Source organism: Phragmites australis, chromosome 17 (assembly GCF_958298935.1).
Source record: "Phragmites australis chromosome 17, lpPhrAust1.1, whole genome shotgun sequence".
In the NCBI taxonomy this organism is placed as follows: domain Eukaryota; kingdom Viridiplantae; phylum Streptophyta; class Magnoliopsida; order Poales; family Poaceae; genus Phragmites; species Phragmites australis.
In genome coordinates, this window is record NC_084937.1 from 29,291,433 (window position 1) to 29,353,121 (window position 61,689).

General features: G+C 44.9%; 4 protein-coding genes across 21 annotated transcripts in view; all 4 read left to right on the top strand.

Annotated features, from left to right (window-relative positions):
• LOC133897483 (U-box domain-containing protein 33-like) overlaps positions 1 to 3,874 on the top strand; it is a 7,904-nt gene extending 4,030 nt beyond the window's left edge. For 3 of the 13 annotated variants that reach the window (XM_062338216.1, XM_062338218.1, XM_062338217.1), the window contains 7 exons: positions 92 to 186; positions 335 to 412; positions 522 to 639; positions 768 to 830; positions 1,096 to 1,236; positions 1,563 to 1,895; positions 2,903 to 3,874. In XM_062338216.1, the coding sequence (XP_062194200.1) occupies positions 92 to 186; positions 335 to 412; positions 522 to 639; positions 768 to 830; positions 1,096 to 1,236; positions 1,563 to 1,895; positions 2,903 to 3,616 (1,542 nt within the window). In that variant the 3' untranslated portion in view covers positions 3,617 to 3,874. The remainder of the gene's footprint in view (positions 1 to 91; positions 187 to 334; positions 413 to 521; positions 640 to 767; positions 831 to 1,095; positions 1,237 to 1,562; positions 1,896 to 2,902) is intronic. The other 10 variants (XM_062338221.1, XM_062338223.1, XM_062338222.1 and 7 more) reach the window with 6 other exon arrangements.
• Positions 3,875 to 11,147: 7,273 nt separating this feature from the next.
• LOC133897074 (uncharacterized) lies at positions 11,148 to 20,802 on the top strand. The gene is made up of 20 exons (XM_062337645.1): positions 11,148 to 11,400; positions 11,605 to 11,907; positions 12,030 to 12,166; positions 12,967 to 13,011; positions 13,365 to 13,418; positions 13,525 to 13,629; positions 13,711 to 13,920; positions 14,016 to 14,101; positions 14,250 to 15,004; positions 15,385 to 15,439; positions 16,218 to 16,305; positions 16,349 to 16,554; positions 16,634 to 16,791; positions 16,897 to 17,128; positions 18,353 to 18,432; positions 18,605 to 18,758; positions 18,855 to 18,933; positions 19,618 to 19,702; positions 20,026 to 20,072; positions 20,512 to 20,802. The coding sequence occupies exons 2-20, from the start codon at positions 11,745 to 11,747 to the stop codon at positions 20,668 to 20,670; spliced, it is 2,898 nt and encodes a 965-aa protein (XP_062193629.1). The 5' UTR covers positions 11,148 to 11,400; positions 11,605 to 11,744; the 3' UTR covers positions 20,671 to 20,802.
• Positions 20,803 to 35,177: 14,375 nt separating this feature from the next.
• LOC133897447 (uncharacterized) lies at positions 35,178 to 39,586 on the top strand. 2 transcript variants are annotated; one of them, XM_062338180.1, is made up of 7 exons: positions 35,178 to 35,818; positions 35,949 to 36,067; positions 36,955 to 37,776; positions 37,862 to 38,174; positions 38,429 to 38,594; positions 38,947 to 39,049; positions 39,168 to 39,586. In XM_062338180.1, the coding sequence occupies exons 1-7, from the start codon at positions 35,402 to 35,404 to the stop codon at positions 39,283 to 39,285; spliced, it is 2,058 nt and encodes a 685-aa protein (XP_062194164.1). In that variant the 5' UTR covers positions 35,178 to 35,401; the 3' UTR covers positions 39,286 to 39,586. The 2 variants fall into 2 exon arrangements, with proteins under 2 accessions (XP_062194164.1, XP_062194163.1); XM_062338179.1 differs by having other exon boundaries at positions 35,179 to 35,818; positions 36,937 to 37,776.
• Positions 39,587 to 42,623: 3,037 nt separating this feature from the next.
• LOC133897448 (uncharacterized) lies at positions 42,624 to 44,705 on the top strand. Of its 5 annotated transcripts, none has more exons than XR_009905905.1 (5): positions 42,624 to 42,846; positions 43,006 to 43,037; positions 43,547 to 43,642; positions 44,020 to 44,070; positions 44,176 to 44,499. XR_009905905.1 is itself a non-coding variant. In XM_062338182.1 (5 exons), the coding sequence occupies exons 1-5, from the start codon at positions 42,776 to 42,778 to the stop codon at positions 44,549 to 44,551; spliced, it is 270 nt and encodes an 89-aa protein (XP_062194166.1). In that variant the 5' UTR covers positions 42,624 to 42,775; the 3' UTR covers positions 44,552 to 44,705. The 5 variants fall into 5 exon arrangements, 2 of the variants coding, with proteins under 2 accessions (XP_062194166.1, XP_062194165.1); XR_009905906.1 differs by having other exon boundaries at positions 44,025 to 44,070; XM_062338182.1 differs by lacking the exon at positions 43,547 to 43,642 and adding an exon at positions 44,543 to 44,705 and having other exon boundaries at positions 44,176 to 44,282.
• Positions 44,706 to 61,689: the final 16,984 nt, after the last annotated feature.

Genomic DNA, 61,689 nt, shown 5'->3' on the forward strand with positions numbered 1-61,689 from the left:
ATTAATATTACAATAAGCTCCTGAAACTAAGGATAACAAGATAGCTATTTGGCAGAGAACATGTTTTGTAAACAGGTATATTTTCCTGCAGGTTAGCGCGCATTACCTTACACATGATGACACTGTTGCCGGTGTTGTGAATCTGATAAAGAAGCTCAAAATTAAGAGAATCGTCATCGGTTCAAGGTCCGAACTGAATCTACATATCAACATATTCATAAAACCAATACTCCTATCTTAGCATCTTTGGCCATATGCTACTGTATGTACAATCTGTACACAGATAAAATTAATACTCCTATCTTAGCATGTAAAACTAAACCAAGATATGCAGGAGCATGTCTTGGCAAGCGGTAGTTCGCCAATGCTCTCAGGTGTGGGTGGTGCTCAATGGCAAACACGTCTCCACTAGGTATAGTTGAGATATCCTACTAGGCCAATGACTGCAGATGACCTACTTTCAGTAACATCTGGATCAAATCTCAAAATGACTTGATGGATATAATCATTATAAAATGCAGCAATGATCATCTGAAGCACACTGGAAGCATTGGATATGGAGGGAGCTCAGATATTTTAGCATCTATACATGAGCTAGGTGACGAATCTGATGGCTACACAACACCACCAAGTGACTTTGTAAGTAAATTTTTCCATTGAAGAATTGCCACCATACAAACAATAACAATTTTCTACTGACCAGTCTATGACCATAGTTAAAAGTCAGTCCTAAACTCCTGGTGTACGGTCAATTTGATTTATTCCAGGTAGATGAAATCACGAATGAGGAGGAGGTGATTGAAATGGATGATTCTGATCAGTTAGTAACGGTATAATTTCCTGTGTCTTTTAGGACAACTTTTCGAATATGTGCATTCAAAATCTCTTCTTTTAGAAATAAATCGTATTTAAGTTCACTGTCTAGTTAAGTAAGTTTGAGAGGCCCTAATTCATATCTACTAGTTTATCCTGAAAGGTGTATGTGTTTATGAACTGAGGTAATAATAATAATCCACCGTGTTAATTTTGATTTATGAAAGCTGCAGTTTGTACAGATACAACAGTTTGATTGCTTACTTCTTCCGTGATGTGCAGGAAGCTGAAACATTGACTGAAGAAAGAACAGAGGAATCCACCACTTATGAGGAGGTGGAAATATTTGCTGAAGAGGGTGCTGATCGATCTGATGAGATACAAAGTTTCAGAAATATTACTGAAAAGGCTGAAAAAATCATGGTAAAAGTCAGACGTTACAATCGTCATCATATCCTACTCCTTCTGAAACAGGCCTTAGCTAACCATAGACACGGAAACTTAGCAAGATAATGGTTTCAACTTGTGATAGTGAACATTTCTTCAAAGAAAAAATGGTTCTTTTTGTAAGAATAATATTTTTGAAGAATAAAAGAAAAATGATACTGATGAAGGTAAGTTGAAAACATCAAGAGACAGATTCAGGAAAAATGAAATAAAACATATGTCATAACAACATTACAGTATTGAATCTCCTGATTGCATGTAGTAACTTCGGATGTTCAGCACTCCATATTGCTTCTGGACAGGCAAAAATAGACAAACTCCAAAAGAAACTGAAAGAGCTGCAAGGAGAGGGCCATAATCATGAAGAAAGCAGCTTGTTACCAAGACAAATGGCTGCTTCACTGAAGAAGAAGACCTTATCACAACCAAGACACCCAGATCTGCAAATTCCGGAGCACATTGCACAATTCTCAATGCCGCAGATTCTGAAAGCGACCGATAACTTCCACTCAAGAAATCTCATAGGAGAAGGAGGTTATGGACTAGTGTATAAAGGAAAACTAGGTGGCATGCCGATGGCTATCAAGTTGTTGAGGCCTCATGGTAGACAAGGTTTCCTAGAGTATCAGCAGGAGGTAACTCTAAATCTGTCTGGTCTTTGCTTTTTCGCATGGAAAAAAAGTATGCACAGAGCATAGCTTCGCACACCTAAAGGCATTCTAATTCAGATGACAATCTCATAGCAACATATTAATAAGCACTACATGAAAAAAAAAACATAGATAACATGTGATAACAGTTTCCTAAGTATCAGTAGGAGGTAACTCTAAATCTGTTTTGGGTGATGAGTCTGCACTCAGTCATCCAAAAGACGTCACTGATGATTAGTCATAAGTGACAGGTAAGAACATGTTATTAATAAGGTCATAGGTGACGGATCATAACTGTGACCCGTCATCTATTAGCGTATTTCCGCTTATTACAAAGTTAGAGTGAAAGGATGTAGATCGACAATACAACAGGTCAAGTGCTATGTGAGGTACTCATGTTACCGAATAGATTCATATCATCTGCGCTCATAGCAAACCTAATATTTTTCAATTCTTCAGCGAACCAACCAAATGTGGAATAAACGATTCGCCACTGAACGGAATCCGCCGGGTGCCATATCATTGTGTCATTCTTATAACCCTCTTTATGATAACGCACCAATTGAGCCTCCTTTCTGTTGGCAAACAGACATTTTAGATGAGAAATTACAGAAAAATACCATATCACCTTCTTAGGAGACCCTTTACCTTTCTTGTCTCCATTCATTCCTTAGAGAGTAAGAAGATGCAAGTATTCATTCCTTAGAGAGTAAGAAGATGCAAGTGCTGTTATTTGAACAATCCTAGCATTTCTGAGGTATCTCTATTTCTGCATATTTCAATACCATGTCCATGTGTAGTCACTCATCCTGCCTAACAAACAACTTGTAAAAGTGTTAACACATCTACCTTACTACTTACTAGTTGGAGAAACAAACACAAACAGCTTGTTAAATACCCCAGATCGACGTGGAAGTGCATGGCAAATGGCATACCGTAGCCGGCCGGAGGAAGCAAGTTAACAATGTGTTTGGAATAATTCGGATGTGCAGGTGGTGGTGCTGAGCAGACTGGAGCACCCGCACATCGTGAGGCTCATCGGCGTGTGCCCGGAGTCGTGCAGCCTCGTGTACGAGCACCTCCCCAACGGCACGCTCCTGGACAGGCTCTCCAAGGGACTCCTGTGGAAGGACCGCGTCAGGATCCTCGCCGAGCAGCGTTCAGCACTGGCGTACCTCCACTCCAGCCGTCCCCACGCCATCATCCACGCCGACCTGAAGATGACCAACATCCTCCTCGACGCGGGCAATGTGAGCCGCCTCGGGGACTTCGGGACAGCACGGGTGGTGCACGTGAAGCCGCTGGAGGAGGAGACCATCCGCCGGCGCACGAACCCGATGGGCACGACGGGGTACATGGACCCCGTCTTCTTCATCACCGGCGAGCTCACCACGGAGTCGGACGTGTACGCCTTCGGCGTGGTGATCCTGCGGCTGCTCACGGGGCTGCTCGACCTCAACATCGCCGAGCAGGTGCGTGAGGCGGTCAAGATGGACGCCGTGCACAGCGTGCTGGACGCGTCCGCAGGGGCCTGGCCGGAGGTGCAGGCCGAGCGCCTGCTCAAGCTGGCGCTGAGGTGCTGCAGCCTGGAGAGGAAGCGGCGGCCGGCAATCACGTGCGACGCCGAGTGGAGACCGCTCGATATCCTAAGGGCCATGAACACGCCAGCTAATAAATCCCGGAAATGGAATTCCCTTGCGAGCTGAATTGCGAGTTCAGATTCTACGAGCATGCACGTCTAGTCTAGTATATATCTTGCTGCAAATGCCAACAAATATATTGCTAGTAACTCTCTTGTGACTATATATATATCAATAATGTGCATTAGAATATATATAGAATATAGGAGCATAGTAGAAACTCCGGATGGAATGTAACCAGAATAGACTTGGATCGTGTTATTCCTGGATCGCTCATGGCACAAATTTTGGCACGATCAAAAGCACGATACAGCATGAAATATTAGATTGGGTCAATACTGCACGAACACGAGGATCATGTCTTGCATAGGATCTTTGCACGGTGGGTGTGTCAGTACGGCACGATGACTTAGGTCGTGCATATGTCGGCACGGCACGAAAAGGGCACGACACAATCTATATGACTATTTTTCCATACTTATCCTCTAATCTCTCTGATACAAAATATGAGACACTAAGAAAGGTGCATGAGTATGAGAGACACAAGTGTAAAATGATAAGAGATAAATATATAAGCATTGTTAGATGATATAAAGTATATGTGAGTATTAGAGACACAAGTGTGAGCATGAGAGACATAAGTATGAAATAAAAAGAGATAAATATATAAGCATTATTGGACTACATGAAACAGAGTCGTGCCTAGGCTGGCATGACACGACAACTGCACGGTGTGCCAAAGACCGTGCTTAGACTTTCTTAGAGTCAACTCATGCCAGCACGATATTATAGACTGATCATGTCTAATAAGTATAACACGACATGACACGAGACACAACGGGTCGAGGCGTGCCGAGTCCCAGCACTAAACCAGAACATGCAAATGCCCAGCACTAAACCAGAACATGCACATGCTAGATAGTTAAACCAGAACATGGCATTGCTGAGAGATGGTGACGCTAATAACAGATTGTTTCATTCCTTCGCCAAATTTTGCATGTGCAAGAACACAATCACTCTCTGTCTACGGCAGATGGTCCTATCTCCTCTCTCTCAGCCATGGAGGAGACGTTGTACTCTCATTTCAATGCTATTCTTGGGCAAGCCCATAATAGGGACCTCTCCATTGATCTGCATGCAATTCGTATCTCTCCATTGGATCTGCACTCGCTTGACGCGCCTTTCACTGAATATGAGATCATGACAGCCATCAGAAGCATGCCTCTCAATAAGGCCTCGGGGCTCGATGGTTACACGACTAAGTTCTACCATGCTGCATGGCCGGTCATTGGAAATGATGTCTTGCTCGCCATCTACGTTTTCAACATCGATGACCGACGGGGTCTCAATCGCCTCAACAATGCCCTCATCACATTAGCGCAAAAAGGGAGGATGCCTCCCTTGCATCAGATTACAGGCCAATTAGCCTCATCCACAGCTTAGGCAAGCTGATTACCAAAGCCATGACCCTCATGCTGGCTCCTCATCTCCCTTCACTGGTCACCCCAAGCCAGAGTGCATTCATCGCCGGTCACTTTATCCATGATAGCTTCAAATTGGTGCATTCCATTGCGAGGTTACTCAAGAGATTGAAGCGCCCAAAAATCTTGTTCAAGCTGGACATATTGAAGGTCTTCGACTCCGTGAATTGGGCCTTTCTTTTGGAGATCCTGAGGGCTTGGGGCTTCGGTCCGCATTGGTGTGGATGGGTTGAGGCTGTCCTAGGCTCCTCAACGTCTCAGGTCCTTCTCAACTCCTATCCAGGACCTACCATTTTTCACGCTAGGGGTTTGAGGCAAGGAGACTCGCTCTCCCCCTTCTTGTTCATGATGGTCATGGATATCCTCGCTCGTCTCCTTAATTTGGCTGGTGAGGTAGTGATTATTGACTCCACAGGGCATGGATCAATCCTTCATCGTTGCTTCCTCTACGTGGACGATGCAGTTGTCTTCCTTTCACCAACCACTCAAGACATACATGCCCATCTGGCTATCCTTCATTTCTTTGGGAAGGCCTCGAGGCTCAGCACGAACTTGCAGAAATGTGTTGTCATGCCCATTTGTTGTACTGAGGAGCACATCCATACAATCAATGATAGCCTTCTGTGCGGTTCAACTTCATTTCCCATTCAATACCTGGGTGTTCCTCTCTCTATGGGCAGGCTCCGCAGAGATCACTTGCAGTCGTTGGTAGATCGAGTTGCCGCCAAGCTGCCTCCCTAGCAGGTCAAGCTCTTCTCCAAATTGGGGAGAGCTACCCTAGTTAAGTCAGTACTCTCGTCGACCCCCTTGTATACACTTATCTCCATTTCGATGCCGTCATCGGTGATCAACGAGATCGACAAAATCAGGAAGACCTTCTTATGGGCTGGAGAAAAAGCCATGACGGGAGGGCGTAGCTCCCTTTCATAGTCTCGTGTGTGCCGGCCTTTGGAATACGACGGCCTTGGCATTCCAGACCTTCGGTTGGCCGGGCTGGCGTTACGCCTCAAATGGCTTTGGTGGTAGAGGTGTGATCCTTCCAAACCGTGAGTCAATCTTCCATTGCATCATGAGAAAGAGGTTGTCGCTCTTATCAACGCATCCACCAGGTTTGAGGTTAGCAACGACAACTCCACTCTCTTCTGGATAGACTACTGGATCGGTGATAGTTCCATCATGATAATGGCGTCGGACCTGTTCGGTTGTGTGGCTCCATCAACTTCGAAATTGAGAACAGTGAGGGAGGCTTTACACAATCGGAGTTGGACTAGAGACATTTTTGGACCACTATCAATATCAGCGATTGCTCAATATTTACAGCTATGGACTATGCTAGACAACTATAGCTTGAGCAGCGTTGATGACCTGATGACCGTGTGATTTGGAAATGGTCGAGTTCAGGTCAATACTTGGCTAAATCGACTTATCAATTCATGTTTCGTGGTTGTATCCCCTTCGTTGGCGCTAAGTTATTTGGAAAACTTGGGCTCCATTGAAAGTGAAGTTCTTCGGCTATATGGGACTCCACGGTCGACTCTGGACAATGGCACAAAGGAGAAGACATGGCCTGCAGACGGATGATTCCTGCACACATTGTGTGCAAGAACTAGAGACCGCGGTTCACATGCTCCTTATCTGCATGCTAGCGAGAGAGTTATGGTGGTGACTTTTGGGGATTCAGGTCTCTCGAAACGAAAGACACTTCGCTGATTGGTGGCTGAACCTACGGCGGCGTATGGCTACAGAGCATCATAAGGGCTTGTGTCGGTGACATAGGAACCAGGGGTCCCCGAGTCCCGAGGCCAGAACAACAAAACGCCACGTGGCGCCTTCCCTCGGGGACTATTTCCCCGAGGACCTGAGAAGACAGTTTCGGGAGAGGGCGCTCAGGGCCATGAACAATGATCCCTGAGTAACCGAGTTCCCCCGAGGACCCGAGAAGGCAGTTCCGGGAGAGGGCACTCGGGGCCATGAACAGTGGTCCCCGAGTACCCGAGTTCCCTAAGGACCCGAGAAGGCAGTTCCGGGAGAGGGCGCTCGGGGCCATGAACAGTGGTCCCCGAGTACCCGAGTTCTCCAAGGACCCGAGAAGGCAGTTCCGGGAGAGGGTGCTCGGGGCCATGAACAGTGGTCTTCGAGTACCCGAGTTCCCCGAGGACCGAGAAAAAACATATCCGGGAGAGGGAGCTTGGGGCTATGAACAGTAGTCCCCGAGCACCCAGAGTTCCCCGAGGACCTGAGAAGCCCCTTGCCGGTGGACCCCACAAGAGCTCAGTGGTGAGGTGTCAATTGGTGAGAGGCCCGATGCTGCATTTAAGAGGAAGTGTGGCCTGTCACTTCCAATCACTCCCCCACGCCTGCTGTCAGTCCCTGCCACCGTCTCGCAGGGAGGCGTGGGGATATTTAATGCGACGGGTCCCATCGCACGTCATCCTGCGCGGCTTGGATATATCGTCGCTAGGCTCGAGGCTTATCGCCTGCCCCCCTGCTGTGTCAGGCCCGCTCTAACCGAGCGGGCATGCGGGGTGGTTCAGCGGCTGCCCGGTGGGCCCCCCTCCTGCAAACGGCTAAAGCCGTGCGTAATGTGTGACAAGACCGGCCGAGGACACACTTTTCACCCCCTGTAACGCCGAGCTACAGCCTATGATGGTTGCTTTCCATTTATGGCTCATAGGGACTCGTGCTCTCCTTTCTGGGCACGCCAAGCCTCCCGACAGTATTGAAAGGACAATGATATCGCCTAGAGGGGGGTGAATAGACGTTTTTTTACAAAAATTCAACTCTTTCTACCGTTGGCCTAAACTTGCAGCGGAATATAAACTAACGAGTTTTTCACAAGAGAAAAACCTAAATATGCTAGGCTCAACTAGTGCACAATCACCCTAAATAAGTGTGGAAATTACAATCCTAAGGTGACAAAAATTACTCAATTCTAGCAAGAGATATGCAATAAAACGTAAATTGAAAAATGCTGAAAATACTGTTCATATGCCTTAAATTACTGTTCATCCGGAGTCTCCGGTGTAGTCCGGATACTCCGGTGTGTACAGGTCCGGAAACTCCGGTAAAGTCCGGATTCTCCGGGTTCTGTACAGAACTGAGCCCGAAACTGAATAAAATTAATGAGTAGAGAGTTCTAGCTCAAACTAAGTGATGTCGTGTGTTCCCGGAGATGATTCCAAGTAGATTCACGAAGAACCTACACTCAAATACACACAAACAAGTAGATCGAGCAATATGCACAAAGATTTGAGCAAGAACATAAAAGTAAGAAAACAAGAGAGGAGACACAAAGATTTGTTTCCCGAAGTTCGGATTCACCACCGTGAATCCTACGTCTCCGTTGAGGAAGCTCCAACGAGCCGGGTCTCTTTCAACCGCTTTCCTCGATCCACTAGCTTTATCTCTTCCCTTTCGGAGGCGAGATCGACCTTCACAAACTTTCCCGCGGCTCACCACAAGCACGGGAGCTCACCGGCGACACCTAGCCGGCTAGGAGGCTTCACCTCCAAGAGTAACAAACGCTTCGAGAACTTCTTGTCAAGAACTCAAGTGCTCAAGATTGGATTTTAGCTCTCATGCACTCAATCTTCCAATCTCTCAACCCAACTCACTTTTCTTCTCAAATCACACACTAGAATGGAGTGGGAGAGGTTCTTTTGGCTCTAGAAATGTGTTCTTTTTCGTGCCCTTGCAGCAGCCCCAAAGGATGGGGTGAGTGAGGTATAAATAGCCCACTCCAAACAACTAGCCGTTACTGTTTTTGACAGAACTGGCCGGAGTATCCGGTGAACACCGGAGTATCCGGCCCTAAATCCAAATACGACGTCAGAACGGTCATAGAATGTGTCAGAACTAGCCGTTACGCTCTTTTCTGGACTTTTACCGGAGTATCCGACCTACACCGGAGTCTCCGGTCGGCACTTAACCCAGAAAACAGCCCCGGAGACTTCCCGGAGTCTCCGGCCACTCCAGGTACCGGAGTATCCGGACTTCACCGGAGTCTCCGGCCTTTCCAGGTACCGGAGTATCCGACCTACACCGGAGACTCCGGGTACAGCACAGCTGACCTCCGAAAAACGGCGATAACTTTTGATTTCGGAGTCCGATTTCGACGATTTTGGACTCTATGGAAAGATTATTCAGAGGGCTACATATCCCAACTGAATTCATGACCTAAAACACATAGGAGCAAATTAGGAACACTCCAAAACCCATTTTGGACACTTCCCCACTTTCCGCTCCAGACTCTTAACAACAAACTCTCACTTTGGGTTTGGTTGGAAACTCTTGAGCACTGAGATGCGACAATTAGCTCACGTTGCATCCCTCTTAATAGTGCGGCATACCTATACTCAAATTCAAAGATAAAACTCGTTTGAACCACTTTGAGCATTTGAAAACTTTCAAGTACCGCTTCTTTTTCTTTCAAACTTTGAGGGTTGCCAACTTCCATATATTCTTCACTCCATCTCTTCTTGATTCTTCATATGATTGATGTGAATCATCCATAGCTTCACATAGCCTCGCACGGTCCATCGGCGCAAAGCCTTCACTCGCTCTTCACCACCGCCTTGATCCTTCAGCGCCAAGCCATTTGCTTGCCCTTCACCACGGATGGTCCATCGCAGCCGAGTCTTGCTTGCCCTTCACCGTCTTGCCATAGAAAACCACTTTGTATTCGACATCTTCAAGGAATTCACTTTTATATATGGAGTCCACTCTTGTTCTTCACTCTTAGCATATATGATTTCAATTCAACTTATGCCTTTTTATGGATCCTAACCCCAACTCACTCTCAAGCACAAAGTACATGGGTTAGTCCATAAAACTTAAATGACAACATTTATACCTTAAGTTACTTGATCTCCACAAGTAACTTATTAGCCTTCATGCATATTATCAATCTTCATATAAAACCTAACCCCACTCATTCTTAAACACATAGCACACGGGTTAGTCCATAAAACTCTATTAACAAGTCATACCTTTAGTTACTTGATCTCCACAAGTAACTTAGCATTTAAACTTATTGCTAATCTTATTGAGCTTCTTCTTCTTCTTATGAGCATCACTAAAAGCTCATTTATTTAGATGCATATTTCTCCTCCATGCATCACCTAGAGCTCATTCATCTTGATGTACTTTCAATCTTCCCATTCACCTAGAGTTCATGCATGTCTCTTCTCCATGCATGTCTCTTCTCCATGCATCACCTATTGAACAACCTACTAACAATCTCAACAACATTGTTAGTCTATATGTATTGTCATTAATTACCAAAACCACACATAGGGGCTAGATGCACTTTCAAGTATAAGAAGGGGGTGGACGCCCTGGAGAAGAACAGGTTGAAGAAGTTCAACGGACTCAGACAAACCGGACAAGCTCAGAGAGATCGGCACTTGAAGACCGAAGCTCCAGACTTAGACAAAAAACCTGTAACACAAGAGATCCAGATAAAAGTATTCCCAGAGCATTTATAGCATACACACAGGAGTAAGGTATTACGCTCCGTGCGGCCCGAACCTGTCTAAAATCCCTCGAGCATTTACTCCACTAGCATCCGATCATCTGTCCCGCATGCATCTCCCATATACTCTCATTTAATTCACGTACAAGGTAGATTCAGAATCATCCCCCGGCCGAATCTCAAAGGGGTCCCTTAGGATCCCGCTTTAGAAGTTCATCCCTCGACAGCTTGGATTCCCTAATCCTCCTTACCTATTGGCGGATCTGACTCTTGTATAATGATATAATCTTCAACAAACGCTACATCTTTTCCGATTCTCTAGTGGCCCTTATCTAGGTGGATATGAGTCTCTGGTGTCAAGCCAGGGCTGTGAAGCTATCCAATTTTATGGAGTGGTTGTGGCGATTCGCAGCGGGAATTTGATTTAGTGTTGTTTCAGCATAACTAGTTGTTTTCCTCCTTGTGTAATCGGGCTCTTGCTGTCACGTACTTTATAGTCTTTCTTGTGACATCTGATATGGTCAGTATTATGTAATACTATTTACGCTACTTCTTAATATAAAGATACATTTTTTTTTATTTTAGAAAAAAAGAAAGATAATATCTTTTAGAGAATGAGTCCACAATGTCATAGATCGTAAAAATATAGTATTATTTAGAGGAGAGAACCCTCGCTCGTCTTCCTCCTCTCGTCGCATCGCTCGCGGCGCGGCCTCTGTGTGGTTTCTCCCCCAAAAGATCGATCGGTCCCTTGCCAATCGCTCTCAAATTTGTTCTTCTCTTTTTCCTCGTGATTTGTCCTGCCTCAGCATCGTCCGCATCGCTGCTACTGGACTTCCCTGGATTGGAGATCCATCCATCCATCGGAGGACTTGGATTGGTTTCTTCTCTTGTTGGTAAGGAAGCCTACCTAGCTTGCTTGGATGGATCCCCTTGTTCTAAAAGTTCCATGCTCTTTACTCTGATTGTGTGCAATCAATTCCAATCCCTCCTTTTTCTGTCTGTCTGTCTCTCTCCATTCAGTGGGATACTTGCGGGTTGGTTTGCCGCGTGCTGCCCTGCTAATGTAATCTGATCCATGCATTGTTCTATGTGATTAGGTTCTTCTTCTTCGGCGCGCAAGGCTCCATCGATCTCACTCGACACCATTGGCTTCTTGGTACCTAATTAAGGCGCGGCTGCAGTTGAATTTCTTTCTCTTTTTTCCCCAACGCGAGTCAGCCCCTGCTTGCAGTTGGAGATGAATGCATCTAAGAGATACAACCAAGTTACGAACAAGGACATTGCAGAAACTGCGAGGGATATCATGACCACGTACGGCCCAATCCAACCCCTCAAAATCCCAGACGCTGTTGTTGCGCTCGCTCAAGCTGCTGCAAAGGCAAATGGTGAGACTGAAAAATGTATGTCGTGTCAAAAGCAGGTATTTTGTTTTCGGTTGTGATATAGACTGATAGGTGGTGTTATTGGACAAGGGAAAAAAATTCGTTATCACGAAATAAACCTTTTTTTTTTTGTCTTGCAGATCTTCCAGGCTGGCCGTTGTTCTCACCTCCTAAGGTGCAGTTGGAGAAGTGTACCAAGTGTTCAAGAGAATTCTGTTCTTCAATCAACTTTAGGCGGCATACACGTGTTCATCGCCGAACTCTCAAAATAGATAAGGTCTGTATTTTGTCCTTTTGTCTTTTCCATCCAATTTTGTGTCAACTTACCATAGTTGGATAAAAGAGGGACCAGTAGGGAAACTACGAGTCTTTTAAATTAAGGTTGGAGACAGGGCTCGAGCCTGTGACCTCAACCATCGCACCCAAGTGCTTTCTTTGCCACAGTACTCGGATAACATAGGTCTTAAGGTGAATAACAGAATTGTTTGCGTCCGTTTTTTGTTTCCTTTGTTCACATGTCGTACTTATATGTATGATCATGTTAGTATAGCATCAAAGTTTGAATTGGTAGAATGCGTGCTTTGTAGATAATTCACTTGTTTCCAGAGTCAAAATTCGACTCTTATGTTTGTAAGTTTATTTACCTGATGCTATCACCTATCATTTTCCTGTTTCGGAGATAATTCACTTGTTTCGGAGAATTTGTGTCATTTTGCTGTTCCTGTTACATGGGATACTTTCACTTTTCAGAAACCCGGGATCCCAAATTCCTGAGCTGTATGAGAATCTATTTGAAAGCTCAGCACAACAACCAAGTAACTTGTATCTTAAATGGTTGTAACTTGTATCTTAAATGGTTGGATGTTCTCGGTTTCTGTTAATTGTGCATCTTTTTCTTAGCTACACAAATTTCTTTTTGGGAAAAAATCTTTGTGGTATACAACTTTGGTCCATGGTATAGTAGTATCTATTGTCGTATTGAACTCCAATTATTTCACATCTTCATTTTCTTTCGATGAAGCTGCTCCTCTATCTCATCAGATACATTGGCATGACATAATAGTTGATGTTCTGTAGGATTTCCCCAAGAACAGAGACCATGTTGCCGCTTTCTGGGATAAAGTAAGTAATCTGCAATAAATTGCTTATTATACTTTTTTTAAGTTCCATCACAGCTGACAGTGTTATGTAATAAATAAAGTATCTTGCTCTCACAGATTATACATTTGTTAATAACCATTTAAAGGAAAATGTATCCTTTGTCCTTGTCACTTTTCATGTAAAAGGATATGGCAATATTACCTGCAATTTTTTGGTCTAGATTTTTTGTGTGTTATCCTGACATCATGAAGTATATGTATATTAGTGCATCTTCTTGTTTATTAAAGTAAATAACTCCTTAAATAGATGCCAATTTTTATTTTGTTCTGCACCTAAACCATTGCTCATAGTTTTGAATTTATTTGTCTCATCAGCTGACGGTGGATGAGGCTAAAACAATTTTGTCCTTGTCAGATGTTGTTGTGGAGGTAATTACTGTGGATTGCTTATTCTGTTTCCCTTGATAATATGTGAGGCATTTAGAACCAGTTTCTTTTCCAAAACAATGATCTTGGAATAGAAATATATTTTCAGGGTGTCACTGGTTCATCAATTTTAACAGCATTGACAACATGGATGTGTAAGCCAGGGTATGCTTCATTACCAGTGGCGTATGCCAGAGCTGGCAGTGAACTTCTGGTAAGGTTTTCGAACCTACTCATCCTACCTTATGTGTTTGGTACCAAGCATCGTATGCAAGCCTCTTTTTATTCTGTACAGGACTTGATTCAAACAAAGGCTCCAATGCAGCTGCGTGTATTATCAAATGAACTATTTAGTGTGCTCGATGAAGCAAGTGAGAATACATTTCTTTGTACGAACACAGCTGCCTGTATACAGAAGTTTTTGTTTGATGGAGAAGCAGACAAAGTTGCAGCAGAGTTGAAAAATGTTGTTGCATGTGCTAGTTACATGCTTGAACAAAAGCTGGTAAGATATTGCTACTTCATGCAAAAATGATTTGCATTTAGCCTTTAGCTATAGGTTTCTTCAATTTTATTTTCCGACTGTAAATAAAACAACAGGTTGAAGCATGGTCTGCTGATAAGGCTATTGAAGCATTGAGATGCCAGAAGTTGCTGGTTGAGGAAGAGGAAGCTGCTCAGAAAAGGTCATTGCTTAACTCTACTAACATAATATAATTTCAAAAGGCTACTGAGCCACATTTGGCCAATTTATTTCTTGGACACCATTTAATTCAACTTTGAGATGGAAGTAGTATATAACTTATTTCTATGTTGTTCTTCTATACTTTGAAGGCAAGCTGAATTGATGGAAAGGAAACGGATGAAGAAACTTAGGCAGAAAGAACAGAGATTAAAAGACCTCAAGGACGAGGATGTCACAATTCATTTATCTGAAATCATGGATGATGAAACAGATTCTCTTGGAATTCAAAGTCTTAAGGCTATTTCAGATGCTGGCCATTATGAGCAAGAAGATTCACAGTATTTTGAGTTTCCAACACAAGATGATAATTGTTTTAATGTGGACCAATCTAAAGAAGATGTCAGCTGTGATTTGGGGCATGGAATGAGTACAGGTGATATTCTAAGGCAACAAGTCATTTCGAGATGTCATATAGGAAGAACAGAAAACCTTGCCCAAAATAGCTCTGTCTCTGGTCTTGCAGTTGCTTCAAAACATCCAGCTAGGCATTCAAATTACAGGGATCCAAATGCCTGCACCGTGTTGAATAGAAACAAAACTTGGGAGTGGAAAGTGCGAGCTGAGATTGAAGAACAGGGCCCAAAACATGAGTTAGATATGGATGATAGACACAACATGGTTCTTGGCAAAAACTCTCATGTGCTAATAGGATCTATAAGTGTTGCAATTGAAGATGGTAGCGAACGCTCTCAAGACCTCTGGCATTTCAAGCATGACCCAACCCCTCCTAGTTCGAAGATTATCAACCATTCAGTAATCAAGGTGGCACAACCAATTAGCCACGAGGAAAATGGAAACGAAGGCATGTTTTCCAGTAAAGAAGTGACAACCTTTCTTTCTCAAAGTAAGTATCTGATTACTGTTACATTGAAAATCTATGACGTGTGGCTAGCTAATATATCTCCCCAACTTTTCTGACCCCGAGTGTTTTTGAGCATATTAACTTGACCTGATAATTCTCATTAAAAGAAAAACTTGACCTGGCTCTATGTACATCAGTAGTAAAAGATAAGAACTGCTCAATTACACATCATTTTTTTATGTGTGATGTTTATTTACCTAAAATAGCCTACCCCAATTAGCTTGGGACAAAAGGCTTTGTTGTTGTTTATTTACCTAAAGGTGGGAAATATTTGGTACTTGTGAAATTAGGAAAGATCATTGTGATTCTTCCTTATTTAGCTCAACAATAAAGCATGCTTATAATATTGTTCTTTTTTGTAGGGTGGAAGGATGCAATTGCAGCGGACCATGTGAAACTTGTTTTGTGTCCTGAAAAGTGAAGTAACACCAGGCTGGTCTAAATTTGTCAAGGCATTTGATTCCGCAGTGGCACCGGGTGATTTGTCACTGGAACCTACCATGGGTGGTGCTTACCAGGCAAGTGTTGTCTGGGTTTCAACCTTAAGCTTGTGTCCAGGCATGGATGACTGGTAAAACGGCTGGTGGATGAAATTGAGTTGATGTTGAAAGGCTTGGAGCAGAGGGTTGCGGTTTTAGAAGAGGTCTAGGATCGAAGAGGTCTAGGATCTGGTTTTGCTGGACGACTGGCTAGTGTGGTTGCAAAATGCTCAGATTGCTCAGAATTTTCATTTGTACATCAGTATTTTTTAACATTCAGTGCATGACATGCGAACGGTTTGTTTTTCAATTCTTGTGTTTTTTATTTCCTCCAGCACTGTTTAGCTGTCTGTATGTCCGTAGATATGCTCGCGGTGTATTTGGTGCACCTATACCTCTTTTAAAACCTGCACTGCGCTAATCTTCATGAATTCACAAACTTATGCTTGATTAGATAGAATCAATTAGATATTCACAAACTTGCATTTTCCGAATTGTTGGGGCCCTTGCCCTTCCCGGCAAGGAAAAAAACACCCTCCGAAAATTGCTTCTTTATAACCTACCTAACCAGCCAATTCCGCCCTTATGATAGAAAGATCTCAACGATGAAAAATACGGAGAAAAGAAGAGATTTTTTTTACCAACCAACCTGCTCGTCTCACTCAAATTCCATGCACAAGTTGAGGCCCATTTGCTTGCTTGTTCGGCCAGAGCAGGTTGGACTGTCTGTCACTCACGGCTGATAACAAGACATGCCTGGCCTCCACCTTCCCTTGTAGATTCGAGGTGTATGTACGAGTACAAGTACGCCGAGAACGTGTTACGTGTTGTTGTTAACGTACAGTAGGATCTTACACTACTTTTTATTTTTAAGACGAAGTTTTATTTCAAAGACGAAATGAAATTAGTGTTCTGTTCTGTCCTGTCCTGTCCTGTCCTGTCCTGGTTTCATGATGCTGAGGAAAAAAGCCATTTGCCACTGCGAGCGACGCCATCCATTCACGGTGATGCTAGTTCTGCATTGGTCGGACCCAAGTCCAAGATGAAACAACCGTCCGTCGCTCTCCTTCCTTTCTTTTCTTTCTATTTCTAGAACCACCACCATGGCATCTGACTAATCATCCATCGCTAGGAGAGTTGGCTTATTCTTGCCATTGGAGGAGAGTCGAGGAAAGATGATGACCTCGTGGCTGCTGGGCCGCCGGGGCCCCTCCGGCTTCTCCTGGAGCTCCACCGCCGAGGACGTCACCGCCGGCATCTCCGCCGCCGGACTCACCGCCATCGTCACCGGTCGGTAAACCCCGCCTCCCTCCTATTGCCTCCCATCCTTTTCTTCTCCAACAACAAGGGAAACAATCTCCAAAACCTAACCTTTTAGCTCCTAATCCAATCCAGGGGCGTCGAGCGGCATCGGCGCCGAGACGGCACGGACGCTGGCGCTGCGCGGGGCCCACGTAGTCATGGCCGTCAGGAGCGTCGCCGCCGCCCAGGCCCTTCGGGACTCCGTCCTTGCCCAGGCGCCGGAGGCCAAGCTCGACGTCATGGAGCTCGACCTGTCCTCCATGGCCTCCGTCCGCACCTTCGCCTCCGAATTCGTCTCCAGGGGACTCCCTCTCAACATCCTCATGTACGTATTGATATTGCCTCCTCTGCTCTGCTGCCCACTGCCTACCAAGCTGCCTACATTCGACTACATATGCTTCGGGTTGATATGATTCAATGCAATCTTGAAAGCAACAGGCCACTTCGTTCGGTTCATTAAATACCGGATCTCTCCTAGCGCTAGGACGGTATGGTCACCATAAGTAGTATGTGATAGGTTGCTAGTTTGAGGAAATCCCATAATAAATCCTTAGACCATCTCCAACGGTTTCCTTTCAGGGACCAAAATCCCTTCACGACGGGATTTTCGTTCCCTTCAGCGCTCCAACGGTTTCTCTTCACGGTTCCTGTCACGACGGGATTCTCAGGGTCATTCCCTTTAGGACTGGATTCTCTCTCCTTTCCCTTCGCGATTCCCCTCGAGGGGAAGCTGTTGGAGATGAGAGGAAATAAAAGGAATGAGAACGGGGAAGGGAATGAAATGAAGGGAATATGGTTGGAGATGGTCTTAGGGTATGTTTGATTCAAAAAGTTTGCCACGTCTTAAGTTAGTCAAATGTGACTTGCTATAAAAAATGTGGTTAACAAATTCTTAACCACAAATGTGGCAAATAAAAACTAAGTGTATAAAGTGTGAGCTAGATGCTAACAAAATGTGGCTAGCTACAGTTGTGACAGTCAACTAAACAGTTGTCTAAAAATCTATTTGCTGTAAGCCTTGTATGTTACTTCAGCATTTATTTGCATTGCACATCTTTCTTCTTCTATATGCGCAAATACCATGCACAAAAGCATATCTAGGAAACAAGGAGTGGTGATTAATACGAATCCTTGGATGATCTTCCAGATTTCCTACGGATGTTATAAGAATGGCTGCTTTCATGTAGTAGGGGTGATTGATTTGACGCTTGCTCATTCTGTGAGTGGTGCCTCAAGGTGTTATAAGAATCGAAGCATCCCTGATAAGCTAGTCATGATGATACTAGTGAAGTAACTCATGCAGACAAGTGCAACTACTTTGCAGCACATTAAATTTTACATGCAATGGTCGGGTAGTTTCCCACTGATATAACTAGTATGGTTGAATTGCTCAGTTTACTTTCTTAGAATCTATTATGATATGTTAAGTACGAATTTTAAGGTTGAGTTGAATTAGGAGCCATTTAGATTTTAGAGTCCACGAAGAACATAAAGTGTTACTTCAATAGTTCATCTCATTTAATTGATTTCCTTGTGCTTTTGTTGGCAGCAACAATGCAGGAGTAATGGCGATTCCTTTTGCACTCTCAAAGGATGGCATTGAGATGCAGTTTGCAACTAACCATGTTGGTACGCACTCCATATACTTGACTTCTTGATGAATCAGTTGCATATGTATGTGCGCTTGCTTCTTTAAATCATACAGCGATGTTACAACATGTGCAAGTTTAGCTCAACAGTCCAATTGCTGTGTTGTACCTCACCTAACACTTAAATGCGGCTCTAATTTCATAATCTCCAGGTCATTTTCTGCTGACACACCTTCTGTTGGATACCATGAAGAAGACATCTCGTGGATCAAGTGTGGAAGGAAGAATTGTGAACGTTTCATCAGAGGGGCACAGATTTGCATATCGGGAAGGCATCCGATTTGAAAAGATAAATGATGAGTCAGTGTATGTAAATTTTGTGCAGCTGTGATGTTTTATTGCCTAGTCTACTTTATTTCGAGGTAAATCTAGTCACTTGCTGTTCAAGCTTGTGTTGTGCAGGTATAGCAGCATTGGAGCATATGGGCAGTCAAAGCTTGGAAACATCTTGCATGCCAATGAACTTGCTAGGAGATTCAAGGTATGTCTTGTTCCATCCAACATGCGGCCATTTACATGATTTCGCGGTGAACATACGGTACATCTGCATGTATTCTAACAGGGGTGCTTGTTCTAGTGGGCAACATCACTTGCATTCTTTTCGTGAGGTGATTGCATTTAAACTTTGAAAAATGCACTGTTTGTTTAATTAAAAAAGAGTAAATTTCAAAAATCTACAAGTATTTTGACACACGTTGCAAATAACTACAACTATCTCACCGTGGGTCCATCTGTCATCCTCTGGCAACAGGTGGGTCTACAGTTAATCCTCATATTACATGCCATAGAGGATGAAAGGTGCAACATATGTTGAAATAGTTGTAGGTTTTTGAAATGTGCACCATAAATTGTAGTTTTCTGCAACATATGTCAAAATAGCTGTAGTTTTTTGAAATTTACTCAATAAAAAATCATTGATCAGCAAGTTATTTCATCATTGACATCAAAATAGGAGTTCATTTATTGGATTCTTAATCTGGGTCTAATAAATTATCCTTAGATAACAATCGACATCCAATTCATAGAATTGTAATGTGTCAGATCTCTGTTAACTATGTTATCCTTAGTATTGCAGGTTTAATTCATTTAAGAATTTGTTAGGATGTTCTATAGCTTTGTTTCAGCCCATCTACGGCAAATCATGACACAATATTTGGTCTAACAGGAAGAGGGTGTCAACATAACTGCAAATTCTCTTCATCCAGGCTCTATTATCACGAACCTTCTTCGTCACCATAGTATCTTGGATGGTAAGGAGAATTGGCACTTCCTTTGGGGGGAACATTTAGTGCTCCTGCTCTTGTGTGCCAAATTTGTAGAATTGTTCTGTTGAAGGGAATTACAGAAAATTATGTCAGGTCATGTTTCTTATTGATATGAACAAATCATAGCAAGGGCCATAAAATGCATGTTAACAAAGCCAGCAAGAATCACAAATTGGGAAATGAGTTATGTTTCTTACTTGACCGCAGTAATGGCCTGATGAGTTAAAATTTGGTATCTATGGTTAAGGACTTCCTATGAAGTTGTAAGGATGTGCCACTGATTACATTAAATTTTGTGTTACATGCAGTTCTCCACCGGACACTTGGTAAATTGGTTCTGAAAAATGCTCAGCAGGTAAATATTTTCAGCGTGTTTAATCTTCAGGGTATTTTTCTCATTAACATCCTTTACGCACAAGTCTGGAACCTACATGTCATTTTGTGAATTCACTATTTGCTGGTGTAGTGAATTCACTATAGAGCTACTACATTACATCCGATGAAACAGTGAATGTGCTATAACTGATATTCCGTTATGTTAAAGTAGAAGAGAGAGAAAAACGTCTTGTTTCCTATTTCAGTATTGTAATCTGACTGTGCCATCATGGTGCTTCAAGTCTGCCAGAGCTTTATTTGTGATGGAGAAGGCAGCTGAATCTGAATCTTTTGGGTTTAGATCATTCTTGTCTTAGGATGTGCATTATTTGCAAGATTTAACTCCATAACAGCCGCTGCATTCCTTGTACCTTGGTTTCCTTAATAGACCTAATACTTGAGCCTCGGGTTTGTGTCAGGGTGCGGCCACCACATGCTATGTGGCGTTGCACCCGGAGGTGAAGGGCGTCTCGGGGAAGTACTTTTGCGACAGCAACCTGTACGAGCCGAGTGACAAGGCCAAGGACATGGACCTGGCCAAGAAGCTCTGGGATTTCAGCGTCGAGCTCATCACCTGATCAATGGATCGATCAATGGATTGAATGTAAAACACGTTGCTTCTTGCTTGCTTGGCACTTAAATTGAATCACCCAGCTGTAACTACTGAACGTTTGGCTGGTGGCCTTTCAATTACCCTTAACCCAGGATGATATCCCCTGTCTTGTCTTGTTTTTTGTGGAATCTGCCTGCCATCGCGTGGAGGATATGCTTCTGCTGTTTGTTTTATACGTATGCTCTGGTTTCTGTTCTGAGATTTTTTTCTTTTTGTTTGTCTGTCCACTTTTCATTGCTAGCAAACAGACAGCATCGGTGAGGTGGACGCTCGAAGCCTAGCTCACTTTCTAGCTCTCTCTCATTAGCAAGCTGGACCCGTCTATTAGTCTCAACCTCTCGCTCCCTTCACGCCTACGCTCACTCCCACGCACCATGGCCGCAACCGCCGACTGAAACCATCGTGTCCACGATCTGCCTCCATGCCCCATGACTTCGTAACGGCCTCGCTCCCTCTTCGTGTTATTAAATGGTCTCCGCATCACTCTGCCGCCCTCCTGTTCCCCTAGCCCCGTAGCCTTGCCACCGCCATTGCCAACGCACATAGCACCGCCGCACACTGTGTCCGAGCTCTTCCTGGCGACTCCGAGCCCGTCGTCAGCTTCGCAGGAGCACGGGGGATCTTCTCCGCCGCTCCTCGACGACGTTTTGTCACCGCAAGCTGCCCTTCGCCAAGCTCCAGTGAGTTTCGCCGCTGCGCTTCGTCGCCCGCCTTCTCCGTTGCACCCTAAGGCATGCTAACCGCCTTTTTGGCATCGCCGAACCGCCAACCAGCCTTCCTGATCTTCAATTTTTGCTTCTCCTTCGCAGTTACCGAGCCCCCGCTGAGCTCTGACTACGCCGTCCCCTTCTCGCCATCGCTGACCACCGCCGAGCCATCGTCGATTGCCGTGAAGCCATTGCTGACCACCGCCGAGCCATCGTCGATTGCCGTGAAGCCATTGCTGACCACCGCTGAGCCATCGCTGAAAGCCGTGAAGCTCTCGGTGAGAATCCCCGTCGCCACCTCGTTCGTTTGTGCCGTTCCCCGTCGCTTTTGGTAGCCTGTAGAGCTAGATCGAGCATTGTCGGTGATGCTCTAGCCTTGTTCGAGGCGGCGCCACTGCTTCCCTATCGCTGTCGGTGCCAAACTTCCCCAACTGTCGTCAGCCGCTGAATCCCTCATGTGCGGTCGAGATTAGAGGATTAGATACCCCTTCACCCCTTTAAATTGTAGCCGCTGATTTTGAGATCAATGGTGTAGATTTAAATAGCCTAAGCCTAGTAGCGCTGTCAAGTGTGCATGCCACGCGTGCGCTTTCGTCCCACGTGGCACGACCACGTCAGCAACTGAGCCTAGTTACCCGCCTAGTAAGACAGTGACATCAGCATGACACAATAAATAAGTTTTTTAAGTACGGAAAAAAATCCTTTTATTCTCAAAAATTAGGTAATTTTACATTTAGGTCCCTAAATTTTTCTATCTTCACAAATAAGCACTTGTCAGTCCCTGTTATTTTACTTTTAGACCCCTATAGTTTTGTTTATTTGTATATAAGTCCCTAAAATTTTAAAAATTAGTCCTGAAACTTTCTGCTTTTTTATCAAATAGCCCTTGTTCTTTTAAAAAAAAGCTCATGTAGCTTAAAATCCTCATTACTTTTCCGTTATAGCTCCGTTTTAGGTGATTCCTGCGCTCACACAATTGTAGCAACGAGTACTCTCTGTTAGTAGTCTTTTTATAGTGATTTGCTATTGTTTGGTGTACTGTTCTTAGAGGTTTGTGCTTGCTTGTTTTTGTTTAATGTGATTGCATCAGGAGGCGAGCAATTCTTGAATCTGCAGGACTATACTTTCGAGGAGTTTGAGCAATCTGTTGTTGAAAGCAAGTATCCCTGATCATATTGACCCTATTGTAGGAAAGTGTGTCTTTTATTTTTTAATTGCATTCTTTGTCAATATGAATCCTATGTTTAGTGTTTATTAGTACTTTCCATGATTATCCTTGTCGCTAGTGTTGTAATTTGGGTGTCAAGAGTAGAAATGCTTAGTTGTCCTGTCAAATTGGGTGAGATAAATATTAATTTGATTAATGGTGTCGGTGACACAGGAACCAGGGGTCCCCGAGTCCCGAGACCAGAACAGCAGAGTGCCACGTGGCTCCCTCCCGCGGGGGTTATCTCCCCGAGGGACGAGAAGACCAAGTCCCGAGAGAGAGTACTCGGGGTCATCAACAGTGGTCCCCGAGTACCCGAGTTCCCCGATGACTCAAGAAGACCAAGTGTCGGAAAGAGAGTGCTCGGGGCCGTGAACAGCGGCCCCCGAGCACTCAAGTCCCCCGATGACATGAAAAGCTAAGTACCGGGAAGAGGGTGCTCGGGGCTGCGAACAGTGGCCCCCGAGCACCCGAGTCCCCCGAGGATCCAAGGAAAGTCAGTTCCGGAAGAGAGTGCTCGGGGCCGTGAACAGTGGCCCCCGAGCACTCGGTTCCCCGAGGACCCGAACAGTCAGTTCCAGGAGAGAGTGCTCGGGGCCGTGAGCAGTGGTCCCCGAGCACTCGGTTCCCTGAGGACCAAGAAAAGGCATATCTAGGAGAGAGTGCTCGGGGCTGTGAACAGTGGCCCCCGAGCACTCGGTTCCCTAAGGGCCTGAGAAGTCCTTCGCCGGTGGCCCCCACAGAGGCCCAGCGGTGAGGTGTCAACTGGTGAGAGGCCTGATGCTGCATTTAAGAGGCCGCATGGCCTGTCATTCCCAACTGCTCCCCCCACGCTTTCTGTCAGTCCCTACCACGGCCTCGCAGGGAGGCGTGGGGACATTTAATGCACAGGTCCCATCTCGCAACATCCGGCGAGCCTCGGGATAACATCGCGAAGCCCAAAGCGCCCTGCCTGCCGCCCTGCTGTGTCAGGCTTGCTCTGACCGGGCGGGCACGCCGGGCTGCTCGGTGGCTGCCCGGTGGGCCCTCCCCGTGGCGCCCGTTGAAGAACGGCATCATGACGAACAAGATCGGACGGGGCGCGTTTTCAACCCTCCCCGTCACCTCACGCAGCAGCCCATGATGGTTGCTTTCCATTTATGACGTCTTGAAACTCACGCCATCTTTTCCGGGCACGCTACCGGCCTGGCGGGTATTTAAGCTGGGCGGGCTCCCCGGAGAAGAGGAAGGGAAGACTGAGTCAGGTTCAGACAGCAAGGGTTCAGTTCGGCTCAAGTCTTGAAGCCGAACGAGCACCGAAGAACAAAAAGCATGAAGCTCTAGACTAGACAAATATTCTTGTAACCCAGCAAACACTCAGAGAGACATTCTCAGAGCATTTATAGCATACACACAGGAGTAGGGTGTTACCCTCAGTGCGGCCCGAACCTGTCTAAAAATCCCCTGAACATTTACTACTTCCTGCATCCGATCATTTCATTCCACCTGCATTGCATTTACGCCCATTTATTTCACCCGCAAAACGGATTCAGAATCATCCCCCCGGCCGAATCTCAAAGGGGGTCCCTCCGAATCCCCGCTTGAGGAGTTCACCCTCCGACAAATGGTATATGCAACATGAACCGGTTTAGATAATCTATTGTAGCAACATGGACCATAGGGATCTAGGCAGGTTGGTTTGGTTGGTATGGCTGCTGTGTACGCATTGGGTGATGTGCAAGTACCTGCTTTAGATCCTAAGGACCAGTTTGTGGAGAATGTAACCTGGCTAAACAGTGCAACTACGAGGCTTATATGGGTACGGTCTGACCAATTAATTAGATGTCTTTCTTATTTTGTATGCACCATTTTGTTGTTGAGTGGCACGAGAGGGGGGTTCTACAGTGGACGGAATCCCTGTTAGCGGTGAAACCTTATTCGATGCATATGGATTTGGAGTCGCTTTGTAAAGACCTTGTAGTGAGACCTCGGCTCTACACCACGGAAGTATGAAGCAAAGTAGGAATCACGACTCATGGGTAAAGTGTGCAACCTCTACAGAGTATAAAATTGATCGATCAGTCATGCTCTCGGTTAAGAGCGGGCTTATGCTTCTTCATGATTAGTGGGGATCTTGGATGGTTGGTTCTGGTAGTTGAGTGGTGATAACCCGATGAGTTGGTAACCAGATATGGAATATCTGGTGAGTCTGGTAGTCGGATGGAATACGATGAGTTGTTCCTTTAATGTTGATGTCGTTACACATAGTAAATAGGATTGCTCAGTTCTTCTTGAGTCCTAGGTTAAAATGGCATAGATGTAGTAAACCTGAGTTAAGTCGTTCTTGCCTTAAGTCTTCATGTCATGTTTTTCCACACTTGTTGAGTACTCCATATGCTCACGCTTGCCTTCTCCCAACCTCTTGATGGTACTCAAAAGGTGAGGACTTTGAGGACATCCCGACCAATGGAGCTAAGTTTTAGACGAAGGAAGATTTTGACCTGAAGACCATGTTCTAGGCTGGTGCTCCCCCGGACAACGCCTGTGTATGGATAGAAGACTCGCTATCGCTGGAAGTTATCTTAGTGTTTTTCTTTAAGACCTAATGATATTGTTATGTTATCACTTATGAAGTCACCGCATGTATGAAACTTGATTCTGGTATACATGTGGAATGCATTTGGTTTGTTGTTTTGAAACCAGTGTGACAGATGTGGTATTAGAACCGTGTTGACCGTAAGACGCAAGCCTAGCTAGAAATGGTCATCATTAAGGACATATCTCTATTAAAAACTCATTTCTAAAAATCTTTTACTATACTAGTGTCATTTCCACCCTACTTTCTATTGCTGTTATTTATAAAATCTTTGTGAAATAATTATTGACTCCTCTCTCTCTCTTTCAAATTTTAGATGGACCGCACGAAGCAGACGCCCCACAAGCATGTTAGAGGCTTCGTTCCTGCTAGCTCCCGCAGAGACTACTTGGGCGTTCCTTGAGGGTTTGGGCTACCAGGAGGCCTCGATCTGCAAAGGAATCAAGATCTCACTCAGCAACCACAGTTATGCTTAGACGGTGGAGGTGATCATCTTTGAGAAGCACCTGAGCGACAACGGCCACAAGGTGCGCCGGATCCACTCGGCCCTTGCCTCGAGAGAGACTTTCGTAGCTGAGATCTGTGATGTAGCTCGCCAGGCACTTTCAGTCCTCTACGCAGAGTACCACAACACTATTCAGACTACACAATACAGCTACTACCCGCATCGTAGGAGTGGCAGCTTGGAGGTCACCTTTGCTGCTACCAACGGGGAGGGTGACGCCAGACTGATGGAGCAGGTTTGCCTCACCAACACCTTGACTCAGGAGTTGGACAAAGCCCTTGACGAGCTAAACGATGTGCACCTGAGGCTCACCGAGGCAGAGGAGAGGATTCGCACCCTTCAGGTTATGATGATTGATGACTCAGAAGAGGACCCAGAGGAGAGGCTCGAGCCATAGTTGCTCCGCTCTCCCTCCGGCAAGAAGCTTCGCCTCGATGTCACTTGTGCGTGTTGCACCGTAGGACCTTTCTGAGGGTGGAGACAGCTCTTGAGCTAGTGGTCTACCCTATTAGCAGCTTAGTGTTTGCTTTCTATGCTGTGAACTTGTGTGTTAGGTTTGTTTTGTGTGTGTCGATGCGATGTGAAAGTTTGTCTTTCGCAGTTGTATCTGCCTTTAATATATATTAGCTTATGAGTCATTTGTCTTGCTTCATCTATCCTTGCTCTATTCTCATTTCCCAATCTCATGTTCTTGCAACTATCAGATAGTGAACACGAGGAACGCGAACAATGCTAGCGCTAATAGGAACAACACTGAAGGCAGCAACCTCAATGCTCACCCCAGGACGCGTTTCCCTCATGGAACAGGCGGACCAACCGGAACCCAGTGGACCCAATATAGATAATGGTCGCGCAAACTCAGATTCTGCAAGGACTGACGCAGGCCGTGGCAAGACTTCAACAGGCAACCCCCATCTTATTAGGCATCGCCACCGCCACCATAAATGCAGTCGTAGAACAAGCTAAAGGACTTGTTGAGCACCAAGCCACCTACGTTTCCACAGGCAGTCGAGCCAATGGACACCGACGATTGGCTTAAGACGATTGAGAGTAAGCTGCAGATTTCTCAGTGCACATGCATGGAAAGAGTCCTCTTCGCTTCTCACTAGCTTGTAGGACCAGCTTTAGATTGGTGGGTAGCTTACACTGCAGCCCATGATGACCTCCAAGAGATCACCTGGAGAGAATTTAAGGATAGTTTCCGCAAGCACCACGTGCCAGCAGGGGAAGTGAAACTGAAATGAAAGAAATTTCTTGGATTAAAGCAAGGTTCTATGTCAGTGCATGAATACCTTACCAAATTCATGCAGCTATCCCGCTATGCCCTTGAAGATGTGGACACTGATGAGAAGAAATGAGACTATTACTTGAAAGGTTTGAACTGTGGACTCTAGTATTCTCTCTCAGCCAATGAGTACCTGAGCTTCCAGAAGCTTGTTGACAGAGCATTCATTCTAGAGAAGAAGAAACAGGATTTAGGTGAGGAACGCAAGCGGATGATGCAGGGTTACTCTTCAGGCAGCAACACCCGTCCCTGCTTCAACCCACCACCCATAGGACAAGTGTACCGTCAGGCAGGCTAGAACTAGTAACAAAGGGCACCCAGCCAGACTTTGGGATCTTTCAATCAGCTAAGGCAGCAGCAGCAGCACTCCAACTATCAGGCCCCACGCCCAGTGAACCAGAACCAGTAACAACAGGGTCGCACTGGCTAGAGATCCAGTAACATTGGCCCATGCTTCAGCTGTGGAAACTTTGAGCACCTTGCCAATAAGTGTTCCCAAAAATAGCATGGTCAGACCAATAACTAGCAACAGAACCGCCCCAGAGGTCAGCCATATTAGCAGCCTCATCAGAACTTCATGAGTGGGCGAGTAAACCACGTTGCAGCGGAGGAGGCCTAGGACAACCTAGATGTGGTACTTGGTATATTTTCAGCCAACTTTCACCCCTCTACAGTTTTATTCAATTCCGGAGCAACACATTCCTTTATTTCAACTAAGTTCGTAGAAAAGCATAATCTGTTGATAGCCATATTGAAAAATCGGTTGATAGTTAGTTCTCTAGGTGGACAAATGGAATTGAGGAATGTATGACCTAAGATAATCCTTACTATACAAGGGGTAGAATTCCCTGTAAATCTTATCATCTTGGAGTCTAAAGGGATAGATAATATTTTGGGAATAGATTGGTTAGCTAAGTTCGATGGAGTGATAGGATGCGCCATCAAGATAGTTCAGTTGACACATACATGTGGCACCAAGGTGGAGCTCAAAGCCACAACAGAATCAGAAGAGAATTTCAAGTTCAACTAGGCCAAGGTAGTGGAGGAAGTCAGAGTAGTCAGCAAGTTCCCGGATGTCTTCCCTGAAAAATTGCCAGGTATGCCACCAAACCGAGACATTGAGTTCGTTATTGAATTAGTACCTGCATTGCCCCCATATATAAGAGACCGTTGAAGGGATTGATGACGTCTTAAGAGGGGGTGAATTAGGACACTTAGAACTATCTTGACTCTAAAAACAACACAAGATAAAGCTATACCAATTTCTATCTAAATGTGTTCTAGATTTATCTAGTGTGTCTACTCTATCGATCAAAATGCTTGTAACCTATCTAAGAAGGTAAATTTCAAGAATGTAAATGCAGAAACGTAAATAAGGTAGAGAAAACAAACTCGGTACAATGATTTTTTCCCAGTGGTATCGATGGCATGAATGTCACCTCTAGTCCATGTAAGAGATCCACAAAATATATGCTCCCGGTCAGCACCCGGTCACGGATCTTGAGCCACCAAGTCACAAAGATAAGGCCTCCACACGGATGAGCCACCAAGGCAAGATCTCACTTACCACTGTGATCACTTCGGAGCTTGAGACACAAAGGCAATGATCTCCGCGTCCCCGTACATGCCTCTTGTCATCGCTCCATACCAAGTCGAAGAGTCAACAAGCTTGCCGACGAGTCACCAAGACTCCAAGGTCTTGTCAATTCTCACTCTCATCAACAGCTCCACACTTGTTACTTTCTGTTGGGTCTTCGCGCTTTCGAGAAGGCAACGAACGAAGCCCAATCTAGAGAGAGGTTAGTCTCCTCCTTGTTGGAAAATGAGGCACATTTAGGCTTAATTTAATCCATAAATAATTCATGAGCAGAAACTGATAAACTGATATGATCATATCATCAGAGCATAATCTAGACATGTGTACAAAAGTATAACATATGACTAGATCTACTATACTCAAAATTAGGAATCGCAAGAAATAAAGTACGAGTAACATGGTTTTTACGTACTGGTCCTGCATTGTGGAGGTTGCTGAAGATGCTGGTATCACTGTGTTGACGGCACAATCGATCCTGCTGATGACGCGTCGAGTTTGTTGACGATGACAACAGGCAGCTGTCGGTGTATCAGAAACCGGGGGTCCCCGAATCCCGAGGCCAGGCCAGCCATCTGCCACATGGCGCCATCCCGCGGGGTCTCTCCTGTAGGATGAGAAAAGATCAAGTCCCGGGAGAAGGCGCTTGGGGCCACAGTCGGTGGCCCTCGAGTACCCCATATCCCCGATGATCCACGGAATCCAAGTACCAGGAAGAAAGTACTCGGGGAGGTGTACGGTCACCCCCGAGCACCCTAGTCCCTCGACGACCAGGAGAGCTAAGTTCCGGGAGAGAGTGCTCGGGGCTGCGTGCGGCAGCCTCCGAGCACTCGGTTCCCCGAGGATCCGTACAAGAGTGCTCGGGGCTGCGTGCGGCAGCCCCCGAGCACTCGGTTCCCCGAGGATCCATACAAGAGTGCTCGGAAGAGAGTGCTCGGGGAGGTGAACAGTACCCCCGAGCACTCGGTACCCCGAGGACAAGGAAAGACATTCTCGGGAGAGAGTGCTCGGGGAGGTGAACAGTACTCCCGAGCACTCGGTACCCCGATGACCCAGAAAGGCCCCGAGGGGCCCACCGATGAGGTGTCAACCAGTCAAAGGCCCGAGGCCGCATTTAATGAGCGTGCGTGGCCTCACCTCCAACTGCTCCCGCCGCGCTCAGCGTCAGTTCCTGCCATGTTCTGGCAGAGAGGCGTGGGGTTATTAATTGCACGGGTCCCGTCCCGTGCCATCCGGACTGCCTCAGATAACGTCGTAAGGACCAAGGCGTTCCGTCTGCCGCGCTGCTGTGGCAGGGGAATAAGACAGGGCGGGCACGCCGGGCTGCTCTGCGGCTGCCCGGTGGGCCCTCTCCACGGCGCCCGTTGCCAGGGCATTTATTGTGACGGATGACCGGGCGTGCGACGCATTTTCCACCCCCGGTCACTTCACCCAGAGGAAATGATGACGCCCTTTCCATTTATAGCGTCTCGGAACTCGTGCCCCCCCTTTCGTTAGGGCCACGTTGCGGCCGGCGGGTACTTAAAGCAGCCGGCGGCACAGAAGCAGGAGATAGCTGACGAAGAATAGCTGAATAGCAAAAAAAAAATAGGAGACGAAAGAACACAGCGCAAGAGAAATACTGTAAGGAAGGCTGAGCCCAGTCCCAGCCGAAGAACAAGGAGCCCCAAGCTCTTAGATAGACCAACATTCTTGTAACCAGCAACATCCTTGAGGGACTTCCTCAGGACAATTATAGTATCCATACAAGAGTAGGGTATTACGCCCCCGTGCGGCCCGAACCTGTCTAAATTCCGGTGCATTTACTTCTTCTTGCACTAGGTCAACACCCCCCCCACCGGCCGTTGCATTCATTCCCATTTATTTCTCCGACGAACGTATTCAGGATCATCCCCCCGGGCCGAATCTCTAAAAACGGGTCTTTCAGGATCCCTGCGACTGGAGTTAATCCTCCGACAGCAGTGCCCAAGTGACTAGGAAGACGAGCCGTGGTGAAGAACTTTGGTGAAACCTGAGTACTTGGATCTCAGAAACCAAATGGAGAAGTGCCTTGGTTTACATGTGATGAGACATTGACAACAGTTGATGTATCTTAAACTTGGTTAGCATGTGTCTATGGATGCTTGTTCTCGTTCTTGTCTAACTCGAGTTGGCGATGTTTGGAATTGGCGAATTCTTCTATGTATGTAGAAAAATTACACACATCGTGTCGAGGGTAAATCCCTGACAGTGATTCTGAGGTATGTTGGACAGTGGGTGCGTGATCTTTGTTTGGGATGTGTCTGCTGAATCTGTTTGTGTATGTGCAACTCAAGAACATCAAAGATTATCCAGGTTCAGGCCCCCCTCAGAGTAATAGCCCTACATCCTGTGTATTCTTTTCTTATGGTCTAAGTTGGGTACAGATGATGCTCTTACCCAGCCTTCTACTCGTTGGGCCGAATCCCTTTACAAGCCTGGTACTCCTCCCTTTATATATCAGAGGGAGAGAGGATTTACACGTGAGTCATGACATAGACCCAGGCCTAGCTAGAGCTTCCCACCTATGCCCATTATTACTAAGAGTAGACGCATCCCACTTGCTCTTCGGCACTACAGAGCCTGTCCCATCGCTCCATCGCCTACGCCATCCCGGTCGCCCAGACTGCCCTGTCTCGTCCCCACGCGCCACCTGTGTACCTGCAAAAGACCTCCTGACATGCCTGTCAGGCCGTCCTGTAGCGTTTAATACTACAAGACGGGACATGATAGCTCTGCGCCGATCACGCCTCGGTCGACCAGAAAGAGGACCTGGGGAAGGAGAACACTCGAGTGAAAAAGCATTTATTGTGATTAGACTGTTTAGTTACATACCTGCCCCGCGACCAGGGGGGTTTGCTCCTGCGACCTGGTGACTGGTCGCGGAGCTTGGTCGGAGAGCCTGGTTGCATGGTCGCTGGTTGGTCACGCAGTCACTGGCTGGTCGCGCGGGGTGACCACGGTTCCGGACAAACGTGACATACAACACCTACTGATATCTTACCGGTATGGGTCCGCCTGCGAGGGGACCCCACTATTCTTTACACGACACATCCGAAGTTTCGGGGTGAACATCGGATGTTCTAGTGTTCACCGGAAGTTCTGGTATAGGCAGTGTGTACTCGTCGAACTATTTCTTGCTGTCGGAGGATTAACTCCTATCGCAGGGATCCCGAGAGACCCCTTTTTAGAGATTCGGTCGGGGGGATGATCCTGAATAAGTTCGTCGGAGAAATGAATGAGAGCGGATGTAAATGCAACGGCCGGTGGTGGGGGATGATCGATCTAATGCAAAGGGAAGTAAATGCACCGGAGTTTAGACAGGTTCGGGCCACTCGGGGGCGTAATACCCTACTCCTGTATGGATGCAATAACTGTCCTGAGAGAGATCCCTCAAGGATGTAGCTGGTTACAAGTATATTGTGCCTGACTAAGAGCTTGAGGCTCCTTGTTCTTGGGCAGGGACTACGGTCTTGTTCTTGATGCTTCTGTGCCCGATGCTTACGGTCTCTTCTTCCTTTTTCTACTTCGCCGTCCCCCTTCTCTTCTGTGCGCCAACTCTTTTATGCGTTCGCCGGCCGCGACATGCCTCGAACGGGAAGGAGGGGGCACAAGTTCCAAGACACCGCGACTGGGAGAGGCGTCATCATTTTGCCTGGGCGAAATGACCGGAGAGGTGGAAAACGCGGCGCACGCCCAGTCACTTGTCGCCATAAACGCCCTGGCAACGGGCGCCGTTGAGAGGGCTCACCGGGCAGCCGCAGAGCTACCCGGCATGCCCGCCCTGTCTTGTTCTTCTGCCCCGGCAGGGCGGCAGGCGGAATGCCTTGATCCTGGCGATGTTACCCCGAGACACAACGGATGGCACGGGACGGGACCCGTGCAATTAATAGCCCCACGCCTCTCTGCCTAGACGTGGCAGGAACTGACACTGCGGCGGGAGCAGTTGGGAATGTCAGGCCGCGCATGCTCATTAAATGCGGCCTCAGACCTCTGACTGATTGACACCTCATCGGCGGGTCCCTCGGGGGGCCTTTCTGGGTCGTCGGGGCACCGAGTTCTTGGGGGTACTGTTCACCTCCCCGAGCACTCTCTCCCGAGAATGCTTATCCTCGTCCTCGGGGCACCGGGTGCTCGGGGGTACCGTTTACCTCCCCGAGCACTCTTGTACGAACCTTCGAGGAACCGAGAGCCCGGGGGCTGCCACGCGCAACCCCGAGCACTCTCTCCCGAGCACTTTTGGTACAGATCTTTCGGGGAACCGAGAGCCCGGGGGCTACCACGCGCAACCCCGAGCACTCTCTCCCGAGCACTTTACACTGACCCTCGGGGAACTGTGCGCCCAGGGACTGCTGCGCGCAGCCCCCGAGCACTCTCTCCCGGAACTTAGCTCTTCTGATCGTCGGGGGACTAGGGTGCTCGGGGGTGACCGGACACCTCCCCGAGCACTTTCTTCCCGGTACTTAGACTCTGCGGGTCATCGGGGGACTGGGGTGCTCGGGGACCAAGGACTGTGGCCCCGGGCACCTTCTCCCGGAACTTAGACTTTCCTCATCTCGCAGGGGGAACCTCACGGGATGGTGACACGTGGCGGACGGTTGGCCTGGCCTCGGGACTCAGGGACCCCCGGTTCCTGATACACCGACACTTGCAGAGAGCAATTTTTGGGGCAAAATTGGAGATCAATGCACCGGAAGGTCTGGTGAGTGTGGTGGCTACACCGGAGGGTGTCACCGGAGCATTTTCAGTGCTGAAGCGGAAATGAAAGAAAACACCGGATGGTCCGGTAATGGACTTTGAGAGCGCTGAAGTATTTTCTACAAAGAGAAGATTTTTGACGCCATGTTTGATTGTGTACGTCGGATAGTCTGATGCTGTTATTGTGAACTCGGAGAATACACCGAACCTTTTATTACAGAGAGGTTGTAGACGGGTGGTTCGGTGGATTAGCACACACCAGATTATTCGGTGATGGACATGAGATCACCGGAAGCTTTCACCAGATCTTTTCTTGAGGAGAGAAAAAATTTCCTGGAACAGATAGTGTTACAGTCACCGGATGGTCCGGTGTTCAGAAGTAGAACACATCGGAACATCCAATGTTCACGTTTTCTGCAGGATATGCTCTGAGTTGAAGTTTTTGATTTAATGCTAATCTGAAGATGCTTTTGGAGTGTGGAGAAATGTGTTTGCTTGTTTCAAAGTGTGCAGGTGACGGATGCAACTTGACGGTCGACGGCGGGTGATCGGGGCTAAGCGGGTGCTTGGTGCTGGATGATCAAGGAGGGCCAGGAGAAGTCAAGAGTGATCCAAGTTGTACACATGAAGGTCAAGCAAAGCATGAAACAGAGGATGAAGATGACGTGTTGACAAAATCAAGCGAAGGAGATACCGGTACAAATGACAAGACGACCTGAAAGATAGGGAGTGAGAGAGACTTACCGACGGTCAAGATTGCAAGATAAAGGACACGCGTCATCATCGGAGCGCTAGCTTCAGGTGGAAGCAAGTGGCGGCTAGTCACGCTTTGAGAAGCGTGCTAGGGTTTCACGATTTGGCCTTAAAATCATGGGAGGACTGGAGGAGTACGTGGCACCATCGCGAAGCTTGCGTTGAGGCAAAGATAAGTTGTAAAAGCGGCGCGACAGTCCGATGAATGAAGAAGAAAATAGACTAAAATACCATCGATAATAGGTAGAAGTGTACTATAAGAGAGGAGTGTTTTGGGAAAAAGCTAGGAAACTTAGGGGTTAAATTTTCTAGCCAATAAATAGAGAGGTAAGGATATAGGAGAGGTTGAAACAACCATTTGAGCCCCTTATGTCATCCATATGAGAGCATTGTGCTATAGTTTTAGTGGTGATGAGGATGAGTGCTTAGTTTATTTAATATGTAAGAGTTTTAAGATAAAAATCTTTATAATCTGTTAAAATAGGGTTGTTCTTTTTTTAATGAAGTTTATTTTCTTGATTTACAATAATTACTGATATTTTTGAAGTTATCTTTATTTTCTTAATGGTCAACTTACGTTGAGCTGGCGACAATGACAAAAAAAAACGAAAGATAAATGAGCACTAACAGAATGATGAAAAAATATAGAAAGCCCGCTTTTTCATGAAAAAAAAGAGAATATACGTGGTAAAAGGGAAAACTTTCCCTTAGAAACACACAAAGAAATTGTTTGGTTGGTTTAGAATGTCGTGAACTCTTGGAAGTTGGATGAACTTGCACGCTAGAGAGAAAGAGGAGACGACGATTTGGTTACCGAGCAAGGATGATTAATATAACCGACAACGTCATCTGAAAAAGGAAAAAGTTCATACGTTGATGAACCATTCTGTTATGTATAAATAATGATATAATATGTAGTTTCCTTGTCGAGAACTTTTGGCTGATATTTAGAAAATTGTAGAATTGGACAACTGGATTGGAGGTCTAAAGAATAGTTTACGACACCTGGACTAGTATGTTCCTAAATAAAAATAAGTATCTTATAGTGTAGGCAAAAACCATCTTAGAAAATTTAGTTTTCCCTCCAGATTTTCTATGCCATTTTTTATTTTGTTTTTTTTAAATGGAAAAAATGGAAGGCTTGGCCTTTGGAAGAAGAGAAGGGAGCTGGACTGCTTGCTTCGACTCCAGCACCAGCAGCACGGCAGCACCAGGCTCCGTCGCCGTCGTCTCCTCCGCCGACTTGCCTGCCTCCCAAATCGTCGTCTTCTCTCCCTCTGCTCAGATGGATTGACTTGGCTGTAGCCCAGCCAAATCAAAGCCCCCGCCGCCCCATGCCTCGCCGCCGCCGGCGATGGGCGATGTCCCGCTCCCATCTCCCTCTCTCCCCGAGATGACCCCGCGCCGCCGCCGCGAGCCCTCCGAGCCCCGCAGCGACAGCGACTGGGACGCCGGATCCAGCCGCGAGGGCTCCCCCGACCTCGCCCGCTGCGCGCAGATCTCGCGCGCCTCTTCCTCCTGGCTCGGCGAGATCGAGCGAGACCGGGTGCGCCTCGTCCGCGAGTGGGTCCACATGGCCGCCCGCGACGACGACACCACTCCACCGCCCTCCGCGCCCGCTGACCACGCGCGCAGGGACGTCCTCCGGATCCGCGGCCGCCAGGCGCGCCTCGAGCTCGTCATGCGAATGGCAGCCGACCGCCACGCCGAGCTCCAGCGCCTCTCCCAGCACCGCGCCGTCTCCGAATTCCCGCACCGCAACCGAATCCACGTCGGTGCTTCTTATTCATTCCAACCCAACCCAACCCAACCCACTGTTCCATTACTTGCTTACTTGAGTGTCCTGCTTTGCTTTTCGTTCCGGATAACCTGATACGGCCAGAATTTCTATCTTACCACAGGCGCTGCTCCGGGGCAGGTTTCTGCGCAATGGCGGTTTGCCAGAGGAGAGGAGGCCGCCGTCGGTTGCCGCAAGGGAGCTAGGGCAGCTGCGGCAACGGCATCCTGTCTCTGGTTTGAGGTATGACGCATTATGTATGAAGCTCGCGTGTTGATACTGCTGCAGTGCTGCTCCTTAATGGACATTATCTTTTTCTGCTTCGTTTTTGTTCGAATAAATGCAAGTTTATACTGGACCAATGGGTCATTGTCATAACATTCTGCTGCTGTGGTTGGGGGGTTTACATCTTATAATGAGTTCTTGTTGCTTCTGCTGCTGCTGCTGCTACATTTAGCTTTTCTGTTTATTTGCAAATGTTCTTCTTCAAACAGAGAGAGAGTATACAAAGAATAGTCAGTGTTATTGAGGGTTATGTGATGTAGATAAAGGATGAAACTTGTGTGTTTTTAGTGTAAAATTTTATTAACCACGCGATTGGTGCTCAGTTGCATATCAGTGTTGCTCAGATTGTTTTTTTATCTTTGTTCAAAAGGACACTAGAAATTTGTTCGTAAATGTTTGAAACTTGAAAGCTATCCAGGCTGTACCCCCCCCCCCCCCCCAATTTTTTTTACCTGCTTGCCATATTTGACAGTTGGGCCCATTTTAGCGTAAGGAACACATGTGTACATAATACTGCTGCATATATGTAGAAACATGCAAGCATTTGCATGATAAGTTCTATTACTATGCCAGCATAGTTATTTGGTTTTGGTAGTTCAAAGATACGAATACATCAAAATTTAAGCTAGCCATGCAATTCATTACTTGTGTTATGTACTTCTTCGTTCTCCTCCTATTACGTTTGGTAATTTTAAGCTGGTGCTTCACTTCCTTTTTGAATGAGTATAGTTAGTCCAGTTAAAATGTACTTTTATAATGCTTATAATGTTACTAAGTTTCGTCATATGCTAAGTAAAATAATAATACTCATTAATTTTAATAACTAGAGAAGAGTTCCGCTTCAGATTGGAGAATCTTGTCCGGGGTCAAGCAGTAAGCCAATCGGATGCTTCTTCAGCTCACAATGTTGAACTATCTGCAATTGAGCACTCTGAATCAAACCCTACTACTTCTCAAGATACTCAGGAGAGACATCAACAGACAAGCGAGAGTGTCGAGCTCCAGCAAATTGAAGGTACAGAAACAGCATCAGGATTTGAAAGTAACACCCCTAGCATTGCTGAAGGCTTGTATGGGCCTCATAGTCAAGAAGAAAGTTGGCAGGAAGATTTGGAACAGGAGAGAAGAGTTTGGCAACAGTTTTCCCATACTGTGACCGGAGAGGAATCTGAAAGAATTTGGCATGAAAATGCAGACAACAGTTCATCTCGTGAGGGGTCAGAGGTTGGAGATGGTCAAGATGATCCTCATCCAGAAGCGCACGAAGAGTCAATTAGTGATGATAATCTTCCTGAAGCACACGAAGAGTCAACCAGTGATGATAATCTTCCTGAAGCACACGAAGAGCAGCATGGCAGTAATAACCTTCCTGCAGTGCTTGAAGAGCTGCATGATAATAATCACCTTCAGGAATCACATGGGGAGTGGAGTGGAGACGATCATCCTATAGAAGTATATGATGAGTGGCTAAGTGATGATCATCTCCCTGAAGTGAATGAAGAGTGGCATGATGATGATGAGTCTAATGATACTGCAGATAATTGGCATGATAATAATTCTGACCAACCAATTGACCATGATGCTGCTCTTATTAGAAGAGCTAATATGTTCGTCCCTGGGGATGATGATAATGTGTACAGCACAGAACTGAGGGAACTTCTAAGCAGGTTATTGTTTCTCGTTTAAAGAAAGTTGGTACAAGCAATTTATTTGTAGTTTAGTCTAAATACTGAAATAGTCTTTATTATGCAGAAGGAGCGTTTCTAATCTTCTTCACAGTGCTTTTCGTGAAAACTTAGACCGACTTATCCGGTCATATGTTGAACGGCAAGGTCGTGGTCCTCTCCCTTGGGATCTGGAAGGAACAACTCCTGCCCCTAACTCACCAGAGCAAAGTCAGGAGCAGCAAAGAGGTGATGAGGACCATGAACTGCATCATACAGTTGATAGGCCTCCTGTAGTGATACCAACTCCACCTATGCCTCCTCGTCAGCCACTTTGGCATTCAGAGTTGCATCGTAATAATTGGATCAGGCAGAACATCCATCGTTCTTCTTCTGATATCGTGAGCTATTGTCTATGCTATTTTTATCACGCAGACAGTGTTATTTTTATTTTGCTTTGTTCATCCTTTTGGTGATTTGGATGCATCTATTCGTACAGTGAATTGATAAACCATATTGGATAGGATACTGTATTAATAGTAGTATACTGCATTCAGCCTTTTCTTTTAGATGACTTTTGGGATATTTTCCATGTGCAATTCGCAGTTGCTTATGTGTGTTAAAGGTTCATATTTCTTTTGGTTTGTTTGTCCAGGAATGGGAGGCCATTAATGATCTAAGGGCTGATATGGCTAGACTTCAGCAAGGCATGAGCCATATGCAAAGGATGTTGGAAGCTTGCATGGATATGCAGCTAGAGTTGCAGCGTTCTGTAAGGCAAGAAGTTTCTGCGGCCTTGAATCGCTTCATTGGGGAGCAAGGTTAGTAGCTCAGCACGCTCCTGTTTGCTACATTTCCTCCAGGGTGGTTATTTGTGTTAATTTGGAGAGGAAGTCATGGAAGCAATTTTGAGCATCTTTACATGTGTATGTAATCGCACCTTTGAAAATTGCCAGCTGCCCTTGGTGTAGCTTTTTAGTCATGGAAGCAATTTTGAGCATCTTTACATGTGTGTATAGTTTTACTGGCCTCTCTTGTGTTTACCAATCACAGTTTTGAGGATCTTATGTTTCAAATTATAGTATTTCAAAATGACCTAATGCTTAGCATGTTGTGTTTCAGTAGCAATCTCCCTTGTCATACATCCGCTAAGTTATGCATTTAATATTTCAGGGGAAAGGAAAGAAATTATTGACGATGGTTCAAAATGGATTAATGTGAGAAAGGGAACCTGCTGTATATGCTGTGAGAATCCAATTGATTCTCTCTTGTACAGGTTTGACTTTTTTACTTGCCCCACTATATTATCCGATGGAAGTTGTTGATGGTAGTAGATAGAACTAAATACTTCCCGCATGGTGCTAACTATGATTGTTTTGGGTGTTAACTATCAGATGCGGGCACATGTGCACCTGTTCAAAATGCGCGAATGAATTGGTTCGAGGTGGAGGCAAATGCCCGCTGTGCCGTGCGCCCATAATTGAGGTGATCCGAGCATACTTCATCATGTAGATACAAGAAAGAAAGAAAGGAGATACAGGAAACATGGTTTTTTTTGGGCTGAAGTGTGCAGTTGTGGTTAGTGGGTGTATGATTATATTCAATTTTTGGTTATTGGGGTGTGTACCCGTCCAATCTCTCTAATGCTTTTTTTTTTTTTGGTTTCTGGGCTGCCCTGGTGTAAGATATGGTTTTGGGTGTGGCAGAAGTGCTCTGATTGGACCGTGGGAAGTCACTAATTTATTTGACAACTGATGGGTTGAGCATGAAAAGGGAAAATTACTGTGAGTGCTGGCTGTGCTTCCTCGAGGCACCCGTGCTTTCTGCTCATGATAATGTTGTTTGAAATTAAATACACATTTGCGTTGCAGTACATAAACAACAAGTACAAGCTGATGAAGAACGATTTCGTCCTTCCAGGCAGCAGCAGCCTTATTGTGAAGAATTGAGCTCCATGGAGCAACACTTGTTCACCCTTTTGCAATCCTGGCCAATGTTTCAAAAAGGGGTAAGCATAACAAATAATCTCAGTAGATCTTACAAATTTCTTTTCGAAAACAAGCTTTGTTCCTCAATCTCCACATGGCTCAACAAATGGCAGCCAAACCAACCATATGCAGCTGTTTGCCTTGAGGTAAGAAACGCTGCGTCCAAATGAAGTATTGGTCAATTGATTCAGGCCTACGCAATAACATATCCCACCAAACTCCTAACATATTTAGCCACATTACATCCAAAAAATAGATGGTGAAATGGTCTCGTTTCATTTGCAGAAGGCACATTTCTGATCTCCCTGCCATTTCCTCTTAAGCAGGGAGATATCTGAAAACTAAAGGACCATCTCTTGCAAAGGATCGATGCTCTCCCACATAACCTACATCCGACGTTTCAGATTCTGGTAGAACCAGTAGAATATTTGCTAAATTGTACTTTTGGTAAGTGATTTAAATTTAAAACATGATAAATATTTCTCTTTTTTTACACAACGAGGGAGAAATATGAAAAAACTTGTTTCTTCTATTTCTGAATCACCTCTTTCTCATTTACAAATGTCATCCTCTCTTGATAATCAGAATTAATTCAACTAGTCAAATGATTGCACAAAGTAATTTTTATTCACTAGATAAATATTTTCAGCGAGAAATTAGAATCAAAACATTTCTGGAGAATCCAGAACCATACCAAACAGGCCCTAAATGCTTAACCATTTCTTCTTTCTCATCTCGGTCAAGGTCATTCATCGAATCCTTCTTCGTCAGAACAATCATTGTGCGGATGCCGAGTTTGAGTTGTGTTAGGGAGTTGGTTAGCTTGAATGTACAATATATTAATATGCACCTCCTAATTTTCAGATGTTTGAAATTTGCGATCCGATCAGCCGACCGTGTGAACACAATGACAACGGTGGGGTTATCGCTCCGGGGTTAGCGGGAGGTCGGCAGGTGGGTGTGGGGACACCATTGCTCGCGGGTGGCGAAGGACAACCAGTTGTCGGTGCCGACGACAGGGGAGGCAAGGATGTGGCCTAGCGGCGCCGGGTTAGCGTGGCGTGGTAGGGCAAGCACACGAGACACTGACGTGGTGAGAGAAAAAGACGTGAGACAGAGATGGCTGGTGTCGGAGAGTGAACTCCTGTCGTAGGGATCCCGAGAGATCCCTTTTTAGAGATTCGGCCGGGGGGGATGATCCTGAATAAGTTCGTCGGAGAAATAAATGGAAGCGGAAATAAATGCAACAGCCGGTGGTGGGGGAGGATCGACCTAGTGCAAAGGGAAGTAAATGCACCAGAGTTTAGACAGGTTCGGGCCGCACAGGGGCGTAATACCCTACTCCTGTATGGATGCAATAACTTTCCCTGAGGGGGATCCCTCAAGGAATATGTCTGGTTACAAGAGTGTATTGTCTAGCTAAGAGCTTGAGGCTCCTTATTCTTCGGCCGGAGCTCTGCTCAGGCTTGCTTGTGATGACTTCGTCTGTTGGCTTGGTTGACTCTCTTCTTCTGTTAACTTAGTCTTTTTTCTCCTCCTGTGTGTCCATCCTTTTATGCACTCGCCGGCCACGACATACCCCGAACGGGAAAGAAGGGGCACAAGTTCCCAGACGCCACGACTGAGAAAGGCATCATCATTTCCTCTGGGCGAAGTGACAAGGGCGGTGGAAAAATGTGGCGCGCGTCCGGTCACTCGTCACTGTGGACGCCCTGGCGCCGGGCGTCGTTGAGAGGGCCCACCGAGCAGCCACAGAGGCACCCGGTGCGCCCACCCTGTCTTGTTCCTCTGCCACGGCAGGGTGGCAGGCGGAACGCCTTGATCCTGGCAACGTTATCCCGAGATACACCGGATGATACGGGACGGGACCCGTGTAATTAATGGCCCCACGCCTCTCTGCCAAAGCTTGGCAGGGACTGACACTGCGGCGGGAGCAGTTGGGGATATCAGGATGTCAGGCCGCGCACGCCCATTAAATACGGCCTCGGACCTCTGACTGGTTGACACCTCGTCGGCGGGCCCCTCGGGGGCCCTTCTGGGTCGTCGGGGCACCAAGTGCTCGGGGGCTGCCACGTGCAAACCCGGGCACTCTCTCCCGAGCGCTTTTGCTCGAACCTTCGGGGAACCAAGTGCTCGGGGGCTGCCACGTGCAACCCCGAGCACTTTTGCACTGACCCTCGGGGAACCGAGCGCTCGGGGGCTGCCGCACGCAGCCCCCCGAGCGCTCTCTCCCGGAACTTAGCTCTTCTGATCATCGGGGGACTGGGGTGCTCGGGGGCGACCGGGAACCTCCCCGAGCACTTTCTTCCCGGAACTTAGATTTTCCTCATCCCGCAGGAGGGACCTCGCAGGATGGTGACACGTGGCGGACGGCTGACCTGACCTCGGGACTCAGGGATCCCCGGTTCCTGATACATCGACAGCTGGAGATTGAAGATCCACAGGGACGCTATATGTCAAATGAAAAAAAGGGAAAACTAGACAATTGAAATATAGCATCACCCCTATTAATAACCTTTTCTTTAATTAGTAATATACTCCTAACACAAGTTGATTCTCACGTCATCTCTTTCCTTACTCTCCTCTTATGTAATAAAAATCCCTAAAAATTAGATAATTTACCTAATTTTATTATTCACTTTCGTTCTGTAGTTACCCTATATTATTACCGGCTATGAATATAGAACCTGTTTTACTAATAAAATTAAATAAAAAAATTAGAAGATAACTTAACAAATAATCTTCGACTTTTTAAATCTTATTTAAAATCAAATTACGAGATATCACTCTTAACTCCAAGTTCAGTTTTATGTAACGAAGGGCTAAGTATACTCCACTCTATTTCAAAAAAGAGAGAAGGATTTACAGAATACAGCCATATATAACGAAGAGCTAGTATACTCCATTCTATTTAAAAAAGAGAGAGGGGCTTACAGAATACAGCCATGTCACTGCCCACCCTCCGCGGGCGGAAGGAAGAGGAGTGAATCGAATCCTCCTCCGGGCTCCGTCATATGGTGGTGGCTTGTCCACCTTCTCCGGCGGGCAGCGTCTCCTCTACTTCCGATGACGACGACTCCTCTCAGTTGAGTTCGTCTCCTCTCCCTCTCTCTCCCAAATCTTTAGATGACCATTTGGTTCGCTTCCCTTGATCCCTTCCCTTCCCTCTCACGGAGTTCGTTGTGCATTTCGTATTCTGCTGCTCCTGCTGTAGTGATTTCTCTCTTCCAATGCTGCATTGCAGATCCAGTGATGTAAGCGCATGGGATTCCCAAGGTACCTTATATTACTACACATTTTTTCTTTGCTTCCAACATCTACTGCGCCCTGCCATTTTGTGCCCCAGGTTTGCTTTAGCTGTTCAGGTATACTAATGGCCCCTGCGCTTGAGTAATAATTAAATAAAGAAAATATATTTCCTCCGTTCCTTCTTCTCAGATGTAAAATTCGGTCCTCAAATAATTTTACTGCGACGGACCGTGGGGATGCGAATATAATTGATTATTACAAAGCTCATTGTAACATGAGTGCATGTATGTTGCTGCTTGTGTACGTGCAAGAAATTTCAAAGCTCTATCCGACTCCTATCTGCCATTCCTTTTGTCAACTAGTCTATACCTATTTCATTTACAAGTTATAACCATGCCCCTATTTCATTCTTCTTTGTCTTCCCGATTAGTACATGTTCATGTTTTATCTCCCTGGATATAACTTAGCAAAGCCATGTGATCAAGTTAAAACTATGTGACAACAATATCTTTTCCTTTTTTCCATTTATTCATCAGGTTAAGTTCTGGGCTAAGGTACATGATCTGAACAACCCTAGAGAGCTAACAATGAGCTCGATGTCAATCATTTCATTAGTCGCTTTCCATTTGCAGGTACCATGGATTTATTATTATTTCGGTTTGTTTAATAAATTACAAGGAACCATACCCCCTAACATTTGTTTTGATTAGTGACCTACTAATCATTTGTACGTTTGAAGACACAATCGTTGGCTTCGTTTGTATAGAAAGGAAGATGAAAATTATTAAGTAGCTTATAAATAATATCTTTTATTATTAACAAATGCTGGAGTTGGATGTTAAACTTCATGCTACGTACCTGAATGTATTTTGTTCCGTTTTCCTTTATGATAGTGGATATTTTGAGTAGTGGCTCATTAGATGCATGGCTAAGCAGATAAGCACAGCATTTAATACTTATTTGATTTCTTTATCTGAATAAGTTGAGATTGAATCTTTGCAATGTGCAGTGCAGACCCGACATCCTCCAATATTTCCACCGTTCTCTGCCTTGTTAAAAGGTTATCTTCTATCATGCTTGCTCTTTGTTTTTGCTTGTAGTATCATTATTCTGCTAAATATCTAATTCTGACCAAAGATTACTGTCTTCATTCTTGCCCTTGCAGATGGTTTAGATGTTGCAAGTGTTGAGAGGAATATCGGACTGTTTAAGGGATTTGGGAGCAGCAATACGGAATCTGTAGCTGAACTGTTTGCATCATTGATGAGTAAAGTGAGTAACTTTATGGTTCACATTCTACTTATGTTTGCGGGGCAAGTTATTTTTTACATTTGGATCTATAAGAACGTGTCTTATTATTGTTGCAGTGCAAGTTAGTTTTCATATTTGGTTCTATAAGAACATGTCTTATGATCATTTCTTAGTATATTCAATCAGCTCTTCTTCGCACCCACACGTTTAGTAAAATACTTAAGCTCTTTTTTAAAAATCGGCACATCAAAGCTGAAGACCCTTTTGTTTGCGCGCCTTAGCCCAGATGAGTTAGCCAGCAAACCCTGCTTCAAGCATGCCAAGAGAAATCGGAAGGCACAACTTAGCCCAGAGAGCAGATACGCATTCCGAAAGAGAGCAAAGCATGGTGTACACGATGTGGAACATGTTAATGCTACAACTACTGCTGATTTGCGCACTCTTGCTCCTGATAACAGCAAGGCCCCACCCAGTCTAGTAGTCAGTTTGTGCACATTCTATGGCTTCAGTTGCCAGTAGCTCCTCACCTTGGCAAGGGAATACTGGGGCCGCCCCCAAGTAATTTAATTCCCTTAAACAATGGGATTCAACAGCTGCAGCAATGTTCTTCCGATGCCGTACCGACAAACAGTCGGTAATATGTTTCACTCGTATAATGGAGCTCAGCCGCTCTAGCACAATTGAAATACTACATTGCAGAGGATAGCTCCTCTGGATTTCAGTAGATGACAGCTGCGGTCTAGAAAAGTAGAAATGCAGCTTGGCAGTTGCTAGTAGATTTGTGTGCTTAAAAGTTTCAGATGAAAGAGTTCTATATCAAATGTGTAGTCTGTAATCAACTGACAGGAAGCTGAGCAATGTACACTGTAATGCGCTGGGCTCTGTGAGTTGATCTTAGACTAGAGTTTGCTTTGCTGAAATCTTTTGGAACCTATATCTGGCAAGGTGGATATGACAATCCAAGCTGGTGGTTCGCTCAGGTGAAATCTTTTGGATCTAAGTCTTGTTACCTAGCCTGTTGAAGATACAAGGGCACTACTAGCTGCTAACACTGACAGAAGTCAAGTGATTGGACTTTTTGTTGTTGTTGTTGCTGTCCTAAAGGCTAAAGGTATGTGGGATTAGTTTGTGAGCACTGAGAGAGCAACTATTATATCCTTTGCGAAGTAGTTTGTCAACTTCTAACAGCTCTTTAATCTTCGTTTTCTGTTACGTCATCGTACACATACAGTGGCTGAGATATGTTCTGCTCATAGCTAGAACCCTGCCTGATTGGCCAACCGTTTGGATCAGCTGCAGCCTCTGCTTTGCTTTGCTTTACTTGCTGGTATGGTATCAAGTGTTTGGTTACTTTGCAGCAGCCCTGCATCTGCATTATTCCTGTGTTGTCTCAATTTGCATTCCTTGATTAATTTGTAAAGAGGAAATGGAAGGGTTTATATTACCAGTTAAGAGTGGACGGCGATTGGATTCGATTGGATTGGATGGTATATTATCTGCGCAGTACCTTTGTGTGCTCGATCGCAATCGTGCGTGGTGTCATGACATACAGTTAAGGTGAAAGCGGCAGCAACGATATTATGCTTGCCTGATATTCGTTGTGGTTATGTACATGTAATCTGGGGAAGGAAACATTTCACCTGGCCGAGATGGGACGCTTTCGCTTCGACCTGATCGCATCGCATCGCATTGCGTGATTGCACCTGCACCTGCATGCTGATAAATTTAACAAGCTAGCTACGGCGCAGAGAGAAAGAATGACATCTACCCAGCGTGAAATAATGGGAAGGCTAAGCTTTATTCACCTTTTTCTCTTACAACTGGTATATACTCTGTCCGTTAAAAAATGTAAGACATTTTGTTTCATAAAAGTCAAATTTTATAAGTTTTTTTATCGACAATTAATTAAATTATATGTATGTTTAGTATACAAAACCTATTTTAATAAATTTGTATTTCAAAATACTTTTAATATAGTATTAATTTTATAGTAATTAATAACATATTATTTCGTATTATATTCTTGAACGGAGGAGGAGGTAGTAGCTATGTAGTACCTTTATTCTTAAAATGATATCCGCCTTCGTTCTGATACGGTACAACCATATTCAAAACCAGGTTCAATTATCTAATTATATTGCTCCAGTCAGATGTACATGGGTATTATTCGTCCTAAGTATTATCATATTTCTAGCTAGCTAGCTGGAATCGTGCTGCTGATCGATCGATCCTGCTGTCGTCTTGAAATTCTAAGAAACTGAATATATACTAGAGGCAATTAAAAAGTGTGGATGGAACATATATAGAGTGGACTAGTGGAGTCGTCGCATGGAAGATGAAAGCTGAAAAGCGTCAATAATGATTGAAGAAAGGATGAAAGCGGCATGCATCTGAATTCGATGGGCAGCCATTTACCGTAAAAGAAACTGTGGGCATATACAATTAAAGGTAGCTAGAAAAAAATTATTCGACTTGTTGTGCTTGTCTAATTAAAGGGCACATAGGCGTAGGTACGTTTAGGTCAGGCTAGTGACAGATCTGGAATATGACAATCTGAAAAAGTAAAAAAATATTATAATAAAAAAGAGATTTGCTTACACAAAATTCACAATATGATTATGTAATTTCAGGGGAGGAGAGAATGACACATATCTGAATAGGAGAGTGGAGGGGATCATATCGTGCAGAGTTAGTTGCCCGTAGCACCGCTATGAGAAGAATTAAGATGATGACTGATTTGTGAGAAGATAAAAAATAATTTTATCATAGTATCTTGGTGTAAATATAGCGTGATAAAGACGACCTCCATGCTAGACGATGGAGCTTTCTATGCAGTATCCATGTTGCTGCTTGCTTTAGGGATCTAGCTAAGCCATCTTAATAACGGTTAACGAGTATAACAGATTCTTCTCTCTATTGCTACATTTACATTACCAATATAGTTTCTTAATATCTTAGATTATGATGTGCGTATAGCATCACCACGCCACGCAACATAAGCAATGTAAAGGTGTGAAGGTAGTGGGTTGTCCCACCACAATAACTATAGTGTAGTAACTTAATAAGTCAATAGAGACGGCTAAAAAGATACAAATCATTATAGACGTCTAAGTAAAAAACACCGTCTGCATTACTTTCCTCAAAAGAGATGGTTCTCCTATGGAGCCGACAATAGTTAGGTCCATATTACAAACTGTTAACCAAGAGCACCGCTAATATTTGGTCACATATTGTAGACAGTTTTGCTACAAAACTAATATCTTTGATTCAATATTATAGATGGGTTTTTATTTGAAACCGACATCATTTAGTTATATATTACAAACGGTTTCCTTTTGGAACCTATAGCATTTGGTCCCACATTATAGACACGTCCTCCCTTGAACTGTCTGGAATAACCCTGACACTAGTTGTGTATTTGCATACCAGCCGCTAGCATCAGGGATGCTAGCCTTGCCATCTGCATACATACAAATATTATAGCACCAACGCACAAACATATATCAACAATAATATCACAAGTACATACAAACTATCACATCGTAAGTTCATTCGGTGTTCAATCTCCATTTTGAATAGAAATTGTAGCAAGGAATTATAATTATTAGACAAAGGAGAACAATATTACTTTTACAATCAATATTTGTGATTCTCTCTTTTCTACTACTAGAACCCTTATCATCTTGGGAGAGGTCATTTGAGTTAATAAAGATTGAGTTGAATGCTTCCAAAGCACCTACATGATTTTGACACTCCTAGAAAAAACACCCGAGTAATTATGAATATGTTCATGGCAGTTGGGCCAAGTTGAGTAAATCCCAAGGTTTTAGCCTTGAAATACGACATACCATGCCATTGAGCTGTACATAGATACAATGTATGCCTTAGTTGAGCAAAGATGTTTTCAACGTCATCATTTGCTAATATGTGGCACTACTACACAATAGACGTTCACTGTCAGCAGTACATAACAGGCAATGAAAGTCACACCCCAATCACTCTTGGATGTACAACCGGCAATGAAAGTTGTTCCGGGAGCTAAAAACAAGGAAACGAGTTGGCTCGAGGCCAGCTTGACCTTGTTCCGCAATGCACAAGAAAAAGCAACGGCACCAAGGCCGCCGACACAGCACACACGGTCGCACCTTGCTTGTCACCGCCGCCCGCACCCTGCCACACCACCACCGCGACTATTCTGCGGCAACCATCGCTACTGCCATGAATGGAGCATCCCAAGGCTGGCCCTTCGTCCCTAAGCTCGCCGCCATCTGCGGCCTTGCCGCCTCCTGCAAATTATGAACCCGACCACCTCCTCCATGGCCCTTGGGTCCAGCAACCCCTACTCCAACGACGGCGACCCCCACTGGCTCAACGGGTCTGGTAGCCTCCCCTCGAACGATGGGTGCAAGGCCACGATGCCCAAATCTACTCCTCCATCAAGGCATTGCCAGAGCGGAGAAGGGGCATAGCCAATGATGGGGCCATCAGATGCATCGTGGTGGCCACCAATGTGGTGGCCATCGACTTGGCGCACGATGTGGAGGACGATGTGGTGGCCATCGAACTCGCCAATATGGAGGATGATTAGTGGCCGTCGACCTCATCGATGTGGAGGATGATGTGGTGCTCGGCAGCAGATGAGCACACGCATGCAAGCGCGTGCACACACAAAGCATCCTTGGCTTTGAGCGGTGATGGCGCAACGGCAAAGCAGCAACCCATGGTGGCGTTGTGTGTGGCCATGGCGGAGCGGTGGCGTTGTGGCACTTGCGGGCTGCGACCATGGCACAAGAGGGTGGCATGGAGCCACGTGCGGGTGTCGCGCGGAGGCGGCTGCAAGTGGGTGGCGAACAGCAATGAGAGACCAAGAGGAGGAGATGAGGATAAGGGGCTGAGAGAGGCAGTGAGCGGATAAGGCCATGAGTCGTGAGCCAAAAGTTGAATCAATAAAATTTTCGAGTCTGGTCCTTTAGTTACTGCCGGATGGTATTACAGACCGATAGTGATTTTTATCACTACAGGAGGTTCATATTACATACCGACAGTGATAACTATTTTCACTACTAGTTCATGCTCATATGAACTATCACTGTCAGTTTTTGCTATAAACTGGCAGTGATACTTTATCACTGTCGGTTTGTAAGGAACCGGTAGTGATAAGGCGACAAATATGACTATTTCTGTAGTAGTGTGGCCTCCTATTATCGACCAATTTCAAATTAATCCTATTTATCATTTGAAAAAATATAACAATATAAGCAAAAGAAATTAAGTGTTTCCATTTGCATCAGGATGTGAAGTCACATATGGATGAGAACACGTTCTACTGGCAAAGTTTAGTACATGTACATATTTGTATGTAAGAACCATCCCTATAGAGATTTGCACTCACCAGAGTTAAAAATAATGGTCTCCTCTTTCATCACTTGCATGTTAAAATGGAAAACGACATGAAAGACATCTAAATTTCATCATTTGCAACATCACAGGTTTCATATTAAGATGCAAGTCCATGTAACTATCATCATTTGCAACATCATGGGTTTTGATCTCAGAATGAGTTTTTTCTGATTAAGGAATAGGAATTTTGTGGTCGTGAGATTTTCTAGTATGATGGTTTTTTTTTTCAAGGAATAGAGATTTTTTTTTTGTCTTGAAATGGGTTTTTACCGGTCAAGGAATAGAGATTTTTTTTTTTGTCTCGGAATCAATTGTTTCCGGTCAAGGAATAGAGATTTTTTGTTTGCGGATTGATTCTATGATTTTGGATTGATTGACGATGCGTTAAATGCTTATTTAAGATGTAACACGTTAAATAATATTACCTTAATATATATATATATATATATATATATATATATATATATATATATATATATATATATATATATAGGAAAACTAGTATGTACTCCTGGGTGTATGTACTCCCAACTCTCATATACCACTTTTACACGTGTGTTATACTTCTTTATCACTTTAAATATACCTCATTAGTAATTATAAGATACTACAATACAAATCCCACGAATTTTTTTTTATGAAATTCCATAATTTTTATCATAATTTGCGTATATACTTCTTTTATGTATAAAAAAGAGTATATAGCAAAAATGAAAGGCTAACATTGAATTTTTTTTCATACAACTCATATTGGAGTATCTTAGAATTAGTATTAGAGTATACTAAAAATGATAAAAGAGTATAAAGTGTTTGTTTAGGTGGTATATTGCATGTGGGAGTACATACTCTAGGAGTATAGAATAGGTGTCATATATATATATATATATATATATATATATATATATATATATATATATATATATATATATATATATATATTCTTTGACCAGGAAATACTCATTCCGAAACTCAAAAATCCATATTTTTTTACCAGAATAAATCATTCGAAGATCGAAAAAATGTCTTGTGACCATAAAAGAATGATTTTACGGTTGCACTGGGTTTGCTTGGCTCGATCGAGAGGGTATGCATATATTATGCATCACAGACTGATGACTTGGCTACTTTGAATTGACTTGGAATTACTGCGGGTCAGTCGGTCGGTCTTTGCATGCATGATATGATAGCTCGATCGATATCTCGTGCAATAAAATTCCCTGCGGACTTTTAAGTTAATTTGACCGACCGGCAGGCACGTGCCTCGGAAGTCGCGCGCGCTTCATTTCTAGAATTTTGTTGACCTAACCCTGCTGCGTGATCATGAACGCATGCACAGCTTACAATTGAACACGACCGATGCAAGGACGACCACCAGCAGGCACATACTAGCTTTGCTCCATCTCATGCATCTGTCTATCGATATCGGCGCGATCGAGCCGACGTGTAACTATTTTATTTTATTACTATCTCTCTCTCAAGTACGTACGTAATATTTCTCTTTTATATATTAGACTGTCGATCGATAATTAAAACGTCGTAGGCTCGTAGCAATATAATATAATGTGGCATGGAATATATATATATATATATGCATCTTTAGACCAGTGACGGATCCAGCGATTTGATAAAATCTAGACAAAGTTATAAGCCATTCGGTGGTCTATCTATCTCCGATAAGTATCCCTACGTCGGCTAGGCTTTTGCCACTGCTGTACAGGAGCCCGAGCAGACGTCCAAGGTCATCGGGCCCTGGATCTGCCAGTGTAGGACCTATGGTTTGTGCTAGTGCTACCATTCGTTGCACACGAGCTGGTTGGTATAGTCACTTCCTTCAATTTGCTAATCAAATCAAAACACAATAGGAGTTTCTGGCTCCACAGCAGTTGAAAAGAAGATTGATAATATATAGTTTCCTTCCCTTACGTACTTGCATATGTACGTATATGCACCACAAATGAATCGAGAAAGGATAGTCTGTGGCGTGAGAGGTTTTTATTTTGTTTTAATTCCTTCTTTTTTTGACATATTAATTGTACCATGGCGGCATATACTGGTTCTATATATATTGCTTTCAGTACTTGGAATGGTATACCTTTTCCACTTCGGGAATGGCTAGCACATTGCAGATGCTCGGCTGGACAATCCGAAGAAGGTTCGCAAAAGAAGGATGCATGATCGATCGGGCTAGGCAACTATTTAATGTTGAGTAACCACTGTTATCAAGTGAGTCTAGAGATCTCACAAGAGAATAATTACAAATAATATACAATAGAGGAGAAAAACTTTTTCTTCTTTATTTATATGTGTTTATAACGAGGAGTTCTACCCCGTATGTATAGTGTTAAAAATTCCTAAGAGATTAAGTTAAATCTTTCAACAGATTGAGACGGGTCCAGATTCGATTGTAAAACTCTAGGTTTTTAACACTGTCCCTTGATTACTTCTCATGAAATACATGTCTCATCAAAACTCCCTCAAAAAACCAACGGGAAAAATTAGGAGAAAGAGTATGTAGCTCACGATATGATCACACAAATTGCTTCATTAAAAATCTTATCATGAGAAACTTCAGGAAAACTCATCTTAGGAACAAAGAGTACAATCCACCCAAAATACTTTATATAATCTTCATGATTAACTATAGACACATAATCTTCTTGATTAAGATTTAATTCCTCATATCGATATTATATAAATATTCTTCCCCTGAAATGTGCAACTCTCTAAACCACATCATCCCAATGCCATGAATACATCTTTTGAAACCAGATACATGGAGAGACTTAGTGAATAAATCTGCAAGATTTTCACATGACTTTATATGCATTACCTTTATTTCATCCATTTTACGCAATTCATGAGCATAAAAGATCTTGGGGTTAATATGCTTAGTTAAGTTGCTTTTCACATATATCGATTGCACTTGTGCAACATATGCAACATTATCTTTATAGATAATGGTTATAGTGCTGCAACAAAGTTCTAGCAACAAATTTTATTCTTTTTATCAGTGCTTCGACTAGTCCATTCTGAGTGTGGACTTGCGGTACAGAATATTCAACTTTAATTCTCATACCAGTGCAATAATCATCAAACGTTTTAGAAGTAAGTTCTCCAGCGTTATCCATTCTAATGGAATTTACTTGATAATTAGGAAAAATAGTCCTGATTTGCATGATCTGTAAGATCAACTTTGCAAAGACGTGGTTGCGGGTAGATAATAGATATACATGCGACTATTTAGAGGATGCGTTTATCAATATTATAAAGTACTAAAATATGCCAGATAGCAGTTGAATAGGACCACAAATATCCCCCTAGATTCAGTCCGAAAATGCAAGGATGCCATCTTGTACCTTCATGGTAGACGGTCTTATTATTCATTTTCCGATAGCACATGCAGGACATACAAAATCTTCATGATTCAATAAATTCTATACATTTATACTATGACCTTGTGAGTTAGTAATTATGCTCCTCATCGTTCTAAGACCAAGATGACCAAATATATCATGTCATAGGGAGAATAATTTTGCACTATAAAATATAGTCTTTAAGGTAGTAAACACTTCAGGTGCTTTAATGTGAGTGTAGTACAAGCCATTGCTTATGGAGGCAAGTTTTTCTAGTATTCTCACTTCACTGTCACACTTAGAGATGAGTAGGTGTTCCTTACCATTTTCTTCACCAATTTCTTCAGGGAAACTGTTAGCGCGAACATCTTTAAAACTTAAGAGATTTCTTTTAGATTTAGAGTACTACAATGCTTCTTCAATGTGCAAAGTAGTTCCCATAGGTAGTATGATTATAGTTCTTCAGAACTTACTATGTATTTATCACTACCAGTGATAATCATCATATTTTCAGAGCTATTTCTAGTAGACTAAAAATACACATTTTCTCTTAAGATAGTGTTTGTGATCCACTATATACAATACACATTACCTGCATAGAGGCGCCACACATATTTTATTAAATACCGAAAAATATTGTTTGCAGCTAAGTTTGTTCTTCTAGAGATTTCATTTATTCATTTAAGCCTTCTAAATTCAACAACAAAATAAATGGCTAATTACTCTAATTCTAGATAGAGTCCGTGAAATATCTGGCCACTTCTTCTTTAATGGTTTTCTTTCCCACTTCATCCTTCATTGCATCTTCTATAGCAGTGGAGGTGGGCAAAGTAGAGGTCTCTGCATCCTTTGGAAGATCTTTTATTGCCAGTGTGGGAGCATCATCAACTTTCATGTAAGATGCTACCCTTTCAATTGTGGCTACTTATCCATCTTCATCCCCACTACGATGGTGAGGTGTCCTTCTAGCTGTTCCTTCTACTTCTTCTGGTATGCTTCTACAACATACTTTGGTACTTTGCAAATTCTGGTTTTGCTCACCATATGGCTTGACTTCTTTCATTGTCTTCCTATTATCATCACCAGGCTTGACCTTGTTTGCCACCACTTCCCTTCTCACGCTTCTTATTGTGGTTCTTACATGCTTTGAAAGAGATGTGGTTGACTTCAAGGCCAATGCTCTTTCCTTGCGGCTGGGATAAGAAGTTCTTGTTTATGACTTCGTCGTATACTTCATGAAGCTGCAACACGTCAATCAGTTCAGAATAATTCTTGTATTTTTATTGACGGTGATTGCGTGCATATTCTACCGCATTTGGGTGGAATGGAAAGTAGAGAGAGTCTTCTCAATTTTTTCCTCTTCTGTGATCTCTTTCCCAAAGAGACACGGAAGTGTGCAAATGCAGTGCAGCGCGAAGTTGTACTCTCTAACATGCAATTTTTTCCTCTTCTGTGATCTCTTTCCCAAAGAGACACGGAAGTGTGCAAATGCAGTGCAGCGCGAAGTTGTACTCTCTAACATGCTTGTAGTCACAGAAACAGAGCCAGACCCATTCTTGCTCTACAAGTGGCTTGATGGTGTACTTAAGACGCTCAAAATGCTCATGCAATGCGTCCTATAATATCTTAGCGCTGGTCATTGCCATGTACTACTCCTTCAAAGTAGGGGAGAGATGGTGGCGGAGAAAATGAAGTGTATGATCATTCTCATTCTCCGTGGGAACCATTGCACTACTTGTTCCAAAGGCAATAGCAGCGCAGAGCCTTTTCGCCCTAAGTACAATCCGGACATCCGACGCCTGTCACATCCCAAAATCCTAATAATGTCATGAAGCATAAGTATGCCATTAGCATCATAATCATCATGTTTATTTGTTAAGCATGTTGGATTTTTGGCTTGTTATTGAATTGGTGTTTTGATATTGTTATGCATTTTAAAAAAGATCAACATTAGAATTTTCTTTAGTTCGCGTCTTGCTTAAAAGTTTTAATCGCTGCACTTGATTTTTGTTTGCAACTGAAATTACTTGTCTCTCTTATGAGTGGGGCCCACTTTTGGCCAGCCCCACCACCCCTCCTTTTCCTCCACCAGCAGCCCCACTTCTTCCCTCTCCCCCTCGTTTCCCCTCCAAACCAAGCAGCACTAGAGCTACTACCCTTTCTCTCTTCCTCTCACTAACTCTCTCATTTCTCCACTCAAATCATCCCCTCAAGAACACGATTCAAGGTATGCATGTATTATCACTGCAATCCCCTTCTCATATCTTCCAATCCATCCAAGAATCCCTCACATGCACAAAGATTTGACGTTTTTGCAAAGCAAATTCGTTATGCTAGTTTTTCTAAAATTTCAACACCTTTGTCGGTGATATGGGAACCAGGGGTCCCCGAGTCCCGAGGCCAGGACAGCGAAATGCCACGTGACGCTTTCCCTCGGGGACTATCTTCCCGAGGTCCGAGAAGAGGCAGTTTCGGGAGAGGACGCTCGGGGCCATGAACAGTGGTCCCCGAGTACCCGAGTTCCCCGAGGACCCAAGAAGGCAGTTCTGGGAGAGGGCGCTCGGGGCCATGAACAGTGATTCTCGAGTACCCGAGTTCCCCGAGGACCTGAGAAGGCAGTTCCGGGAGAGGGCGCTCGGGACTATGAACAGTGGTCCCCTAGTACCCGAGTTTCCCGAGGACCCGAGAAGACACAGTTTCGGGAGAGGGCGCTCGGGGCCATGAACAGTAGTCCCCGAGTACCCGAGTTCCCCGAGGACCAAGAAGGGACATATTCGGGAGGAGGCACTCGGGGCTATGAACAGTAGTCCCCGAGCACCCAGAGTTCCCCGAGGACTTAAGAAGCCCCTTGCCGGTGGACCCCACAAGGGCTCAGCGGTGAGGTGTCAGTTGGTGAAAGGGCCAATGCTGCATTTAAGAGGGAGCGCGGCCTGACACTTCCAACCACTCCCCCCACACCTGTTGTCAGTCTCTGCCAACTCCCGTCAGGGAGGCGTGGGGGCATTTAATGCGACAGGTCCCGTCGCACGTCATCCGGCGTGGCTTGGAGATATCGTCGCTGGGCTCGAGGCATATCGCCTGCCGCCCTGCTGTGTCAGGCTTGCTCTGACCGGGCGGGCACGCAGGGTTGCTCGGTAGCTGCCTGGTGGGCCCTCCCTGCTGCACCCGCTAAAAAGTGGCATGATGATGACATGACCGGTCGGGGACGCATTTTCAACCCCCCATAATGTCAAACTGCAGCCCCATGATGGTTACTTTTCATTTATGGCTCATGGGGACTCGTGCCCTCCTTTCTAGGCACGCCAAGCCTCCCCAACGGGATATAAAAGGGAAGCGCACCCTGGAGAAGAAGAGCCAGACCGAGACAAGTTCAAGAACCCCTGGACGACAGACAAGTTAACAAAGTCAGGACACACAAAGCTCGAAGCAAGACCGAAGCTCTAGACTTAGACAAAAATCCTTGTAACACAAGAGATCCACAGAAAGGCACTCCCAGAGCATTAATAACATACACACAGGAGTAGGGTATTACGCTCCGTACGGCCCAAACCTGTCTAAAAATCTCTCGAGCATTTACTCCCACTAGCATCCGATCATCCGTCCCGCCTGCATCCCACATACTCTCATTTAATTCATGTACGAGGTAGATTCAGAATCATCCCTCGGGCCGAATCTCAAAGGGGTCCCTTAGGATCCCCGCTTGAGGAGTTCATCCTCCGACAACCTTGCCTTCCTCTTCTCCAAGCCATTCTTTCGTTTCTTCCCCAAATCGACGGACACAAGCTTTGGCTTGATTTTGAGAATGCACGTTTTGATTGGTTAGATTTTGAGTTTAGGAGCTGTAAAATCGAAGAACGTTGATGCATGCTCATTCTTGAGAGGATAGAACTAGAATGAAGGTTTAGACGAGTTTGAGCTAGTGTCTTGTGGTTCCAGTGAGTGCATTAGGTCTAGAACCAGTGTATTATAGCCTATGCATGCTTAGGTGGTTCAAGGTTTAACATGCAAATCGAATCGATCAAGAAATCGTCGCAAAAACGCAGTTCTGGAAGGTATCATAAGTTCTGATATGTATATCGCAAGTTCCGGTTTACATTCGAGTTAACCCAAGTGGCAGCCTTGTATAAATCCGGAGTTTTTGACTAGACTAGAAGTTCTGATCTAAATACCGAAACTTTCGATTAACTAGGATTGCTAACCGAGCATCCGTTTTTTGAGAAATGTTGGATATTCCGACACGATCGAAAGTTTCGATCTCCATACCGGAACTTCCGATTAAACATTTTGCTAACCGAGCGCCAATAATTCAAAAGGTTTGGAAGGTCCAATCGATCGGAAGTTCCGAATTCCAAGTCGGAAGTTTCGATGTTTATACCGGAAGTTCCGATGTTACTCAGATCATAATTTCTTTGTTTCTTCATGTGTTTTGTACCTTGAACTTGTAGATGTGCTACTTCTTATATTGTTATGCATCTGGTAGCATACATCTTTGCACCTCATTCATGCTTGTTACATTGCATGCGTTCTTTTCTAGTGAACGAAGGACCGGAGGGTAACGCAGGTGTAATCAAGGGCGATCCGGAGTTCATTGCTGTGAATTGTGACCAAGCTGAGCACCAAGAAAAGTATCTAAGCATTTTCATCCTATTATTTTGGATCTTACATTGTGTCAATTGATAAGTGATGCTTATGTATGTTTGCATGTCAATGAGTTTTCCGTTAGGTTTTGGGAGTAGATCCTAATTGTTGCATTACTGTTCCTTGATATTGATATCTCTTGATCTATGGTGACCCTGGGTATAGCACTTAATGGTCTAACCTAAAACAAACACGTTATGCTTAGTAAAGCTTAGGTCACCGGTAGAAGTCAAGCGGTGGTTCGGCCATCGTTCACGAGCTTAGGGCTTACTTCTATTGCCCAAAGATGATGATGGGATGTGTGAGTCAGTGAGGATGAGACGAAATTTGAGCAGGCGATAGGGATGGCTCGAGAAGGGAGTCTCGGATGCTTTAGGCCCGTTTGAGTCGACTAAGCACCGTCTGTTGTTGCCGTTGACTTTAGCACTTTTCGTACTAACCACATATCAATATAATGGTAGATAAGCTGAATAATTTTTTCAATTGTAACCTTTTGGCTTGTGGGCCTATGGTGTCGTGGGCATAATAGGCTTGTAGAGGTAACGTTGTAAAGGTGGTGTGGGCATAATAGGCTTGTAGAGGTATCTAGTTTGTTCGGAGAGTAGTTCTAGTTACCTCCACACCTTTAGGCGTAACTGGGGTACCCTGGGAGTAGCCCTAGTGGATCTCCGCACCTATAGATGCATGGTCAAATGGTCGGGGCTCAATTGGGAAAGGTTGTCACGAGTACCCTCTTGTGTGCACTTTAGCGGGTGGCGCAAGCTGAATGGTCCTCGTGTCATGTGGGTAAAGAGGTACCCCTGCAGGGTGTAAGATCAATTCGAATTGCCGCGCTCTCGGTCATGAGCAAACTATTGTCCATCCGTATCAATCGTAGATATTCGATATTGGGATATTATTATGGTATGATGGCTAGTGGATGGTGATGTTGATGATGAATTAATATGGTACAAGTACAGTTTTGGTTATGTTGATGATCTCAAGTTACAAGGAAGTCTTGGTTAGGTGTAGATGCTTACACTTGAGTCCAAATCGCTTTTGTATACGAAGTTACTTAACTGTTGCAGTTGAGTCCTTGCTAATTACTCAAAATGCATTCTCCTTGGAGTCGAACTATTTATAAGTGCCCATTATGGAATAAGTCTTGCAAGTACCTTTGTACTCACGTGCTTTGTTTGCTTTCTAGGTGAGGAAGACTTAGTTTTTAGGTACTTTACGCTCGCTGATGTTGGTGATGGGCAAGAGTAGTGCCGTCTACTCAGTGTGTTGTTATTTGGAGTGGCGCCTTAGGGCAAATGGCGCTACTCATCTTTTGTTATCATGTATTTTATTCCGTTGCGTAGCTACTCTAACAATGTTCGATTCATGTATTTGTTGTAAAAGTTTAATCTACTTAAAGATTTGTAATCTAATTTAATCACTCGCTCTTTATTATGTCTTGTGATAATATGCTTGTTATAAAGGTGTGTGTTCTGATCTTGGAAGAAACACATGCCGGGACTACCAGGGTGATATTCAGGTTAGTCATGAGAGTCGTGATTCCACAAATGATCGACTTAGTGACTAATTGGAATATTATCTGGATGATTCCTCACAACGTCCAAGTGAGATACTTGCAGCCATCTCCACTCAATTTAGTGAACTTCTTGTTCGTGATGCCAGCTATCTTCACATTTAAATGATGCAAGCATTACTACTAGTAAGATTGCATCGTGTTACTAAATAGGATTGCTACAAATTTTTTGATATTTTCTACGTCATTATATGAATATTACTGAATTTAAACGTATAAAAAGCAATTTAAACAGTAATAATAACATAGAAATTGCTAAAAACAGATGCAAATTTTAAATTCTGGAGGTGCTTTTATGCAAAACAGAGCCTCTGGACAACCAGGGCCTAAAAGCAAAAAATACAGGGATTACGCTCAATTAAAGAAAATCCTAGGGGGTTAAAAGCAAAATTTCATATTTTCTTTTTTTCTTATTTCCTCCAGTTTTCACCATTATTGGGCCAGCCTACTAACATTTGGGCCAGCCCAGCCGAACTGGCCTGTGTGCCTCCTATACAAGGGGCGGCTTGGGTTTGGATACCCTAGCCATCACCCGGCCCTTTCGGCAGTCGCCTTAAGGCCGACGGCGCCTATTGCTAGTGCAGGGGATCCCGGTAGCGTTGCTCTGCTGGCAAGGCAGCGGTGGGCTGCCGGCTTCAAACGATGGCGTGCAGCGATGTGGAGCGAGGGACGAGCGGCGGCCCGACCATGTGCAGCAAGGGTGGCGTCGGTGGCCCATGGCACCTTCGGTGATGCGGCATGTGGCGGCATCGCTTCTGGCTGCACGAGGCGGTAGCACCAGTGGTCTCACGTGCGGGCGGTGCAAGGCGGCATTGCTTTGGGCAGTGCAGAGGCACTACGTGGTTGGGCGCACTGCGAGCGATAGCCCAGACGCTTGCGGGCGGCGAGGCGGTACTACAAGGGCTGCGGTGGCGCGGCGCGGCACGCGGCGGTGCCCTTCTTTTTATTTCTCAATTTGTGGTGATGGCCTTTGAGCCACCGCGTTCTTGTGCAAAGGGACGACCACCGGATTCCGGTTGCCAGCATAGTGGCGAATGCGGGCCACACTAGTTCTACACTGTGTTCGTTGCGATGCAATTCATGGTACTGTTCATGCGATTCACAAATCTATTTTGACGCAAAAATAGTAGTAGTAAGAAAACCGTACTAAATCAATCTCATACCTTTCAATTCTTGCGATCAGATTCATGCCTCGTATGGTATATAGGCTAGGCCATAACCTGCCCACTTGATGACTATATCTATGCAATGCATATTGGTTGCATGCAGATTCGTTCTGCTAGTTTGGTCTTCGACTGAGCTTTGTGCTGATAACATGTTAAGGAACTATTGCTAACGAGTGTAGTCCAGAGATCCTACGAGAGAACAATCATAAAAGAGATACAATGTAGGGAAACAACTTTTTCTTCTTTATTCATCTATATTTACAATGAGAGATTTTGTCCCATCTATATAGTGCCAAAAACCCATAAAAGATAGAATCGAATCTTTCAAGAGATCGAGATGGACTCATATTCGGTTGTAAAACTCTAAGTTTTCTAACATTTAATATGCTCAAAGAAGAATGTGTGCTAGTGATATGTTAATGCTTTCAAATGTAACTAAAATTCTATTCGGATTAGGACATTGGAAGCGAAAATGCTATATTAATTACTTGTATGCCAAGAGAACTTGTAGGGGTCATATACTCATATAAGCACAAGGGTGAAAGGTCATATAAACCATTGAGCTAACACAATATCTCATCCAAGACTAGCAGGAGTAACTAGAAGCAGCGAAAGAGAGGACTAGAGGCTAGGAACACTACTACATAATCGGCTTTTGTCGGTGTATTCAGAACCAGGGGTCCCTAAGTCCCGAGGCCAGGCCGGCTATCCACCACATGTCACCACCCTGCGAGGTAAGAAAAAGCTAAATCCCGGGAGAAGGTGCTCGGGGCCGCCGCCTCTGGTTCCCGAGCACCCCAGTTCCCCGATGATCTGCAGGGTCCAAATACTAAGACCAAAGTGCTCGGGAGAGAGTGCTCGGGGCTGCACGTGGCAGCCCCCGAGGACTCGGTGCCCCGAAGGGCCCACCGCAGTACTCGGGAGAGAGTGCTCGGGGCTGCACGTGGCAGCCCCCGAGGACTCGGTGCCCCGAAGGTCCCACCGCAGTACTCGGGAGAGAGTGCTCGGGGCTGCACGTGGCAGCCCCCGAGGACCCGGTGCCCCGAAGGCCCCACCAAAGTGCTCGGGAGAGAGTGCTCGGGGCTGCACGTGGCAGCCCCCGAGGACCCGGTGCCCCGAAGGCCCCACCAAAGTGCTCGGGAGAGAGTGCTCGGGGCTGCACGTGGCAGCCCCCGAGGACTCGGTGCCCCGAAGGTCCCACCGCAGTGCTCGGGAGAGAGTGCTCGGGGCTGCACGTGGCAGCCCCCGAGGACTCGGTGCCCCGAAGGTTCGCGCAGGATCATTCAACGACCCGAAGG

Excerpts from the sequence above, each read along its gene's own strand:
- LOC133897074 (XM_062337645.1), top strand. The coding sequence starts at position 11,745 with ATGAATGCATCTAAGAGATACAACCAAGTTACGAACAAGGACATTGCA. Across the intron at positions 14,102-14,249 it reads GAGGAAGCTGCTCAGAAAAG|GCAAGCTGAATTGATGGAAA; the intron begins GTCATTGCTTAA and ends TATACTTTGAAG. Across the intron at positions 16,555-16,633 it reads AAGTCCAAGATGAAACAACC|GAGAGTTGGCTTATTCTTGC; the intron begins GTCCGTCGCTCT and ends ATCCATCGCTAG.
- LOC133897448 (XM_062338181.1), top strand. The coding sequence starts at position 42,776 with ATGGTGGTGGCTTGTCCACCTTCTCCGGCGGGCAGCGTCTCCTCTACT. Across the intron at positions 42,847-43,005 it reads GATGACGACGACTCCTCTCA|ATCCAGTGATGTAAGCGCAT; the intron begins GTTGAGTTCGTC and ends GCTGCATTGCAG. Across the intron at positions 44,071-44,175 it reads GTTCTCTGCCTTGTTAAAAG|ATGGTTTAGATGTTGCAAGT; the intron begins GTTATCTTCTAT and ends TTGCCCTTGCAG.
- LOC133897447 (XM_062338179.1), top strand. The coding sequence starts at position 35,402 with ATGGGCGATGTCCCGCTCCCATCTCCCTCTCTCCCCGAGATGACCCCG. Across the intron at positions 35,819-35,948 it reads CGCACCGCAACCGAATCCAC|GCGCTGCTCCGGGGCAGGTT; the intron begins GTCGGTGCTTCT and ends ATCTTACCACAG. Across the intron at positions 39,050-39,167 it reads ATTGATTCTCTCTTGTACAG|ATGCGGGCACATGTGCACCT; the intron begins GTTTGACTTTTT and ends GTTAACTATCAG.